This window comes from Colossoma macropomum, unplaced genomic scaffold (genome assembly GCF_904425465.1).
Source record: "Colossoma macropomum unplaced genomic scaffold, Colossoma_macropomum, whole genome shotgun sequence".
Lineage (NCBI taxonomy): Eukaryota > Metazoa > Chordata > Actinopteri > Characiformes > Serrasalmidae > Colossoma > Colossoma macropomum.
In genome coordinates, this window is record NW_023494786.1 from 2,219,117 (window position 1) to 2,291,205 (window position 72,089).

At 38.0% G+C, this 72,089-nt stretch overlaps 3 protein-coding genes and 2 long non-coding RNA genes across 6 annotated transcripts in view; 1 reads left to right on the forward strand and 4 right to left on the reverse strand.

The window, feature by feature from the left end:
• Positions 1 to 8,960: 8,960 nt before the first annotated feature.
• LOC118798178 lies at positions 8,961 to 9,771 on the reverse strand. The gene is made up of 2 exons (XR_005005981.1): positions 9,656 to 9,771; positions 8,961 to 9,296 (listed from the first exon to the last, which is right to left on the reverse strand). It is a non-coding gene; the product is annotated as an uncharacterized LOC118798178 (long non-coding RNA).
• Positions 9,772 to 15,902: 6,131 nt separating this feature from the next.
• Positions 15,903 to 18,361, reverse strand: LOC118798174. Its single transcript, XR_005005980.1, has 2 exons — positions 18,208 to 18,361; positions 15,903 to 15,982 (listed from the first exon to the last, which is right to left on the reverse strand). It is a non-coding gene; the product is annotated as an uncharacterized LOC118798174 (long non-coding RNA).
• A 414-nt stretch (positions 18,362 to 18,775) lies between these two features.
• Positions 18,776 to 43,572, reverse strand: fxyd6 (FXYD domain containing ion transport regulator 6). Of its 2 annotated transcripts, none has more exons than XM_036557520.1 (9): positions 43,288 to 43,572; positions 32,938 to 32,988; positions 26,513 to 26,536; positions 26,198 to 26,230; positions 25,708 to 25,782; positions 25,557 to 25,596; positions 21,183 to 21,232; positions 20,242 to 20,281; positions 18,776 to 20,028 (listed from the first exon to the last, which is right to left on the reverse strand). In XM_036557520.1, exons 2-8 carry the CDS (start codon positions 32,981 to 32,983, stop codon positions 20,253 to 20,255), a joined length of 297 nt encoding a protein of 98 aa, XP_036413413.1. In that variant the 5' UTR covers positions 32,984 to 32,988; positions 43,288 to 43,572; the 3' UTR covers positions 18,776 to 20,028; positions 20,242 to 20,252. The 2 variants fall into 2 exon arrangements, with proteins under 2 accessions (XP_036413413.1, XP_036413421.1); XM_036557528.1 differs by lacking the exon at positions 43,288 to 43,572 and adding an exon at positions 43,025 to 43,126.
• Positions 43,573 to 43,806: 234 nt separating this feature from the next.
• On the reverse strand, positions 43,807 to 54,027 carry tmprss13a (transmembrane serine protease 13a). Its single transcript, XM_036557508.1, has 13 exons — positions 53,712 to 54,027; positions 50,696 to 50,864; positions 49,313 to 49,426; positions 49,050 to 49,226; positions 48,710 to 48,836; positions 48,431 to 48,526; positions 48,214 to 48,257; positions 47,598 to 47,760; positions 47,307 to 47,485; positions 47,045 to 47,143; positions 45,989 to 46,131; positions 45,416 to 45,571; positions 43,807 to 44,529 (listed from the first exon to the last, which is right to left on the reverse strand). Exons 1-13 carry the CDS (start codon positions 53,727 to 53,729, stop codon positions 44,515 to 44,517), a joined length of 1,500 nt encoding a protein of 499 aa, XP_036413401.1. The 5' UTR covers positions 53,730 to 54,027; the 3' UTR covers positions 43,807 to 44,514.
• A 12,592-nt stretch (positions 54,028 to 66,619) lies between these two features.
• il10ra (interleukin 10 receptor, alpha) overlaps positions 66,620 to 72,089 on the forward strand; it is a 5,823-nt gene continuing 353 nt past the window's right edge. Inside the window, exons 1-8 of the mRNA XM_036557552.1 lie at positions 66,620 to 66,752; positions 66,841 to 66,992; positions 67,723 to 67,840; positions 67,949 to 68,124; positions 68,280 to 68,425; positions 68,537 to 68,678; positions 68,825 to 68,937; positions 69,375 to 72,089. The exon at positions 69,375 to 72,089 is cut by the window's right edge and continues 353 nt beyond it. Of these exons, the coding sequence (XP_036413445.1) occupies positions 66,929 to 66,992; positions 67,723 to 67,840; positions 67,949 to 68,124; positions 68,280 to 68,425; positions 68,537 to 68,678; positions 68,825 to 68,937; positions 69,375 to 70,271 (1,656 nt within the window). The 5' untranslated portion in view covers positions 66,620 to 66,752; positions 66,841 to 66,928 and the 3' untranslated portion in view covers positions 70,272 to 72,089. The remainder of the gene's footprint in view (positions 66,753 to 66,840; positions 66,993 to 67,722; positions 67,841 to 67,948; positions 68,125 to 68,279; positions 68,426 to 68,536; positions 68,679 to 68,824; positions 68,938 to 69,374) is intronic.

Genomic DNA, 72,089 nt, shown 5'->3' on the forward strand with positions numbered 1-72,089 from the left:
CCAGCCCTCCAGGACCGGAGCTGTTCACCCCTGCTCCAGCTAATCTGCAAATAGTGGACAGTACAATCATAAATTCATTTAAAAGTTCATTTTCATTTCAATTTACTCATCTCCTTCCAGGAGCAGCACAAGAGTTTATAATTTCAGGCAATGCCCTGAAACAATGTAAATATAACCATTTTATTTGCTATCCAAAAACACTAGCTAACTCACATGTGACTTCGGAGTGTTGTGTGCAAAGATGGCATAATGGCAGAACAGTGGTAAATCATAGCCATTTCATGCAGTGGCTTATTGTAAAGTACACTCTTGGTCCTTTAAGAGTTCTTTAGTAAAGGGAATGGTTTATTTTGGAACCACGAGTTCTATATAGAACCATTTCGTGCTTGATGGTTCATGCCTAAATGATCCTTTGAATGGTGTAATGAACTTACATGTGGCTTCTGAGTATTATAAGCAATGTTAATAGTGTGAAAATATTGGTAAATCAAAACACATTTCATATAGTAGCTTTCTGTGAAGTAGCTTTTAGAGGTACTGAATGCTTTGGACATCTGGTTTCTATTATCAATGCTGTGAACAATTCTAAAGTTTCTCTACAAAGTACTGTTTCACATCAAAACACTCTGAATAACTGTTTACATCTTAATAATTTAATTTGGCAGAAATCAGTAGAATTATCATTTAATGACAATACAAGGGGCTAAGTTAGCCTTATGATTTCAGTGCACACAAGGCCTGAAGCAAAGCAATTACAGCTATTTTATATGCTATCTAAAAAGGTTAATGGACTTCTGAGTCTTATACACAATGTTGTAGCAGCAAATCGTAACCATTTCATGCAATAGCTCTCTGTGACGTAGCTATTAAAAGTATTAAATGCGTTGGATGTCTGGTTCCTATCACAACTGTTGTGAACAGTTTTCTCTACAATGTACCATTTCACACTCTGAATGACTTTGTTTACATCTTAATCATTTAATTTTGCAGAACTGAAAAATATTGGTGGAATACCCCTTTAACAGCAACACAAGGGACCACATTTACCTTATGATTCCAGGCCATTCAAGCCCTGTCATATAGCCATCTCACTGACATGCAGTGTAACCCATTCAAGACACTGAGGATGACTTTTTGAACACATGCTGGTACAGGCAAGAGCAAAATGTTACTCACTATCAATGAGAAAACCTGGGCAGTGATTCTGGAAAACCTAGGGTTATGTGCTGTTAGATAATATGATGACTTTTAACTTCCACAGTTGTAAAATTCTAAATGTGCAGTCAGGTTAACAATAAAAACAACACATATTGTATGGCATGTTGTGACATAGGCTCTCACCATGTTATCATCATGAAAAATATTATTTGCTGGGTATAAGTTCCTCTGAGAATTTGTGATTCGGAGGAAGTGAAGCACAGTACCGGCTGTGAAATCCTGCAGAAGGGAAAAGTTCCAGCACAGAGCAGAGGAGCTGACAGGAACTGGCTGACTCCTACAGAAGCCAGCCACTGCCTCTCTACTCAGTTATGTAACAAGTGGAAAGACAGAAGAAAGAACAGTGGCCTTACCCTCCTACACATGCACACATACTTACACTAATTTAGCTAAAAATTCTCCATCTTCTCACCAACATGCATAAAATGTCACTATGGGACACCAGAGACTGAGTTAACAAGAAGTCTTCTGTGTTGTATTTTAGTATCTTCACATCCATTTCCAACATACAAAATATTGCAAATGTGCATTTACCGACATACAGTTTAGAAATGAATATGAAAGTCAAATACTTCTACAATATGCAACTTTTTATGTCTCATTAGTTACATATGTGACTCTCTGAAGAGTGAAAAAAGTAGAATTTTTCATGCAAATAGGATATAGACAGCCATTTTAGCAAATGATCACATATCACTTATTAAACAAGCACATGCAATTGAGCAAAAAAGAATAATCCAAATCAAATATCCCCAGTTAATTAAGTAAGTCCTATCTTGGCTATTGACCATTACTGCTTGATCATTTACATCAGGTATGTCACTCTTTGGCAGCAACTAAATCTTGGACTCTCTGAAACAGGACTAGATAGTGTTTGTTTAAGGGGAATTCCATAGATTTTTCCAATTTTCTGCATAATCCAATCCATTCAGGAGGGTCTGAAGAGAAATGGTGTGTTGTAGAGAAACTTACTGACTGATTTCTTTAAAATTGTGGTGAAAGGAACCAAGAGCTGTGATTTACACTTCGCGAATATATCCATTTTATTTGACAACCAAAAAGATTATCTACAGGTCTTCTGAGTTTTCATACATAATGGTAAATTTGAGGTAAATGCAAAAAAAATAAAATTGCATTACTGTTGTTGATTACTATTTTGCCTTGCAGAGTGCCATTCTGTGATGACTTTAAGAGGCATGAACAATTTGGACGTCTGGTTTCTATCACTACCACTGTGAACCATTATGTAGCTAAATTGCCCTAAAATACATAATTTCACAACAAATCATGGATTAACTCTTAACAATTTCAATATGTGAAAATTTTGAAAAATCTGTTGAATCCCCTATAATGGGAGCACAGAAAACATGGATTATGTATAATATTGTTTGAAAGCTTCTGAAGCAGCAGGGGACACATTCAACATTTAACACATGCTGAGTTGAAAAGATAAATTATTTCTGTCCATTTTTAATTAAGAAAATTCAACATTCTGCAAAAAAACAATGAAACATAATTTTTGTTATTTATGGATGAACTCTGTAAATCACTACACAGTGGCTAAAGGTTTAATGAGCTCCTTCGCAACTAATAGTTTCAAGTATTTTCAAAGTGCCTGGTAATGCCATGGAATTAAAATGGCTTACCATCTGGATTCACTTTACTTATAAAATTATTTGTTGTAAATTTTAACAAATTTAGCTGTGTTTTATGTTTGTGGCTTATTTCAGATGAAAACTGTATCAAAAAGTGAATAGCAGATTGTATTAGCGGGGTGTTTTGAATTATAAAATGCCCTGACCTATCTGATATGCATGCAACCTACAATTGAATACATTCTTTTTAATAGCAATACATTACCCAGATCAATTTGTTCCATGTACTATCCCAGTAATTACACACATTGAAGAAGTTTGTAAAAGGAATGGTTACAAAAGCCTCACTGGAACTAAATTAATCCGTTATGAGCACAAATTACTCTCATATAAATATCTCCTAATTAATTATGTCTGCTCATGTATTTTAAATTTCTAACCCTCTTAAGCATCACTACACATGATGCATTGGAAGGGGTGTGACCAGCAGGACATCCATATATACTACAAACCAGCAGCCAGTCAGACTAGAAAGGTTAAACAATTACTATGAAATTCATCTGCATCATTCTATACTCCTTTTTTTTTGCCTGGAGAAAGACACGAATGAGAAGGAGAAGGAACTGAGAGAAAGGGAGAGGGAGAGGGTGAAACGGATGGGCTAATGAGAATGGTAATGCTAATACTCAGACAATCAGAGACCCCCTCAGGCCATGGCTACATGGTAGGATCATATTAACGCTAATGTATCTGGTATTAATGCAGAGAGGCCCAGTCCCCTGCCTGCCCTCCAACCCATGCAAAGTCACTGAGGTAGGTGGAGGGTGGTAGCAAAGGCAAGGGGAGGAGGAGAGAGTTGTGTGCCCAACCGTCTACTTCAGGAACCCACAGGTAAAAGGAAAAAGGGGCGCAGTGCAGTTTGAGCCTGAGCTCCTATGAGCTGCCTGTAATGGAGGCTGACTGGCATTCAGTCTCCCAGCTCCCCCTGCAGTATGCCTGCCTATTAGAAGCATCCTATGCAAACTACAGCCGAGCAGATCCAAAATGGCTTCCAAACGACAGGGCCCAGATGGTGGGGCTGCTGGGGGGAAGCCTGGCGGTGCAGCAGCGGCGCCCGCCTCACCCACTTTCACTCGGCGCTGGGTTAGCCAACACAGCAGCTCCGTCTGTAATTAGGCAGCCTGATGCAGTACAGTACGCCATGTTAAGCTCTCCGGCATTAGTCAAATGAGTCACCGAACAGCGTCACACAGCAGAGGGAGGGTTGTGAGCTAATGCGCATGCGTGTTGGTAAGTGCCAATCTGCACCAAGAAAGAAAAAAAAATAGTGAGTGTGTATTTTGGTGCATATTTGTGTGTGGTCGTGATGCAGTATAAGAAACATAAGCATGGTTGGGTGTGTTTTCTCTTGTTTGTTTTCAAGGGTGGATGTGATTGTATGTGCATGAGTGAAAGTGCATGAGTGAGTGAGTGAGTAAATGAGTGAGTGAGTGAGTGAGTGAGTAAATGAGTGAGTGAGTGAGTGAGTGAGTGAGGATGAATAATTGTGTGTGTGTGTGTGTGTGTGTGTGTGTGTGTGTGTGTGTGTGTGTGTGTGAGTATGGGTGTGTAAAGAAACAGGATGATATTTCTGGATCTCTCTCCCTCACACCAGCTTGTCCATTGAGGGGGGAGAAATCAGGGGAAAGAAGAGAAGGTGGTGAAGCGAGACATCAGGGGGTGTTAATTTATTCAAATGAGAAGGGGAGGATAACTAGAGAAGGGAGGGAGAGACAGAGACTAAGATAGAGTGAGAAAAAGAGAGGGATAGGCTGTTTTGCTTTGCAGATCTCTCATCTTCCTCTTTTTTCCTGTGTTTATCTCACAAGGATCTCTCACCATTGCAGACAGCAGAAACAGAGGCATGGAAGAAGTGGAAGGAGGACCCTGCAGTAGCAGAGGCGAGCAAATATGACTAGTAGGGAAACAGTGATGAATACAAAGCTTAGTAGCAGCAAATATGGTGGAAAAAAATGTTTTCTACCATAATCTTTACACTATTTTCAGAAACAGGGATGGTGAAATCAAATTCTTTAACTCAATAAATTAACATCACTTGTGTTAAATTTCCATGGAACAAAACTGGAGTCAGGATAATTTTATTGGGATTAATACAGTGATTATTTTAACATAAGGCATACATATAAACCATATTTGTCCTTTAGGATTCATGATAAAAGGTGCCATGACTTTAACATCCAACAGAAATTGTTCTCTCTGAGGACAATGGACTTAACCAAATCAAAATATATGTATTTTAATCATTTTAAGTTTTATCATGATGTACAGAGACCTAAACCACAGCCATTACACCTTTCCACTTTACATCTTTGAACTGCTCTCTTTCCTTTAGTAATTTTAGGTAAAATTTTCCTTTTCTACTTCTGGCAGTAGTACTCATGTTGTGCACGTTGTGTGTCATAATGTCTCATCAGTTTTGAGTATTTTTTTTGGACTGATTTTATCTCACTGACTTATTAGTGTTGTAAATGTATATGGGCTTTACTAAACAAATTTCAGTTTCTGACATGGGCAAAAATGTACAGAAGTGAGTGGAATAATGTGCCTTCTTTACCTGGTGTATTGCTAGTGTTCTTTTAGAAGGTTGGGGACTTCTGATTTTTGAGGCTGTGGAGCTTCTGTTTGGCTAAAATGGCTCTTTTCTAAAAGCAGTTGTGTAGCAAAAGATGGCTTAATGTTCTGCAGAGTGACCTAGGAAAACTACATTTCTCTCACATCTTGCTAACCATAAACAATGTGTCATAACAAAATAACAAAATTGTAATCCAAAGACCAAGCAATGATTTTTACATAAAGCCTTTTCTCTTAGGCTCATTATAAGGAAAAAAGCTTAATGCGGCTTTATGTACTAAAACAAAAACCTAGAAACACCACAGTTTCTCTGCTTACGGGTTCACCCCTTCGACAGTGGTCAGTGTTTATGACAAATAAGGGGTAAGAGAAATGGAAATGTAGTGTTCCCAGAGGTTGTTTTGGGACCAACCTCTGTACATTAAGCCACATTAATAGTCTTTAATAGAAAGAAAAGTTTAACACAAAAGTTTTTGTCTTTGGACTTAAAGGTGGACAATGCTTATAAGATGTGAGAGAATTTGGATATTCCTACAGCATTTAGTACAACAACGCCTGGTTAAGCTTTGTAGAATGTAAAAGGGGAGGTACACTGTTATTTTAGAAATTTTGAATAATTCAGTGACTGAGATATAAACAAAGTAAGAGTGGTTTGTTGTGAAATGGTGCAGGGTAGAGAAAAGTTATCCACTTTCATGTCTTTACAGTGAGTGGTGGTGCTGTGAGGTCAACACAATTATAGCAATTTTATTTTCTATCCAAAAAAACCTATTGAACCTACAGGTGTATTCTGAGTTTTATGTGTAATAATGATGATAATAAATCTCAAAAAATAAATTTTCTCTGTAGGCCTTATACTGAATGCATGCTGTTGTAATCAGCAATTTGTTGTGCAAACTACTCAGCTGGTGTTTCCCTTGCATGTTTTTTTCATTCTGAGATTCTGATAGAGTCAGCCTTTCTTAAACTTGACAGATAACTTTGTATGTAGACTACAAACACAAAAAACTGCATTATCTGATCAGACGACAGCTTTTACTGACTGTCAGTGGAAGATGAAGTACTGATAATGGTCTCACTGCATTAATGTGTGGAGAGAGCAATGGGCCGTCGCGTTGAAAAAGGTTTCAGGTAACACAGCATAAACCTACAAGATCAGCGGGACACGGCTAGGAATGAAATTTCCATTCCTTTCCGACCCATGTGCCAAGATGTTATCTGTATTCCCACGCTACAGCGTCCGTATTTACATTCTGAACACCAGGCAAATGGAATATGTCGTAACAGTTTAAACCTGTCCAGCTTGTCCCTGACTCCCCTGGAACTGATATATTCTGTTTCAGTCTGCCACTTATATAGTATACAGTTTGGCCAGTTATGGTGTAAGCAGTTCATGTAGTGCTTAAATGTTGCCAACACTCTACTAAAGTGTACTAAACTGCAACAGAACCAGGACAAGCTGGAGCTCCACAACTGCCCAAAGCCACTGGCCAAAAAAAGCCAAAAGCGTTAGCAAAAAGAGCCCGGTAAACAAAGACGCATTAATTTACAAAGTTAGGCACATTTTGACCACTGTCAGACATTTAAAGTTAGCGAGATAAACTCAATTAGTAGACAAAAAAAACAAAAGTCATGTATGAGCAGGCACCATTATGGCACGCAACACAAACAACATGAAGGCTCCCTGTCGTCTCCCTTTCCTTCTTCTCGTCTATCCATGTTGCACAAGTGACACCATCAGAAATGTTTAGGCTTCAGAGCTAGGCTCACTGCTGTTAGTGACCATATAGATGAGTGGGTACAGGGCTGTTTGAATCTGTGCATTGTTGGGTTGTTGTTGGTTTCGCCAAGTCACTTATAGGCAGATAATTGTGAGAAATAAAATGGAAAATGATTTAGTAGAATGATATCAGTATCTCTTTTATAGTCTTTAGAATTGTCCCTTTTCAGCCTTTATTTGTCCACATTAGGCCCACTGATCATCACATGAGTCAGAGAATGGAATATTTAAAGGTAAGGGAATGGCTGTATTCGACTTAATGTGGCCCTGTGCAGGGCTAACTTAATGTGATGCATGGTGATTAGAAATTTTGTCCAACTTTTGCCAGCATTACAGAATGTCACCATGTTACATGAATCTCACAGGAGCAAGGTGGCTGCAGTTGGTCTTCATCCACGACACAAGTTACAATACGCTTTCATGATGTCAGAACAGCACCCTGGTTGGCTGGAATCTCCAATGACAAACATGATGTGTGTGTCATGTATGTTACATTTTTATTCTAAGAACTTCAGATCCGTTATCTCCTGTGGATATCTCTCCCAAAGGAGATTTCCTCCTTCTGGCAGCTCATTTTTTACATATGGCAGCCATATTACATCAAGTCAGTCTAAGTTGAAAACGAACACAGTCATTGGTTAGTATTGTTTTCCCCCACCCCCTGGTGCATGGTGAAGTAGCCAAAAATCAGATGGGCAAAAGTCATTATATTGTGAAAACAAGAATTTTGTTGTTTAGATGATTTTATAATTTATGCTTAATATGACCAAAGACATTAACTAAATTGGTTAAATGAGACCGTTTTGATTTCAGATTGACTTCGAATTTAACAAATTGAACAAAAAACTGGTACACTGTAAAATGAACACATCTTTACAATGTACTGGTTAGTTTACAAGCCTATGAGTCTAGTACAGTATCGTTGAAAGTAACTTTGTTCAGATCAACTCTGTTCTGTCTTTTGTAAAAGTCATTTATTTTAAACCATTAATCCAGCATGCGTTTTTTTTTTTAAATACACAGGGCTGGGTTTACCAAAAGCATCTTAGCGTGAAGAGGATTTTTAAATGATAGAGCGAGTATCACACTAAGCACTTTCTCTAGCAGATGATTGTAACGCTAAGATGCTTTTGAGAAACTGGGCCCTGATCTGTATTATTGCAAAGGTATGCTTTGCTGCCACCTTGTGTTAACTTTTGTGTGTGGAAAAATGCTATATAAAATGACAACAAATAGTGTGATCACTGGTGCACTCCATGTTTATGTGCTAATATGTTCTTATCTTAATGTAATCTTATAGTGATTTGATTTTGGATTAAGGACTGGATCCAACCATGCATTTTGAAAAGCACTGTAGCCTAAAGATTGTAAGAGAACAAAGAAAAGAAAATGTACATTAAAATTGATCTGATCTCTACAATGCTTTCAGAAAAAGAGGCACCCAGTATGTGCATGACAAAGAGGTCTTGCAATTGTTATTAGTTTTTGGAAACAAAAGTGAAGTGAGCAAATCATTTGAACATTTTCAGATTTGTGTGGCCCAAGAGGAGCATAAATAATGAATCTCTTTGCTTACATGCAATTTCAATGACAATGGTATATCTCTCAAACAGGAGTAAATTAGCAGCATTCAGAGTGGAGTAATGTCTCCTCTATAAGGTCTTTAAAAAGTATTAAAACACATGAAATTAGTACCAGTTTTGTTGTATTACACATAACACTCATTTAACTCAGGCTAAATAACAATTAACTTAAGCTTTATTCACACAGGCTTAAAATTACTGGGGTCTTTTTACTGACATCTGTAATTATCATCAACAGTGAAGTGCCATTCAGACTCAAAAAGCAATTGCCAATGTATGCTGAAGCATATTGATCGTAGACGTAATGAGGCCATTGTGGTCTGACAGCTCCAAGTTAATGTAGGTGGGAAGAAAATCTTGAACAGCTTCACAGGGTCACAACTTCATTGTAGTGGCCCAGTCACCATACTGACCTCAGCTATACTAACGTCATGTCAGTCAATGTGAAAACTGCTTTCTATATACAAGCTTCAATAAGCTCCAGAGAATCTGTCAGAAAGAGTGGCAAATGTCACATCCACCAGCTTATAAAGGTGTAAACACTTATTCGAAGAAAATGCATTTAGCGAGTAAGAATTTATTAATAATATCCTTAACACTGTAATGTGATTACTTACACCATAAATGTGTCAGATTATAGTTACATATATATATATATATATATATATATATATATATATATATATATATATGAAGGAAACTGACCTTTTTATACAACATTGAGGATTTGCTTAATTGATTGATTGATTACTAATTTTGCTGAAAAAAACTAAAAAGTTCACATGCACATGCAATATCACCATGGTTGTGAACAAAAGCAAATGTGTGTTCACTACATCAAAACTTACATTTTCATCAAAGCATTTGTTGTAAAACTCACAGGAGCCATAATATTTGTATATGTATTTATTTGGACTCTTGAAATGGTATTGTTCCCTGACTGTCCAAGTTTAGTGCTCTAGTGTTCTTCACCCACTGACCTATGCTGAAATACAGACACACACACAAACAGATAACCCAGTGTTAGCTGTGCAAGTCTGAATAAAAGTACACATCATTTTGTCCCTTTTATCTCACATATAATCATATTTGTTATTACATAAAGTATATCATTTTTTGAGTCATATTTTGTTTTGCTTCATATATTATAGTCTGTAATGATCCTTGCCACTAGATGTCATTAAAGGTACATTTGTTAAAAGTAGGCTTGCTGTTTTGCAAAACATCTCTCCTAAAAAGGATTGTTTCTCATAATTTACATCCTCTTTATATTCTTTGCCTTTAATGAATAAATGTCTTTTGCAAAAATGAGGAACTCAGGAACAGCATCATCATGCATGTCTTTAGATATCTTATAAAAAAGAACATACTAATATTTATTAAATGAAAAAAATAAACAAACATATAAGAGATGGTACCAATCCAATACCAGGCATTGGTATCAGATTTACATCAACAGAAAATGCTGGATGAATATGGAAGGGAAAAAGAATTAATCTAATCCTATCCTTGATCAAATCTAGCCTGAACCAGCATGCATGTTGTTAGCTGTATATTATTTAATGTGGGGTTAATAGTGCTTGTTTGAGCATGATAGTCTAGTTTTATAGTATAGTCTAGTTTTTAATATCTTCTATATTATAGACACACATTTGACTATACTATGAGTATCTTGTTTTCAAAAAGAAAAATATACAAGGGTTTTGAAAGCTTAAACGATTTTCCTGTCTGGTTCCATTTAAGCCCAATCATTGAGAATCTGCAGATAAGCAGTACGTTTCTCGATGATGGGAAACAACAAGTTTAGTAAGTTCTGGTTGAAAATCTGTGAAAGTTTTATGTGAATATATGTAGCAAGTAAAAACAAAATGATCAATCAATACTTACCCTGGACTTGCCGCAACGACGAATGCGGTTACCTGAAAGAGTTAGAAGTCATTAGAAGTTTATGATTCCTTGTCTGGCACACACTCTCACTTAAAGATGCAAAAAACAACTTTAATACCCACCAGTCAGTAGGAGAATAGACAGTAACACTAGCACTCCAGCAATGGATAAGCCCACAATGCGAAGAGTTTCATAGTCTATAATACATAACATGAAGGAAAATGCTACATAATTTACTCAGTTTCCTCATGTAGATCTCAATGTTTGTATTAATAAGAAATTGAAAACAACTTCATGTCACTAAGCAAATTTAAGACCATTCATCCTCACCGTACACAAAGTCAGCATCTGGGTCCACATCAGGTGCTGAAGCAGAAAAAAGATAACACCACTATTTACTAATACTTTGGGTACATTTTGCAACGCTCAGCTTCATGTGCTGACATCACTAAAGGTTATAAAATATGTAGGGTACTTCCGACGTAGGATTGTTGAATTTTAGAGTTTTTCCAAAGAAAAATGGCAAGATCTAAACATTTTAAAGAGCCAGATGTTCCTAAACTTTTAGTGGACTGTGCATATGTATATGTACAAGACCTCATAAGCTCACAATAAATTCAATGAGCTATCTAAAGAGGGTCTAAAGAGTGTGACCGACTATGCCTCTTTGCACGCTGCTGGTACTCCGGTATATTGATCCAAATATATGAACTTGTACGTCACCTTGAACCATGTAATGTGAAGCAAACGTCCATGTAAATAGTAGGGAACTGGCCTATAGACCCTGGCTGTGTATTTGGGATTGTGTATATAAGGTGAATTTGTGCCATTTTAAATGAAACAGAAACACTGCTTGTCTGTGCTTACGTGGACTATATGTCCAAAAGTATGTGAACACCCCTTATTGAGTTCAGGTGTTTCAGCCAAACTCATTGCTAACAGGTTTATAAAATCAAGCACACAGCCATGCAGTCCCCATAGACAAACATTGGCAGTAGAATGGGTCACACTGAAGAGCACAGTAACTTTAAATCTGTCATAGGATTTGCCACAGGTCAGTTTGTTAAATTTCCTAGATCTGCCCCAGTCAACCGTAAATGCTTTTATAGTGAAATGGAAGCATCTAGGAGCAACAACATCTCAACCACAAAGAGGTAGACCATGCGAACTCACAGACTGGGGCTGCAGAGAGCTGAAGCACATAGCATGTAAAAATAACCTATCCTCTTTTACATCACTTACTACAGAGTTCCAAACTGCCTCTGGAAGCAGCATCAGCACAGACACTCTCCAGTGGGGGTTTCATAAAATGTTTTTAAAGGCTGAGAATGCACACAAGCTTAAGATCACTAGGTGCAATGCCAAGCATTGGCTGGAGTGATTTAAAGCACGCTGCCACTGGACTTTGGAGCAGTGGAAACATGTTGACATATGCCAGGAGAAGTCTACCTACTGGAAGGTATTGTGCCAACAATAAAATTTGGTGGAGGAAAGATAATGGTCTGGGGTTTGAGGTTTGAGCTTGGCCCCTTAGTTCCAGTTCCAGTGAAGTTCCAGGTAATGTTAATGCTACAGCTTACAAAGACATTTTAGACAATTATATACTCCCAATTTTGTGACAACAATTTAGGGAAGCCCCTTTCCTGTTCCTGCATGACTGTGCCCACGTGCACAAAGCAGGTCCACAAGTCATCATGGTTTGATGAGTTTGGTGTGGAGAAACTCCAGTGTCCTGCACAAAGCCCTGACATCAACCCCACTGAACACCTTTCGGATGAATTGGAATGTCAATTGCCAGCCCCGGCCTTCTCATCCAACATCAGTGCCTGTCCTCAGAAATGCTTTTTTGCCTGAATGGGTACACAGACAATCTCCACAGACACACTCCAAAATCTACGGGAAAGTCTTCCCAGTAAAATTGAAGCTGTTATAGCCATAACTGTGGGAGGGGGGCATCAAGGCCATATTAATGTCCATGATTTTGGAATAGGATGTCCAACAAGCTCCTCTGGGAGTGATGGTTAGGTGTTCACATACTTTTGGCCATGTAGTGTATTTGAATATAAAGTTTAGGTACCCTGGCCAAATAACATATTTTGTTTATTTATAAGCTGAAAAGAAATAAACATAACTTCTAAAACTAAATTTTTTGCTACATTAATTGATTGTTTAGCTAGAGCTTAAAAATAGAAAAAAAAATTGTTATTGCGACATGGGGAAAAGATTGGACACTCGTTAGGTACGTCAAGAATTGTCACTTGTGAGCTGATGACATTTCTAAAGCATAATAAATTCTCTGACTCTTCAAGCCTTGTGATTTCATTCAACAATAGGCCTCTTTAAGCAGCTGGCTGAGGATCTGAAAATGAAGCTGTAGAAGTCAAGGCAATATCTAGAAGACCAAGAAAAGTCTCAGATAGAACTGCTTATTTACTGGCCAGAAAGGCAAAGCACATCCCTTATACGACAGGGAAGGACCTATAAGAAGTTTTGCTGACAATTGCTAAGCATGGGAATGGATCTATTATATTTTGGGGCAGCTAGTGGCACATTGCAAAGAAATAAAAAAAGAGAGGATTCCACTAAATATCAGCATATTCTGGAAGTAATTGTGACACAGTCAGTCAAGAACTTGAAGCTGAAATAAAGTTTGCTTCTACAAAAAGACAATGATTTAAAACATGTCAAAATCTGTCGTGAACTACTTCAAGAATTAGAAGGTGAAGCTTTTGCAATGAACATCATTGAAAGTCTGTGGGCAAACTATTACACAGATTTTCAATGGTGTTTATTCCAAAAGCTTCACCAAGTTTCTTGAAGCAGTGCATGATGGATTCTGAGGATCTTAAACATGCTGTGCATGTAGGATGGCCCAAGAATATCACAAAATTAGTTGTGGTTTGCAAGTAAGAGTGAGTGAAAAATCCTAGATAGTTTGCTGCAGAGGTTGTATTTACTTCTTTTTGCTTCAAAAATCAATAAAATACATGATTTGGGTGCAAACAACTGTATCTGTTTTTTGGGTGTACTGTTACTGGAAATGCTGAAACTTCTCTATTTACTGACTTATTGTCATAGTTCACCCTTTACTGCAGTACTATGGAGTGGTAGTTGGCAATGTTGTCTCCATGCATAAGTATGGAATGTGCTGCTCATTTGCTGATATTTTCTGTGTGTGATTCCCCAAAGGATTTATGACCTTTGTAAAATGAAATAATTGGCTTAGAAACATGGCCTACTTCTGTCCAAAAGTGCTGATGGACAGTACTTTAATGGCAATAGTGTTAAAAGAGGAAAGCAGGGTCCACTGGGAAACCTTAGGTGTGTAACTTATCTGAATCCCATAACCCTGTGAGCTCAGGAGTAAAGCACAATTCTGCTGCTAAAGTGCACACAAAAAAGAGAAAAAAAGGAAAATGGTGGTAAGTTGAATATTCACATATACACTATATTGCAAAAGTATTCGCTCGTCTTCCTTAACACACATATAAACTTGAGTGACATCCCATTCTTAATCCATAGGGTTTAATATGATGTCGGCCCACCCTTTGCAGCTATAACAGCTTCAACCCTTCTGGGAAGGCTTTCCACAAGGTTTAGGAGTGTGTTTATGGAAATTTTTGACCATTCTTCCAGAAGTGCATTTGTGAGGTCAGACACTGATGTTGGACGAGAAGGCTTGGCTCACAGTCTCCGCTCTAATTCATCCCAAAGGTGTTCTATCGGGTTGAGGTCAGGACTAGTCAAGTTCTTCCACACAAAACTGACTCATCCATGTCTTTATGGACCTTGCTTTGTGCACTGGTGCAAAGTCATGTTGGAACAGGAAAGGGCTATCCCCAAACTGTTCCCACAAAGTTGGGACCATGAAATTGTCTAAAATCTCTTGCTATGCTGAAGCATTAAGAGTTCTTTTCACTGGAACTAAGGGGTCGAGCCCAACTCCTGAAAAACAACCCCACACCATAATCCCCCCTCCACCAAACTTTACAGTTGGCACAATGCAGTCAGACAAGTACTGGAAGGGCGGAAGGCAGGATACACCCTGGACAGGTCACCAGTCCATCACAGGGCAGACAGACATAGACATTCACACTCACACCTAGGGGAAATTTAGCATGTCCAATTGGACTGACTGCATGTCTTTGGACTTTGGACTGGACCTTTGGCAATATAGTGTATCATAAATATCATACATCGTATTTATTGCAATGTATTGCTCCTAATTAAAATTAAACTATGCAGTATCAAATAGTTCATAAAATAGAAATGTACAGTTTTGTAGATTAGCAGTGTCTGACAATTTGACTGTACAATTTGTCTTGCCTGTTTTCTTGCCATATGTCAGGCCTTTTAGCTTTCTGGTAAGATGGTAATAATGATAATAAGAGATCTAAAAGGCTATATATTCATACTACTACTCTACATGCAAAGACATTAACCAGCAGCTTATATTTCTCACCTCAGTTATTCTCCTCAGTTATTATTTTGGCTACATTTTATGGAGTGTTTAGGGTACTATAATTCAGCTAAAGGCCTTCAGAACCTGCAATAGACTATTGCAAAACTCTTTATAGTTTTTTGAGCCCTGGATTCTACATCTAATAACTGTGTACATATTTGAAAACAAATTAAAGAAAACTTAATTGTGACATCAAATAAACATCAGTATTTAACCTAAATGCTATGTGATTTTTTTTAAATAAGTCTTCTTTTTTGTGCTTGGTATTTATTCAGTGTTACAGTCAAGCTTTTCCCAGTTTGTTCTCAAACATTTACTCTAATGTGAGCTTCATGTTCTCAGAGAACCTTTCCCACCCTTTCATGAACTGATACTGGACCCTCTAGGAACTATAGGAATTTCACTGTTTACAAGAACTTAATGTTTGATATGGTTTTTTTAACAGTTCTTGTAGATTTCTGTCTGCGAGGTGTGTGTGCCAACACATTTCCTACAACTTACTTCAGATTTACGACAAATCAAATGACTTGGTCACCACACTGTGCTTCTAAAATTAGATAAGTTACCTTTGAAACTGGACTTACCTCCTTTGGAAGACATGGTGATTGTCTGTGCGTGCGTGGCAGTGCAGAGCAGGATATCTGTGGATGGTTTTGATGGTGTAAGAGTGAAAGATAAATCCACAGAAAGATTGGGCTTCACAGCAAACTTCACAGCAAACTGCACCAATCAGGTTTATTTTTTTCTTTACATAACTGTATTTGTGTTCAGACCAACTACAAACATGTGACTATTTACTGAAAAGGCAATGTCAGGGCTGTCCAACCTGGAAGATAATGATAGAAAGATAATGTTTCAAATCATTCTGAAGAGCAATGAATACTAAGTATATGCACTGGATATGCACTGTGATGAGAAAAAAAGAAAGAGGAAAACGATTTAGCTGCCAGTCTTCAAATAAATTCAAATGAATTTGTGTAAACCACATGAATGTGATCGATATGAGATTAGAAAAAGAGGAGCTGGATAAAAAACATTGCACCTACAAATCTATTATGTAATTGCCTATTACATCCCTCATAAAATAAGCTATTCCAAAAGAGTGAAGTTCCTATGGTTGTGTGGCTCGGTAATCATATCAGATCTTGCATTTATCTTGCCCTGTGTTTCTTCTGAGCTGGACTGAAGCCGAAATTCTTCATACTATAGCACTGACGTGGAAGAAAATGTGGAAAACATTGCACATACAGGCAAATGTTCTTTTATTTTGAACAGGTACTTCAACATAGTAAGAAATGCCCAGCCCAGCTCTACCCCAACACAAACACAGGGAAGGAGTAACGCAGCAGGACGTAACATACACGGATGGTAGACACTTCTAACCACTGATGAACTGCAAAGCCCATCATCCTCGGACACAATTTACTCAAAACAACACAACTACACTAATATCAACAGCACATCAGCAACAATAGCAACCTTGTGTGTCCTTTTTAACCAGAAGAGCAGTGCCCCCCTACAGCCACCTTTCAGGGCCACACCCACTAAGCTCATCACAGTAGAGTGGCCCGTGGCAGATGGCAAAATATATTCTCTGCAAGCTTGCTAAGGAATGCATATTAATTTCCAACAATGAGAATACACTTTTGTACATTTCACGCACAATTACTGTTTATTTGCTGAATTTAACATAGTGTCAAAAATAAAAAAGAAAATGTGGCCTGTGCAAAAATAATGGTATTTTATATTTTATATTTTATTTTTTTTCATTATGTTAAACTGAGCAAATAAATAGAAATTGTGCACTAAAATTTGCAGAAAAAAACGTTTTGTTTTTTTTTACAAAGGACATGTTAACATGTTCTCACATTGAAAGTCAACAAAACATGTAATTTCACTATTCACTATTAGGACTAAAAGCCACTGAAAGAAAAACTATTCAAAATTGAGATGTTCTTGATACTCTCATCTCTAAACTCGACCTACACTACAATGCAAGTCAAGAACCACCCTTCATTCATATGATTTCCATTGAATTTGTTTTCCCATTAAGTACAAGGTATTTATTTTTTCAGGAGATTTCTCTGATAATCTACTTATACAAGGAAGGAGAAATTCATACAAAAATGAGTGAAAAACAGGAGTTTCCAAAACCATTCAACAATATATTAAAGATATAGAGGAAAGGGGAAAATTAGGAATACTGACAACTGTGCAAAACAGTCACCATTAAAGCTTTCATCTTTCATAAACAGAGAAAAATCAAGCTCCACTCCTGCTTAATATCTGAAAAACCCATGTGTTTCTGTCCATCCAAAAGAAGAAAATTTGTAAATCAAACAAAGAAGCTATTGATGTACTTCAACCATGGACTGGCCACCCCAGAGCCAAGACCTCAAAATCATTGAATGTGTTTGGAATTACTTGGATCATGGGAAGCAGAAAATTTAACCAACTTCTAAAACTAAACTTCAGAGGTGTTTAAAAATATCCCTGTAGATTTCTTTGAAAAACTGAAAGCATATCTCCAGAAAATAATGGAAGCTGTACTAAAGACAAAGGGTAGACACAGTAACATATTATGATTGCATATTATTATTATAAAATATGTTTTTTACAAAATTTGAGGCACTAATTTGTATCATTGAAAAAAATACCTAAAAGATTTTTGTAGCATTTATAACATAATGAGGATAAGAATTGTGTTATCACACATCCCTTATCATCTGCACATGTCGATGCCTGGAAATAAGGATACTTAGGCTACGCTCCCACACTTGTCTGAATGCGAGAATTCATAATGAACTAAGTGGTGGACATGATTATGAAAATCAGTATACAAGTGAATAAAGACTTCTGTGGTAGGCATAGTATTCCTTTTTTCAAATTTTTAGAATGCTGTCATGCAAGTCCTGAACAATGTGCAATAGAAAACTGGGTCACTCTTCAAAAAGAAAAGTGCCCAATTCATTGCTGTAGACAACAGACTATAAGCAGTGCTTTATTCATAGAAATAGTATAGCTTTGTTTTAAAGGATTATTTTTGCTTACTTCAGTTGCGTAGAGCCTCCTGGTCTTTGTGGAAATTTACCCTGGGCTGAAAGTCCCTCCTAATTCTGTACCAAGGTGCACTTCATCCTTCTGCCGCTCCCTGCTTCCTCTCATGGGAGTCTATAAATCTAACTGCCCTGCCTCGCCAACACCACCCCCCACCTATAAACACATATTTATTAGCCCATAAAATCTGGCCTTTGAGCAGTTGTAAACCATTGTTTTTTTCTTAACCTTTGGAATCATCACCCAAGTGCCAGCTTTTCTTAACCTTTGGAATCATCACCCAAGTGCCAGCTTGTTTTATCACAATTTCTGTCCAAGACTGATGACAGTCATTGTGTTAACTGTCTTTGAAGTACAGATGAAGGGCCTCAGGGCTGTTGGTCATCCTTGACTGACACTGAATTCTTCTTTTTGAGTTAGTAGGGTCTAAGCACTGTTGCTTTGGTGTAGTATTAAAGATAATAGTGTTTTCTAAAAGATGATGCATCAGTCTTGAAGAAAGACAAGGACTAACTGACAGCTTTTTCCTTGGCCTTTGTTTTAAAAATGTCTCCACGCAGAGTCCTGGGTTAGACACAGACTTTATTTGGTATTTAAAAGCACAAAATGTGGCCATACAATACAGCTGCACAAAGAAGTACAGAATATGTATTTATAATTTTCTCTAATAAACACAGCATTTTCTAAAATACTTAGCATTGTACCTGACTGCATGATTCAAGATATATCCAGCATAAATGTGCTAAATGGTAAATACATTTTTCTCTTTTCAAACTGACCTGCACATCTACTACTCTCAGGTTTTTTACCACAAGTAATGTGTGGCACGACATAGACACACACAAAAGCACACCGTCTCCATTGAGACCAACGGTTTGGTTGCACAGAATAGCAGAACATTTGTAGCGAAATGTGTCGTTTGAGAAGAGTGGACATAATCGCTACATGTAAATTGAGAGAGTGGAGGACAGTTTAGTGGCACTATGGTGAGGTGGAGTGCTCCTGTGGACTCACACAGGTCTTTATGCAGGCACAGAGCTGGGCAGTGTTGCAGCTGATTTAGAGAACAGTGGTGTGGTGCCCCCTGTGGTACAGTGGTGGAACTGTTTCTGTGCTTGTGTTTGAACTGGGTGCTGCAATTGTCAGATTGTCAGAAGGGAGGCGTGTAGACACACACTATCACTCACTTCTATGGACAGATACAGATGCATATGCACACTCTTTCAAGCTTCAATTGTCACATGTGTGCTCGCCTACACACACACACACACACACACACACACACACACACACTTAGACTCTTACACATACACACATGTATGTATATTCAAATATGTTTTAACATATCTGCATCATGTGTAAACCTGTGTCTTAATATAAACTACATGATCTACAAGATGAAAACAGCAGATAGACATTTAACAAGAGTGACCACGCCATTGATAACACTAACAAAAAATAAAATAAGACATAAACTAATGGTGAAAGCCTACGATTTATACAAAACACATGAGCTCAGCTGGGGAGAATCGCTAGCAGTATGAACAATCTGCAAGTAGTGGCTAGTTTCTCTACAACGGCTTACTTTATACGAACTGGCGCAAGAAGGGCATAGACAGAAAAAGACAGATACAGTTACTGGTCACATGACAGGACTAGAGGTTTATATACATGACACTGGCCCATCCCTAACCCCAGCCATGCTCTCCTCCCATTCCTCTTCTGCCTCCCTCCATTCCAACAGCCATGGACTGGAATCAGCTTCAGCATCATCGTTGCCATCGGAAAGTGTGGTTCAATCACGGCTGTGCGTTTCTAAGAAGTTAGGGAAAAAAGAGAGAATTACAGGGATATTTTGAAATAATAAAGGTTGCAAACTATGAATGTCAAGTCACCAATTTAATGACATCATCCTAACTGATGGCTAGCTTTTATTCACCACTTGCAATACTAGCTACTACTGATTATAAGCTATGCCTCTTTAACTCTTCCCATAGCATTTATAAAATAGCCATTATTCTTTCTTACCTGGATGACTCTCAGTTCTCGGTTTTTGGGGTTTCCTTAGCTGTATAAAATCAGGGAACAATGGAAGAGACAATTTAGTGCAATGGTGAAACAATGACAGGAAGTGGACACAATCGTGGAAACAAACTAAAATATATTAATATCAACTATCTGTCTAAAGTAGGTCCATTGTTTACATTCATCTATTACCTTTAGTCATTTTAGGATACTATTAAGTACATAGGGGAACTTTGTGAAGGTCATGAAAGGTGCTTGATGTCATCCTGGTGTTCACGAAACCATTTTTGAATGGGCAACTCTTAAGATTATGAGGGCAACAGCTTCTTGGAATATGAGAACAGCAGCTCACACCATGTTTCACATTTGGAACCAGATATTGTGGGTTGAAAATCATTGACCTTTTACAAAATTACAATTGACTCACAATAGTCTCTAAATGTTCCTTCCTCTTTAAAGTGGAGGAAAAAACTCATCAAAACAAACCTGCAGTGCAAAAGGAAATTAGTCAGAATTATTAGACTAAATCAGAAATAGTGGAAAGGTGTTATGTATATGTATAATGTATAATGCCTGACACATACTATCCTGAAGAAGGTTTGGATTAAACATTGTGGAAGACCACACTCCCAGCTCAAAACATCAAGCAGACTTATGCTGGCTCTAAGGTAAGCTAAACTTATCTGGGTTCTTGTATTTGCTAAAACATAACGCATTTGGCCTTTTTGGAATTTTGTTGCCTCAAGTTTTAAAAACTCAACTCTTGCTCAGATCACTTACAGCTTACATATACTGCTCAAATAAATTCAGCTTGTGTTACTGCTTTTGTAACTGTGATTTAGTTACTTCAAAGCTAAAGCCCTTTTTATGTAGTGCTTCATTATTTTGTCCACTACCTGTGTACTAATATGTACTTGCAGACTAAGACAGTATTGTAATCTCACCCTTGGCTACCATCAGGTTTTCTGCTTGGGCCTCCTCATCACCTGGAGCCCTAGAAAAAATTATATATGAAGATCTAATTAAACATGGACTCCTACAAACACAACAAGACAACATAATAACAAAAAAAAACTTATGTTTAAGCAAACATTTCTCTCCCATGTTAATGTATAACATATTTGCTTAAAATATATTGCTCCAATAACATTTTCATCATTTTGCAGGACTCATGTGTGAACATTTTTATTACCCTGGCACCAGATCCAACTCTTTTGCATTGTGACAATGACTGAAGTGTGTGCATGTCTGTGTGTGTGTTTTTCCCTTAAGGCTGAATTCACTCATTTCCAATTTGGGTCTCTTATACATTATGTCAGAGTCCCTTTATGTGTGTAAGCAATCAAGCTGCTGATGTGTGAGCAAGATAAATTTCTGCTTGCTCATAAGCAAGTTTAAAGTTTTTTTTAAAGGTTTTACTTAATAATTTGGAAAATTGTGTGTTCAAATCCCAGTGATGCCACAGCCATATGTATGAATCCAATGGCCTTGTTTCCCTCTTCTTTCATGACTCAATGTGCAATGATAGCCAATTGTCTGTTAGCTCATATATACAGAGTTGGGCAATGCATTCACCTCCAAAGTGTGTTCATCTCATATCTACATTTTTCTTTCCTACTCTTGCCCTTTGTTTGCTCATTAAGGGGCTGGAATGCAGTTTCAGTAAAATTGTTTTCTTGTGTCTGGAATTCAAAACACATCTGCGTGTGCATTGTCACAGTTGGCCCAGTGTGATAACTAAGCATCATACATTGTAAAGCTGGCATAAATTGCACACTATACACATTATATAGACAAAAGTATGTGGAAACCCCTCCAAATTACTGCCAGATGTTTGAGCCACCCCCACTGCAACCACGTGTACAAGCACATAGACAATGAATTCTCCATAGACAAGCAATGACAGTTGAATGAGTTGAAGTGAAGAGCTCAGTGATAAATATATTATTCTCTGATGAAATATAACATAGTTGTCATGGTCATTGTGAAGTTACTGTGATCATTCTACTTTATTTAGGCTATTCATTTGTAACAATCCCCTTGCAAATCTCAACCAAGAAAACAGTTACTGAAGTCCAAGGACTATACACCCCAAGTATAAGAGTAGAGGAGATTGCAAATAAGCCCAAACAGGAGAGACAAAAACCCGTTGAAGTTATATTGGAAAAATCAGTGGAACAAACACATACACATATACAACCCCTATATACACACAATAAGTGCCCAGTGTCCATGAACTCTGAAAGTCCACCAAGTCCAAAACTCAAAGTCACAAAAAATCCAAAATCCCACAAGTCTTTAGCAATGCATTGCAGTGAACGAAAAAAGAAAAAATCCAGGATAGATCTCACCGGTGGAGCAGGCCTGACATCCAGTTACATCCAAGACAGTTAGAGGAAATCCACCTTCTAGTTCCTCCATGCGCTTGTCTTGCCCTTTTAGATGGATCCTCGGCCAAGCTCATGAGTTCCCAGGTTGAGTGGTAGGCTTTGGGTTGTACTGCTCCTCTCACCCCAAACACATCACCACGCCCACTTCCACATGGCCAAACTTTTTCTCTCCTTCCTCTTCCTGGTTCCAGTCACCTGTCCCAGTGACTCCACCCCCCTTTTCCAGCAGAGCTCTTAAAGGGCCTACGCAACTCTTAGTTCAGTTTCAGTTAGGGCCCCTGTATAATACATGGCTAATACAGAATAAAAAAAACTCCATTCATTTAATACGGTAAACACACACAAAGAAGGTTTAACCTTGCAAGGATTTTAATTTAAACCATTTTAAGACTACTCATGTGGCACTGTCACACATTAATTTGTGGTATTTCTCTTCATGCAGCTTCGTCCTGCAGCCTGCAGTGGGCTGGTTGTGTCCTGTGCACAACACTGAAAATTAGTCCCAGATCATGGAATGTTGCAGGAGTACAGACTTCAACTCTGTTGTTTCAATCACTATAGAGTTCCAAACTGTTTCTAGAAGCAACATCAACACAAGAGCTGTGCATTGCGAGCTTCATAAAATAGATTTTCATGGACGACCACCTGCCGGTAAGTTCACTATACCCAGTGCCAAGTGTTGGCTGGATTGGCTTAAAACATGCTGGACTCTGGAGCTGTGGAAACGTATTCTCTGGATTGATAAATTATGCTAATATCTGGTAGTCTGGTGGAGGAATCTGGGTTTGGCAAATGCCAGGAGGATGCTACCTACCAGAATGCATAGTGCCAGCAGTAAATATGGTGGAGGAGAGATAATGGTCTGGGGCTGATTTTCAGAGTTTGGGCTAGGCCCCTTAGGTCCAGTGAGGGGTAATGTTTAGACAATTATATGCTTCCAACTTTGTGGTATTAGTTTTGGGAAGGCCCTTTCCTGTTCCAGCAAGACTGTCCACCAGTGCATGAAGCCAAAAAGACTTGGTTTGACGAGTTTGGTATGGATGAACTTCAGTGGCCTGCACATAGCCCTGAATACCTTTGGAATAAATTGGAACGTCGATTACGAGCCAGGCCTTTTCATCCAATATCAATGCCTGACCTCACAAATGCCCTTTTGACAGAATGGGCAAAAAAATCCCACAGACACACTTCAAAAACTACTGTAAAGTGTTCCCAGAAGAGTGGAGGCTGTAATAGCTGGGAGGGGTTGACAATTCCATATTAATGCTCATGGTTTTGGAATGTCCAACAACCTCATGTAGGTGTGATGGTCAGGTGTCCACATACTTTTGGCCATATCATGTATTTCATTCTATTGTTCTGTTTGCTCATCTTGTTCATGTTATAAATATAGTTGGCAATCCACTTAATAGTGATTAATATAATGAGCTCACATAAGAGTGGAAATATATATGAGAATGAAAATCTCATTCTGCTGAAAGCATGCAGCAGCAACTGAAGTTGACTACTGATATTATGCAAATGAGCTTGGTTGTGCATGTGGGTACAACCATCATTTCAATTCTTGTCCAGGGACAGAACCAAAGTTTCCACAGGCATCTTCATGTCTGGTTTTGACAAACAGCAACAATGTTTGGAATGCTAGGCTTCATTTGTAAACATGAGTGTCAACTCAGTTTATTCACACATGCATCATCCCCATTTTTTTATGAGGATAGATACATAGGCAAAAATAAGCCTTATCATTAGTCTTATCACAAATTATCCTCAAAAAGTTTAATATATGGGTCATTCTACTGAACTGGCTCAAAGTCAGAGTTCAAAACACATTTTAGACTTTTAACTGACATGGACTTTAGACTAAAATCCTGTCACCTTTTAATGAACCTATACCTCAGTCACATGTACTTTATTTAAAAATAATTGAACATTCTATTTTGTCACTTACAAAACAACCATAACACTTCCAAATGTTTTGGTAGTGATTGATTGTGTAGTGACAGGTGTAGCTATTTCGAGCATAACTCAAAAATACTAGCCAGTACACGACTAGCACACACAGATTTGAACAGTTGTACAAACATACAACCATAATATTTTTCATTAAACACAAAAAATGTTTAATTAATTGCAGAAAATATGTTTTTGGCAGTGACATTTTTTAACACTGATTTTCAGACTCATTTACTCATTGACGGATTTACTTCAAAACAGTTGTGTCTAACTGCTTACCAAGTAGCCATGAGGGACAGGGATATCTTGATGGACAGAGATAAAGTCTTCCTCCTTTAAAATGCAGGGGTGTGTCTAAAATAAGGCTCTCATTATGGACTAAAACTCTTTGCGTTAAATGAAGTTTTTCCATTTAAAAATTAAACTTATGATCAGACAAAATCATACGACTTCACTTTAAATGAAATAAAAAAGGTCTTTAATAAAATAATTTAAAAATACAAAAAACGTTGAATTTCAGGGTTGGCAGACAGCCACTTTCAAAAGAAATTATTCTATTGTTATTCTATAATTATGATTTTTATGCTTAACTCAGTACTATCTCAGTTAATGCTTTGGGTTTAATTTCCTCATAACATAATCCTTGTAAATATGTAAGATCTGAATGCTTGCTTTTACTGTGGGAACTAATTAGGTAGAATGGTCCATATACCAACTGAAAAAGTGTATCCATGCAACAATCAGAATTTGCTCATGAGAAATGTAAGGTGCATTATTATGAAAATGGCAGATTTTGACAACAGAGTATTATTTGTTAGTAATTCAACCTGACATTAAGCTTAACATTAGTGTTAATAATGCAATGCACAAATGGGACTGCTCGTTGAATGAACAAATAGTGCTTTTTCAGTTGCATGTAACATAAGTGTATCAATCAATATTTCACAAATATGCACACAATCATCTGGGAGTTACCTCTGGGGCTTCTGGTTAAAACTGCAGCGGCATCTCCTGCCTAAAGACAACGCAAAGAGATACAGGTTTAAATTATACATTCAAAACACTTGGAAATATGACAGTCTGTTTGTGGTAAGATTTTTAGTAGGTGTACAGTGTTTTATCTTACTGAGGATGAGGAGAACGCCCAAAGCAAAGAGCACCACAGCAAATGCCAGACCACCAATCCTCAAGCTCTCGTAGTCTGGGAAGGATGAGGGGTAACATAACAATTTGAACTGCTCAAATATCGTTAAAACAAATTCAGATCCTGCTATGAAGGGGCTGAGGTTTAAGTGGTCAGTACTGAATTAGATTTAAATATCAGCCACCTTGAGAGCTTGATAATTTTACTTCTTGTAAAAATATGGTTAAAAAAGCCAAATATAGTGAGATAATGTGACTTACTAAAATCACCTAAAACAAGTACAAAATGTCTAAAAATAAGTTACATACTTTTATAATAACATTACAGCAGTTTCAAAATGAGAAATATGAACTAGGTTCAAGATAATTTCACTTGCCAAGATACCATTTTTGCAGTATAACCCAATGTCAAGTCAGTATTTTAGGAACTTGCAGCACAGATCATGCAAGTGTTCCTATGACATCACTCTTACCATATTCAAATGGATCCAATACTTTTTTCCCCTCTGTTGGAGTGAAAAAAAAGACCATAAAAAACCACTTACTGAAAATAATACATACATTTATATTTTGTGACTCACATGAATAAATATACACATTTAAAATGGTTTAATATAACTAAGAGATCACTGAATTTAACCCACTCAGGCACCTACACAGCATTAGCAGAAGTACTCAGGTTTATAAATGTGTTATGGCCTAACACAATGCATTGAATACTGCAGAAGATCTTGCATGCCTTTTAGAAATGCTCAAATGGCTAAACTTACTGAAATAGATCAACTTACCTTGCGCGCTGGCATCAGATGCAGCTAAAAGGGAGAGAAAGAGAGAGAGGTATAAAGCACTGCCATGAATGTCTTATTTGCAGACCATAGCAATTATTGTCTGTTCATTCATGAAGAGATAGCTATAAAAAATAAGTTCAATGATTAAACTGAGCAAAAATAAGTAACTTGTAGTATGTATCAAAAACACCCTGGTTCTTCGCTTCAGTTTTTATTTGTAGATCTGTACATATATTATATTATTACATATTATTTACATTTCATTTATCATAATTATAGCACTTGAAAGGACCCCTGTCAAGCTTGCCATTTTTTTTTAGAAATTATAAAATCCCGAAAGCAAAAAGCCCCACAATAAGAGTTAAAGGTAAAACCCCATTTCCAAGGAAGTTGGGACGCTGTGTAAAATACAAATAAATGTAAATAAAAACAAAATGCAATGATTTGCAAATCTCATAGACCCATATTTTATTCACAGTAGAACATATAACACATATCAAATGTTGAAAGTGTCATGAAAATGTCATGAAAAACATTAACTCATGTAGAACTTGATGGCAGCAACGTATCTCAAAAATGTTGGGAAATTGCCATGTCTACCATTCTAGCTGCTCAACAGTGCTGGGTCTTCTTTGCAGGATTTTTTATTTCATATGCGCCAAATGTATTCTATTGGTGAAAGGTCTGGACCACAGACAGGCCAGTTCAGCACCCGAACTCTTCTTCTGTGAAGCCATGCTGTTGTGATGGATGCAGTATGTGGTTTATCTTGTTGAAATATGCAAAGCTTTCCCTGAAAGAGACGCTGTCTGGATGAGAGCATATGTTGTTCTAAAACCTCTATATACTGTTCAGCATTGATAGTCCCTTTCCAGATGTGTAAGCTGCCCATGCCATGTGCACTAATGCAACCCCACACCATCAAAGATGTAAGCTTTTGAACTGTGCGCTGATAACAAGCTGGTTGGTCCCTCTACTCTTGAGTCCGCAGGACACGGTGTACATGGTTTCCAAACAGAATTAAAAATTTTGATTCATCTGACTATAGAACAGTTTTCCATTTTGCCTCAGTCCATTTTAAATGAGCTTTGGCCCAGAGAAGAGGGTGGCATTTCTAGATTGTGTTGGCATATGGCTTCTTCTTTGCATGATACAGCTTTAACTTGCATTTGTGGATTGCACGATGAACTGTGTTTACAGACAATGATTTTTGTAAGTGTTCCTGAGCCCATGCAGTGATTTCCAGTACAGAATCATGCCTGTTTTTAATGCAGTGCCACCTGAGGGCCCAAAAATAACAAGCATCCAATACTGACCATCTGATTTCTCCAGACTCTCTGAATTTTGATGATGATATTATGTACTGTAGATGGTGGGATACCCAAAGTCTTCGCAATTTCACTTTGAGGAACATTTTTCTGAAATTGTTGCACTAGTTGTAGACATAGCTTTTTGCAGATTGGTGAACCTCTGCCCATCTTTGCTTCTGAGAGACTCTGCCTCTCTAAAATGTTCTTTTTATACCCAGTCATGTGAGTTAGTTGCAAATTGCTCCTCCAGCTGTTTTTTATTAGTACCACTTACTTTACAGCCTTTTGTTGCCCCGTCCCAACTTTTTTGAGATGCACTGCTGCCATCAAGTTCTAAATGAGTTAATATTTTTCATGAAATAGTAAAATGTCTCACTTTCAACATCTGATATGTGTTCTATGTTAGACTGTGAATAAAACATGGGTCTATGAGATTTGCAAATCATTGCATTCTGTTTTATTTACATTTATTTACATTTTACACAGCGTCCCAACTTTTTTGGAATTGGGGTTATATGTTGGATCACTACAATTTGCAGATTTTTATGATCTTTTTCCATTGTTACTTGAAAAATATTGTAACTACAGAGTTCTGAGTTGATTTTCTTTGATTTGTTAACTGTTAACAGTAAAACATTTAGTTGTTTTTGTTTAGCTGCTAGCTGCTTTTTGAAGCAGCAGGGCAGGCATGCAGACATTATTTTTTAACTTATTTTCGAGGATTAACTAGAAAATAGATACACTATCATTCAAAAGTTTGCTTGTAATGTTTTCGGTCAAACAAAATTGATTTGGTTGCAAGAAAAATCTGGTTGCAGGAAAGTGTCTATAACATGAATAGTAGAATTATGCTAAATTAAAATCCAGGATGCCTTGTGTGTCAAGACTTGAGGCAGAAAATGATTCTAAATAGATACTTACAATAAATTGTTTATCTTATACTTTTTTTATTGTTTCCAAAATACAAGAAATGTCTAGTTAAAAATGTCAAGTAAAATATCTAGAAATACCTTATGGGGTCTAGTTTACAATTTTTAATTCTACATTTTATAAATTATTACTGAATAAAAAATAAAATAAACATAAAAATAAAATAAACATAAAAAATGAACACATCTCAGTAAATAGTGAGATTATTGCAAACTTGTGAATAGTAAATTACTGCAGCACGGCATGTACTACCCTGGGCACAGGAAGGACGCTAGAGGCAGGGTTCAGGGTTTCAGCAGCCATTACTTTATTTCCACACCAAACAAACCAAACAAAACCAAAATCTGGGCACTTTTAGTGGATTCAAAGCCAAAATTTTAGTCCTTTTCTCAGATTTAATTTTCCAGATCAATTGAGCACCTGAGCCGAGAGGGGCAGAGAGTTTGTTGCTCCACCTCCTGTCACCACCCCCGCTCCCCAGCTTGGCCACCTGGATCAAACATGAGCTGCAGTCCAGCAGCCTAGCTGTGGAACAGGACGCGGGGACTGGGCAGCAGAGTTCGGGATTTGTGTCCTGCCTCTGTGCCTCTCATGAGCTCCATCTGCGGTACCTTGGAGACCTATGAAAGTGAGCTCCTGTCCCTGATGTAGCAGAGTATGTTTCCAAAGCAAAATAACACATTTTAAAAATGTTCTTGTCATCAGTGGTTTGTGAATTTGGTACTTACAATGCTCTTTTACTACAAAATCTAATCTAATGTTGCAATGTTGGCTAGGTTTAAGTGAAAAATCCTTCTATTGTTTTATATCACCACAGTGAAGAAGCATTACATTTCATAAGGTGATGACTGCACTGCTGTTAGCAATAGGCCAGAGACTTATGCTATGGCATTGCAGGACATGGCATGTTTGGAAATTGCATCTACCAAGTTGGCCTACCTACTTTTCACAGGCCTACGCAAAAAACTATTTCTGCCTATGCCACTTGTCTATGTAAACTGTGTCTACACAGGGCAAATCCTGCAGCCTATGTGAAGTAACCCTGGTAGTTTCAATTTGTCTCCAAAAATCCATGGACTAGTTTCACAGTTTTCAAAATCAGATTGGCAAATAGTGCTGCGCTACATGCTTTTACATGTTTTTAAATTTAAGTTTCATGTTTCATGTTTTACTGGTTAAACTATGGCAAAAAGAGAAAAAGCTAGAATACAGTAAATTATAATTTCTGTAATACAATATAATGTAACCCTTCCTGGATCGGGGCCTTGTCGTGGTGGAAGGGCTTGTGTGGTCTAGGGATCTTCAGAGCTAAGTCGTCGGGAGCAACATGCTCCTGGTAGGGTCTCCCAGGGCGAACAGGTCTGGAGTGAAGACCCAGACTAACTCGATCCAAAAACCTCCATGATAAACGGACACAGAACATCGTGTACCCTGCCCGGGAGAGGGTCACCGGGACCTACCCCTGGAGCCAGGCCTGGGGGTAGCGTCCCTCGGCGAGCGCCTGGTGGCCGGGCAGCCCACGTAACCCGGCCGGGCTCAGCCCGAAGAGGCAACGTGGGGGGACCATGTGGGCCCATCACCCGCAAGGTCCAGCATGGGGGAGTGGTGCAGTGCTGTACAGGCAGTGGGAGATTGCACAGGGGCCCTTGGTGGCCTAGGCCCCTGTGGCAGAAACTCGCTCTTGGAATGTAATGTGGCGTCTCTGCTATTTGCAGATGATGTTGTTCTTTTGGCTGGATCACATGGATGCCTCCAGCGCGCACTGGAGTGTGAAGCGGTTGGTATGCGGATCAGCACCTCCAAGTCTGGTCTTAGCCCGGAAAAGGATGGTATGCCCACTCCAGCTAAGGGGAAAGGACTTGCCCCAGGTGGAGGAGTTTAAGTATCTCGGGGTCTTGTTCACGAGTGATGGGAAGAAGGATCGTGAGATTGGCCGCAGGCTGGGACAAGTGGCAGCAGTAATGCAGTCGCTGTACCGGACTGTAGTGGTGAAGAGGGAGCTGAGCCATAAGGCGAAGCTCTCTGTTTACCGATCGGTCTACATCCCGACCCTCACCTATGGTCATGAGCTGTGGGTAATGAGCGAAAGAATGAGATCGCGAATACAAGCAGCGGAAATGAGCTTTCTTTGCAGGGTGGCGGGCTACACTTTAGAGGAGCCAACTGAGGTGGTTCGGGCATCTGATTCGGATGCCCCCTGGACGCCTCCCGGTGGGGGTGTACCAGGCACGGCCTCCCGGAATAAGACCCCGGGGTCGTCCTAGGACCCGCTGGAGGGAATATATCTCCAAGTTGGCCTGGGAGCGGCTTGGGGTCCCCGGGACTGAGCTGGAGGAAGTTGCGGGGGACAGGGTCATCTGGGATTCTCTGCTCTCCCAACTGCTACCGCGACCCTATCTGGACTAAGTGGTTAACGATGATGATGATGATGATGATGAATATAATGTAATCTGCAAGCCTTATAATATATAGTGCTCTTGTCACGTATTCAGCCAGCCAGCCTCAGAACTACGATTCCCAGAATCCTCTGCCTGCTCACGTGACTCAGGATCTCGCATCATCAAATCCTCCATCTACGCAAGTGACTCAAAACTACGATTCCCAGAATCCTCCGCCTCATCACCTGACTCCGGGAAGATCATCAGCAGCCTATCACCGCTCTAGTTCTCCTGAATATTGATAATTTTCACCTGTATGTTTTCTCACATGACCTGTTTAGTTAGTGTATTAGCCCGGGCTTTAATCAGGTTCATTGCGAGGTATTGCTTTCCTAGTGAAACTACTGAGCCCCTCCAGTGTTTTTGACCTTTTGTTTGGACTCTGTTTCTCGTTCTCTCTGATTTTTGGATTTGCCCTTTTGATACTGTTGCCTGGTTTGTTGGATATTCGGTTTTTGACTTTTGCCTGTGTTCTGGACTCTGATCTGCCTTGCCCTACTTTGTTATGATCGCCTTCTGTGTTTTGTTGCTGACTTTGGAACTGACCCATGCCTGTGTACTGACGACGATATCTCTGTCTAAATCCCCAAGTAAAGCTTCTTCACTGTTTTACATCCGCGAGCGTCTGCTTACTGGTTGCACGTTACAGCTCTGAAGAAACTTAAATTCCCTGTGTTTGTGGCTTTAGCTCTTTAGCTCTGTCATAAAATTTTCTTTTGTTTTTTTTATTTGAAATATGAAATGTGTGAAAAACAGCTCTCTCTTTGTTCATATTGCCATGTCAAAGGAAGTTAAATCACTCTTAAGAACTTAACATAAATTTATGCAGTTTATAACAAACACCAAGCAAACGTAGTCTTAAACAGCAACACCATCAATGTGGTTTGCATAATTTTTTTTATTTCCATTAATTGTAGAGTATGACCAAGGTTTTCTAGGATAAAATAAAGGGCAAGTAACAGATGATGAAAACAGCATATATTATTAAGAATATGAGGAGACACAATTGAAAGAAAAGGGAAGAAGGGTGAGAATTGGTAAGAAAATAGGATAAAATGCAGGAAGGACAGAATGCAATATAGAGCATTAGAAACACAAATATCAAAATAAAATGAAAGGGGTTTAGATAGGAGGCAGTGAAAACTGAGGGTGGCTGAAGTGATTGGCACTTCAGGAAAAACAAAAGGATAACAAACAGGAGGAGGATGCCAGGCAACTATGCCTTTAGGAAGTTTTGTTCTGTTTGTTTATTGAGATTAAGTCAGGTTCATCCGTTACTGCTATTGCACAGAGCTCCATGTGTAGGCATGAAAGTAGTTCACAGTGATTGCACATGTGCTGACAGCTCTACGTGTCCTATTTATGTGTGTGGAGAGATGTTTCCCTGTGGAGAAATGGATTTAAATGGATAGACTAGTTTCATGGATGAATTTTGAGAGGAAAACAATGCATTCTACCAGCACAGGACCACATACAATCATAATGAATCACAGAATGGCAAATAGATCCAAATAATTGTAGAAGACAGGCATGCACAACCGTAAAAACACACACACATATATATGACACGCCCCCATATAGAATGCCATAAGAGGTCACCAATGAAAAGCTATAAGTGAGATCAACAATATGTAATGTGAGTGTGTTTAGCACCATGATGTCCTCCCCTCATTTTTGCCCTCTGTGCATTCATGCATTCCTAATAGATGCCAATGGGCCAAGAGAAATAAAGTGGGGGGGCACTTACCAGCTACATAGACAAGGAGCGAACAGAAGAAGAGAACTGTTTCCATGGCAACTGGAGAGAGAGAGAGAGAGAGAGAGAGAGAGAGAAAGAGAGAGAGAGAGAGAGAGAGAGAGACAAAGAGAGAGAGATTAGCGAGTACTGGTGTCAGTGGGATTCATGTTTACAATTTCAATCACAAAAATACACACAGACAGCACACATGTATAAATCTGAAAAGGTGCGAATTCCAATGTGCAAACGCCACTGCTGTGCCCTGCAAAAGTACTGTGGGCAGTGAAATCAAAACTGACACATTTGACGTATGTTATCCTCCCCATTAAGACGAAGTGAAGATAAAAAAATCACAAATTATATCTCTAGTCAAACTTGATTTATCACTTTAGATTGACAATTCATGTTCATTCCCTGTTAAAGAAAAATTGATATTTGACCACAACTGTTCTGCACAGACGAACTCTAAAAGTGTAAACCATTAGCATCAGTGTCCAAATGTCCTCTTGCTTTGCCATGCCTTAAGCAGTTTTTGCCTTCAGCAAATAAAAGCAAGCTTGATTGACTTTTAATTGTGAGAATAACTTATGTAGACCGCAACATTCCTCTGGTTATCTCAGTAGAATGTTTTGTTTTGTTGGTGTATTGTATACCAGACCACTGGCCAATGAGTCACATTTTTGAACACTGAATGTCACTGATAATACTTTCAATGAGTGGCTATTAACAATTGATGTATAATACAAAGTCAGATAAGGTTTCTTAAGATTGAATATGCTAGCATCTATTATATTCACTGGGACAAAGGGGTAAAATTGGGATTTTTTTTGAGGTGGGGCGACCTCTTGTGTGCCCCCATGAGTGTCAACAATATTGGAACAGTACTGTTCATTTTATTTGGTATTATACAGAGTTCTCAGCACTGATATCATGATGTGTTTCTGTCTTATTGTCTTAATTATGACAGTCAGCTTACTTGGCTGATTCTTGTCTGACAAAGACGAAAGTCACACTACAGCCTTTAAACTAGCAACATTAACTGCTCCAAACAATGACGTCACCCATCATTACTTGCAGCTGCCTCTTGTTTTTAAGAGGCTGTGGTAGAGACAAGACATTTTATCCAGAAAATCTGTGAAATGTTTCACCTCTGTGCAACATGTTAATGCTGTGTCCAGTAAAATTTGCAAACATGCTTCTCAAAGTACTGAAACCCCAGCTTCCTACCTAAAAGAAATAGTTCATTTAACTTGAATTGATAGAGCCGAATAGCAATATCAATCTACACACACTATTGGCTATAAGTGCAAATATGTGCCTTTGAGTACATTTAGTAACAGCTGGCAAATAACGACAAATTGAAATGGCATCATTGAACAGCAGGAAGGAATTAATGCATCCTGCCATGATGGATGGATTGCACAAAGACTGCATTAAATACAATTTACAATTCAGTCAAATTATACCACTTGCTGGTGTTCTCTGGCCCCATTTAACGGGAAATTTTAACAAACCCCTAATTAAAGTGATACATGTTACAAGACCATAATGAAACTCAATTTATAAATGATTTCAGATACAAATATATTTTAAAAATTATAAAATTAAAATATTATAAAATATATGAATTATAAAAATCAATTCATAAATAAATAATTTAAAAATAAATTTAGCTAGTAGTAGTTGTAAACTGTAACAAAATATTAGCTAGCAGAAATGTTATAAATGTTTGAGACAATAGAGAAATAGTAATACAGCTAAAAAATCAAGTCATCAGAAAATAACAAAACATTAATTTATTTATGCCTGTAAGGTAGATAACTGTTTTTCACATTGTTAGTAGTATTGAGGTTGCAATTCATAGCTGTATAGACTACATGTTAGAGTGAGTTTCTATCTCAATGGCAGAAGTATGCTGCAATAATATTTCCTGTACTCTATTTCTGTGCACCAACTGTGCATAACAAGGTAGCTTGGCTGTTTACATATGTGGCTAGAACACAATAATAGTGAATAGAATTGTTACACGTGAGGTGACTTTAGTCAGGAATAATAAGGATATCATACCAGCTGGCAGGGAATTATAGTCTGTTCTTGGTAAATAGGGTAGACTTCAAATATATGCCTTTGCTCCTGACACAACTAGAACTCTTTATGTCTGTCTTATACATGAGAAACAATATATCGCTTTAATTACTGGCACTGAAAATTCTTTTATATTTGCAAAAAAATGATTAAGTTTAATGAACATATGATGAAAATTAGAAGAACCTCCTACATAAAGAATATGATTCTATACCAAAAGTTTTTTTTTATTTCCTTAGAACAGTGTGTGCAAGCCAAAAACCATTTAAGAACGCTTATTTTAGATATGTGGGAGAACTCTTCTATCCGTGCCTTTGCAGGGAATCCAGGCCATAGACTGCAAAAAGATCCTGAATAATATTAATGTTGCTTTTTGCCTATGAATAATATTTATATCTTAAATATTATTCAAGACAATACTTGGTAATCACCTAGACACTGGCTTTCATTGGACACTGGGCAATAAATCCACCAACCACACCTTATCATCTTATGTTCTGCTTTTCCACCTAGAGCATTAAGCTTCAATGAGGCAGGAGACAAAATTGTGTGGATTATTTGTTGTGTATTGAATCTCTGTGGTGTTCAGAGTGTTTGCGGTGTGGAGTGGTTGTTGTGTTCAGTGTGTGTTGTATGTAAAATGTGCATGTGTGTTGTGTGTAGAGTATGTGGTATATTTGTGGTGAGTATGTGGTATGTGGTGTGGTGTATTTGTGATTTGTGTATGGTGTGGTGTGTTTGTGGTGTGTGTGATGTGTGTGTGGTGTGTGGTGTGGTGTGTTTGTGTGTGTGGTGTGGTGTGGTGTGCAATGTGGTATGTGTGTGGTGTGTTTGTGGTGTATGTTTTGTTTTGTGTTAAGTGTCTGTTGTGTGTGTTTTTTTCTGTGGTGTGTGTGTGCGTGTTTGTGGTGTGTGTGTGTTCTGTGTGGTCTGTTGAGTGTGTGTGGTGTGGGGTGTGTTGAGTATGTATTGTTACTGTTGTCTCTGTTGTGACTATTAATTCTGTTATAACTCTTTTATTACTGTTTTATTTCTGTTATTCTGTTATTACCACTTTAGTGTTGTTATTGCTGTTATGACTACTGCTATCACTATTGTTATTACTACTGTTATTGCTGTACATTAGGCTGTAAGCGTGTAAGTCTGTGTGTCTGTGTGAGAGATATGCACTGTGACATTGTGGCAATTAGATTGGATGTTCTGAACATTCTGTCATTCATTTTCAATGGGAAAAATTTACTCTTCAAATGATCGTTTTACAAAAATCATATGTTGGATCAGTTAAAAAAACACTATTCTTGTATTTGAGAAATGTTTGTGCAAAATTTGGTGGTGGCATGTTAAAAACTGTGGACCATGAAAAGTTCATAAAATTTGACCATATAATTATTATTAATAATAATAATAATAATAATAATAATAATAATAATAATAATAAGAAGATTATGCAGATCAGCAAAATGGCTTGGAAAAGTCAACTTAATTATGCTAAACCCAAAACAACTGCTAAAACCTAGCTCTTCTTCTATATGCTACCATTTTCTCAGTCAAATTAATATATAAAAAGTCTCTTGTGGACAGACAGGCCATAAAATACAATTTAACATCTCAGTCTCAATGCAGAGCCAATCGATACACACAGTTTTATTTGTAATCCATTAATTGCTGCATCTGCTGAGGCCCTCTGAAAGTCTGATGTGCCTGTCAAGCCCATAGAAGAGGTCTTCAGTGCCTAGCATTTAGAAAGAGTCTGAAAGGTTGGTGTCACCATCTGTCATAAAAGGATAACATTTATGACTTGCAAGGAGCTTATTGGGGCTCTTGCATTGTTAACGTCATCAGTTGCCAGTCATTGTCTTAATAAAATATGGCAGGCAGACATGGCAGAACAGTGTTTTGCATCCTTTTTTTTCTGTTCATGAAACACAATATTTACAAGCACGTGTCATTGTTATTAAGAGTTACTTTGTCATCATTACAAAGACATATTCATAAAGAACGTTTATGAAAAAAACAAGGCGCTCTAATTTAAATCTAATTTGATTTTGTTTGTACAGCAATTTTAATCGATTATGCCAGGAAAGACCTGTGACATAAGTAATCATCTGATGTTAAAAGTGTATTGCTTGAACTGGCATCTGTCTTGTGCATATACAGGTGTTAAGAGCACCCTGAAGTTTAGAATAATAGGGACCAAGTTAGGAGTTAATGGAATAAGGAAGGGGTGTTGGCACTTCATGGTGATGGACATATATAATGAGTTAGGAGATCATGGGTTATGGTAAACTATTCATTAATGTCTAAAGCATCTAGGTGAGACAATGATACGTTGGAGCATCTCGGTGAGGCTATTCATGGCATCAGGAGAGTGAACAGCACATACAAACGGCTTCAAAGCAGTAAAACAGGTCGAAAGAACAGGAAGAACTACAGCACGTGCACCAAGGCAAGATGCCGCACTGGTAGAAGAGTGATCTTTTACCTCAACCACTAGTTGACAACACAATACTATGGGAGTCATTGTGGATCCTTACTGGAGTGGTTAAAAATGCATGGATGAAGCACTGTGGGTTTTGCATCGCACGTCTAGGTAAAAACTATGCAGTTGGCACAGTAAGATTGGAAAAGTTTTGCTAACAACCACTCTGACCTTTTTCACCATATCAGTCATTCATTTCTTCACATCACTTGTGCACGCATTCAGAGGGTAAACCAATCATTAGCTCCATGGCAGGACATGCAAAGTATAGAGAATGGCGAGGCTGAGAGAAGGTAATGAAGTAGCTAATGGAAGAGCTGGGCAATATAATGCTTGGTCCACCAGTAATGAACTTGCGAGCACAGGGGAACTACGAAGAATGCCATCTTGTATGACCTTGCAAGCTCTTAGAAACTATCTATACTACAAAGAAATAGATGATCATGATCTTTTACATGACCATGAGGATCCTGACCACTACTGGTATTTAAGAGAAATTAGCATTTACAGCACTACATAAAATTTGGTCAGGATAATAATCATCAGTGAATCAAGGTTATAACACTATATAATTTGTTCTTTATGATATTACAAACATAAAGTTGTTGCAGATGATCACTGTAAGCAGCAAATTATATATATGCCACTATATAGATATATACCTTATAAAACACAGAGAAAATAATTTTGATGAGTGGCTGGCAAAAAGGCAATGTCATTAGAATGGGAAAGAACACGAGAATCTGATAAACTGATTAGTTTCCAGTAGCTTTAAACTTGGCTTCATGCCGAGGCAAACTGTAAGTCTGGGAATTAGCAAACCTTGGAAGTGTCTGTCAACAAGAAACAAGAGAGCAAGCTGTGGTGTCTTCTTACTGAGAATTACTAAATGGAAAAACATTCTTCATTCCGTTTAATCCTAAAAAGGAGCACACTCTGAAAAAGGTTAAGAACCCCTGCCCTATAGCTGTCATTAGAAGCATAAACAAAACATGCAGAAAATGGTTGTGGAACATATTTAAAGCATATTCCACTGATTTCTCAAAATTTCTGAGATTGTAAACAAACTCATTGAGAGTAGTTTGATGTAAAATTGTTTATTTAAGAGAAATGTACAAATTTACAAAATAAATGTAACTTTCTTTACAGTGGTGGTGATACAAACCAGGGTTTCTGACATCTACAATACAACAATAGCCATTTTGTTACTATCTGAAACCTCTAGTGAACCTACATGAGTTTTTCTATGTAATGTTGATAATGGCAAAATAGTGGTTGATCTTAAAAATAAATAAATAAAGTTTCTTTGGGAATTTTGTTGCCTTGCAATGCCCAGCATTTACCTTGAAAAAATATGCTTTATACCAAAAAGCATCTTAAAACAATAAAAAACAGCATCTCAGGTAAAAAGCAGCATATTCAAATTCATTTCATGGAATAACTTTCTTTGAGGGAGGTTTTAGAGGTGGACATTGGTTCCTGTCACCCCCACTGCAATTCAAGTTTCAGCAGAACAGCGCATTTCACATCAAACCATTCTGAATCACTTTGTCTTAACTGGATTGATTTAATTAAGCAGAAATTTTGAAAAATCTGTGAAACTTCCTTTTAAGTATGGGTGGAGGTTAAGATAAAAAAAACACATTTTACATTACACATTTTGTAATACTTTCTGCTATCAATGTTGGTCATTAGTTGTGCTCATTAATACCAACAGTAATCTGAATTTGATGTATTTTATAGGTCACATCTCCTACCCCTAGTGTTTAGGCCTTTAATCAATCAAACATACTCATTATAACTCTACTATACTAATGACCAATGTGCCTGGCACTGAGGATTGTATAATAAGCTTGCCAAGTAACTTCATTATATTGGTTTATTTGCTCCAGCCTTGCCGTTTTACGGGCTGCTGCAATGAGTACTCTTACATGTAGACACACTGTCTTCAATCACCCCTCATCAATGGCACACAGTAATTCAGAGTCTGCGATTATGAGCTATTAATAATGTGCAAGTAAAGAGTGATAAAGAAAATGTAATATCTTTTTAAAAGATTCATTGTTTATCTTTTTCAGTGAAGGATTTTGGAATCTCTGAAAAGATATATATGTTTTGTTATTGTTAAGTTTGGTCAATAAGTTGGTCAAACTTTTTAGCGTTTTTTTAACCGATTATGAACTAATGAACTATCTAAATAATTGTTAGAGTAGTCCATATATATTTATTAGTATTTACTACTATATACTAATATAATCAGTAATAACAGCCCTGTAGTCAAAATAACAGAGTGCTGTCTGCCCTGGTCTCTTTCAGTCAGTTTGTCCCCTCAGAGAAGATCACACGTCTCAAATGCACTCCCATCTTGTGACTGTCAAAGGCAGCACAAAAATATCTAATAAAAGAAAAACATTATGAGGGTTTAGAAGCCAAAAGTCGGGATATTTCAGTCAAGATTCAGTTTAGAAGCAAAAAGACACAAAGAAATCCCAACACACACCAGTTCATGGTTGACAGTTTACCATCAGAAATATGTGAAACCCAGATATTCAGAGGTTGGGAGATGTGTTTTTATTTTCACAGTCATCTCTTCAGTCAGCAAACAGAAAACTGTGTTCTTGCCACTGTGGCTTTATTTCACCTCTGGAATAAATGAATCCCCACCCAGCTTTCTTGAGGCTGCATTGTGTGCTGGTGTACTGTTTCAGCAAAGCTCAGCTACACACCACTCCTTGTAGTATGATATTGTGTGGAAAATCAGGGCAACTGTAGTACAGACACATAACGTCAATCAAATTAATTATGAACACCATACAAAGAGAACCAAATACAAACAGAGAGCATCCTATTCAGTGGCAACTCCCACACAAGGCTGTGCATTTCATGGTCATGTTGGCATCCACCATGCATGAATTACTGAGTGTCAGAAACATACATATGGCAAAGCTGTTCTACCATATGTAAAAACCAGAGACTGTGCTGTCACAGATACTGCTGGTACTGAAACCACATGAATGCAGAGTTGTGATTAGCAGCTTCTGGCGCTTTGCTGACAGCTCTTATGACTAGATGTATTAACACAAGCACAGAAAGTGTTGGCATGATAGTCATAATTCCAGAAATGGGACACTCTTTTTCTCTCTCAGACACAAACATATGCTCTTTGACACATGAAAAACAAAGAAGCCTATCAAAACAAAACCTTTTCATGCTGCCATCCTTCCCCTGTATCGGACAGAAGATGAATAGCACGCGTATTGCTGTGTGACCCTCTGAAAGCACAGAACTCTAAATCCAAATTTCTTTGTGTTTGGGGCTGTGGGTATTTGACATTGCTCTGACACAGATTTAAGTAGTGTGAAGAATGTTGCATTCAGCATGGCTAAGAGGAAAAAAATAACCTTGTTTTAAGTGTTATGGCCGTATTTCTTTTAAAAAATAATTCACTTTGACTTTGTTGAGTGTATCATCTAGCTTTGTGATTGAGTTTGAATGTGTGAATGTCCATGCTCCAAAACATCCCAAAGGTGGTGGATGGGAATGAGGGCAGGGATATGTGTAGGACAGTCAAGTACTTCCACTGCAAACTTAGCAAACTCTTTCTTTATGGACTCCACTTGGATGGGGCATTGTCATGCTGAAACAGAAAAATACCTTCCCAATCTGTTGCCACAAAGTCAAAAGCACACAATTTATTATATTCTGTGACATGATTTCCCTTCACTTGAACTAAGGGGTCAGCCCACACCATTAAAAACATCCTCAGACCATTATTCCTCCTCCACCAAACTTCAAAACCGACACTATGCATTTCCCCTACTCCAGAGCTTAATAATGGTGTATTTTACATAATTCCACCTGATGCCTGGCAGCATGCATGGTGATATTAGATTTACGTGCAGGTGCTCAGCCATGGAAATACAATTCATGAATTTCCATGACAGCGCCTGCAGAAGAAGTTTGGAACTCGGTAGCAAGTGTTTCAACACATGTTTTTTACACACTGTGCACTTTGGCCCTCTGCAGTACTGTTCTGTGGACATAAGTAGCATACTGCTTTACAACTTAACTGTTGTTAATCCTAGACATTCCCACTTCACAAAAACAGCACTTACAGTTAACTGGTGCAGCTGTTGCAGGACAGAAATTTGATAAACTGACTTATTTTCAGGACCATGTTTAAAGTTACTGAGCTCTTCAGAACATATCATTTTACTTCCAATGTATGACTATGGAGATGGTTGTATGCTCGATTTTATGCACTTGTTAGCAGCATTGGATATAAAAAGGCAAACCTACAAGGCTCCACAAACTTTTGGCCACACAGATTTCCATAATAAACCAGCATGTCCGTGTATTAGAGAGCCTGAGAGTTTTGCATTGTTAGGAAAATCGTTTTTTAAATATTACTATTTATTTATTTTAGATCTTTAAAAAAAATATATGTTTCTAATGCTAATGTCTCATACCTGCCATTTTGTTCTCAACACTAATTCCACAACACGACCACAGCCTATAAAAAAAAAACTGTCCTGAATCTCACAATTTGTCATTCAATTTGTCTTAATTCGAGTGTAAAAGCATTTTTGTCTTACCAAGCCTTTACAAAGCGTCTGTAAAAACACGCGCTTGACGTCTTGAGTTTGTCGGCACAACAACCTCTGCTGACCCTAATTCCCCTTATTACATCAGTGTCCGTTCGCTGCTAACGTTACACCTACAGCTTTACATCACAACTTTAATGAAGGTCACCATGACAACAAAGCTTTCGATGGCATATTGCCAGACGTGTCTCTCCCAGGGTGCTGGAATATTGCTATGGCAACCACTTCCGTCAGGTGATTACTATTAAAAGTGGCCGAAGGGGTTACAATCGAGTAGGCCATTACACCGTCACACGGTAATGACGGGGCATACAGGGCTCTCAATCGTGGGAGGGGCATATGATGTGTAACCTCTCCATGGTTGGAGAAAGCCCAAGACATGAATCCTTATCGTTCGGATATGAATGGTTTTAATGTAAAGGTAACTAGGTCGAATTGGCTGGGAAAAGGGGTGAATTTGTGCTACTGACTTCTCGAACCATTTCCTTTGCTCTTGAACACTGGCAATGCCACGCCTCACACACACATCACTACCTGTTGTGCGCTCCAGCTCGGCCATGCCAAGAACCGTTCAGCTAGCGTTTGTAGGCGCGCCATCATTTTTTCATCCCACTGTAGTTGGGGATGAGGAGGCAGCCTAAGTGTTTTCCCATTCATGCAAATCCTTTCACACATTTAGTATTACACGCGCCAGTTTATAAAGGCTTCTGTGCTTTGAAAAAAAGAGACAACAACAACCGTCAAGATGTAGGTTAAGCGCGCTCTTCATCGACCACACAAAGCATGTGGGACACACCCTCTCCGCTCAGACGCAAACAAACCAGCGGATTTACAAGATTACCTGTGGCATCCTACTGCGAGGAAAAGCTTACAACGACATGGCATTCAGGCAGAACTCCTGTTCACATTACCCTTACTGTAATCTTACCTTGCTTGTTTATTCCTTACTTGAGGAACCCTAATCAGTGCCACAGTTCTCGAGAGATACGCTTTTCCCGGACACCACGATACGCGCTGTGTAATACGAAATTAAGAATTAAGCACAGTACATGCGGTATACCTGCTTTACTTTGCATGTGGGCTAATTCCACTTAAACACAAATTACGTCAATGGCATGTCACGCTGTAAAATATACACGCCTACACGAGAGTAAAAGGCATCAGAATAAACTCTTTATTACCTATCCTTACCTTCGTTCCCGTTTAGTTGTGAAAGAAGTGAGAGAGGATCAACAAAACTGTTTCCCTTGCAAAATATTCCTCTAAATCTTGAGTAGTGCACTGTCGTCCAAGATTTAGTGGGTTAGTTTTTGGATAATATGAAAATATATTTCAAAACAAAAACAGTCGATGACCAGAGAGAATAGTTCCCCAGGCGTGTCTCACAGTGTTAATATTGAATATCAGCCAAAGCAGCGTTTCTCCACTCTCTACCAATGACACTGCTGGCTTTTAGTAATATATCCCCCTGTAGCCCCCACCATCTCTCTCTCTCTCTCTCTCTCTCTCTCTCTCTCTCTCTCAGCTGTAACAGACTGAACATGCCCAACAGTAGGGTCAGTATGAAAGGAGGCAGAGGTTTGTGTGACTGTACAACATCCGTAGATTTCCTAGTCTTCTCAGTAATGCAGGTTTCAAGATCAAAAAATATAACACATGCATGCATATGTGTTGTCTGCTTTATTTAAGAAGATTTGTGTGTTGGACTGGAAGTATAATCTTCTGTCATCAAGTGTAAAGACCACATTCCTGCATGTCTTAAGAGCACTAGTGGCTCAAACTTGTTTATCATACTCACATACCCTAAGGTGTAATTAATGGAAAGTCAATATTTTGTTCAATGTTTCAGATTGGTTATGGTTATTTCCTTTTTACAAATTTCTACAGAAAGTCTATTTTTTACTTCCAGTGAGATTGTAAAGAATCACTTCAGATGCAACAAGCACTGACTCGATTTATACTGGTAGAAAAATAAAACTAACATATAATACTCCCAAAGCCAAGCGTCAATGCACACCAGTAATGTACAACAAGACAAAGGCTGAAAGACTCACAGAATGTGCTTTGTACCAGTGTGAATTCATCAAATCAAGTATATGTTCATGGACAGCTTGGTGACTCACTAAGCATGGCAGAGTTACAAATACAGCCCTGTGGACTAATAGCTAGTGTTTGTGCCCTCTAGCTAGAAGGTACAGCTGTATTAAAGTTTGCACCCATTTCCCAATGGATGTCATAGCTGCAATGGAGAATCACCATCCCATTTCAAAGTGTGCTATTGTTATGATCTGTTTCTGTCCTCTGTGGTCCTCATCTACCAGTACTCTTGTTTGGCCACTGTAGATTACTGTCGAAACATGTGAGGATGTCCCATGGTCCTTTGGGAGAAGTGAATGTAGGCCACACAGGAGAGTGACATTAAGGTCTCTCTTTCTGTAAATGACAAAGCAGAAGTACTTAGCACTGAGTTGCCAGTTTATTACGTAATTTGTACTTACTCTCATTAGCTATTTTATCAGGTACAACTACCATTAACACACAGTTTGCAGGTATTCAGTTACTGCCTGTAGCCCATCTGTTGCTGCACAATTTGTCATCCACACTCTACTCCATCCATCAATAGACAGGGACAGTCACAGGACCTCCACTGACCAGATACTATTCAGGTGGCAGCCTATTCTCAGGATAGCGGCGACAGCAACAAAGCATGTTAGTTGATATTGTACTGGTAGAAATGTATCAGGAACAGCAATGGTGTTGGAGTTTTTAAAAGTCCTGAGAGGTACTGCTGGGCTGAGCATATTCTGCCAACCAAAAATATGAAGCCAACCGTGATCCTATGGTCAAAAACAGAAGGGCTAGAGGATGACTAATACAATTTGCCCATCAACAGATGAGCTATAGTTTCTAACTGCACACTTACAAAGTGTATCAGCAGGGAAGGTGGGTTTCATAAGAGTCACAGTACTAAATAAATGAATGAATGAATGAATGAACACTTCTTCACCTGTCAATTGTACTAGCGCAACACACAGTAATGTGTCCCTACTACGATGGTGTCACTGTGTTGTGAATGATCCTCCACCCAAATAATGTCAGCAACAGATGGGCTACAGTGTAATTATACAACTGCAAAGTGCACCTAGGTGATTGGTGTACCTGATAAAATGGCCAGTGAGTGTAAGTATAAAGTAGGCATACTTAAAAGCTGTGATTTCTGTGTTTAGATGTCACCTGCTGCAAATTTACAATATAATAACTACAGGTAGCATTATTTATGAGCTCTGGAAGCCACTAATCTTTATGGGCATCTTCTCACCTGCATCATACTTTGAATCCAGGGCAAGAGGCTGGTTACTTTGCTGTAGACGCCTGGCCTTTGTCTCCGTCCACAACCTGCCCCCCAGCTTGTCACGCCTGCTAGGTACCACCGCTGGTCACTGTCCTGACACACCAGAGGACCCCCACTGTCCCCCTGAACACCAAAATAAATATATTGTATAACTTAATTTCAGGACTGCGCTGTGGCTTTTGTCATTATGGCTAAAAAGGACGGAATCTTTGCATCAGTTCATTTTACAAAATACATTATAACTCAATATAGCAATTGCTATTACCCTTATTTACAAATGAACTAATTTATAACACCGTGCTTATAAAAGGAAACATGGAGTAATATGAAGTGCGAACACATATGTCTGTACCATATGTTCTCTCTGCGTGCATCACCATACCAGCCCAGGCAACAAAAGAATCAGTGTAATGGGAAATGGCAAGACTTCATAGAAGCTTTCAAAACAACTGGAGCAGCTGGACTGGACTGAATTTGCTTCAAGGCATCTGTTAGCCCAATCTGACGGGCATGCTAAATGACCAGTAGGAAGAAACCCACCTGACAGGAGTCCCGTCCTCCCTGCATGTCACCAGCACACATCATGTTCATAGAGATTCGTCCCCGGTAGACATCACTACTATTACAAACCCGTACATCGATGATGCTCACTGCCACCCCCATGAGATCCACAGAGCCAATGTCTGTGAAAATGGAACACATACACATGATGAGCAGACAAGTAGGTCGCCCAAACTGGCACAGACAGGGCCAATGTGGTATGTGAATAGCGGCATAGGAAAGCATTTCATATGCTGAGGATAGAGCCTTCAAATCTGAAAATCAGAGATCATGGTCAATTTAGCTTGAGTTCAGTTTAAGATGCATTGGTGGATGTGTATAAGCTCTTAAAGTGCTGTGAAATTGTATGACATTGATGACTAACTATTAACTCCATGGTAACACTTTCTTTTACAGTTCGTTAAGTTCTGAATACTAACCATGTAAGTGTGAGGTACAAACACCAAAGTACGTAGGTAGCTACTTTGGGTAACATGATGGTACGTTCTAAGGCTGTCTAACTAATTTTCACTTAAATGCCCAACAGGTTCTAGTAAGTAAGTATCTTGTGCTTCACAGTACTGTGCAATTATTTTGGGTAAAATGTACTGGGTAGTTATATTATGGGGTTTTACGGGGTCCTTAACTATTTGCTGCAGAAACCTCTTGGTATTTTATGCCTTGATTTTACACCACATAACTTAGTACTTGTTTTTTCCAATTTACTTTCCTGCTTGAATGTGCCATTGAAATTTTTGTGCATGTTTGTACTTACAGCCTTGCTACTTGAAATATTTATGATGTATTTTACCATGCCATTTATCAGTGTAATAGCTAGAGCCTGTTAGTCATTTCAGTGTAACTGAGTTGGATTATCTTGGTATCATAATTTTACCCAAAATAATTATGTAGTACATTAGAGTCTGTGCCTCACACTTACCTGGTCACTACTTAGAATTTAGGACTGTAAAAGAAAGCATTACCTAGTTTTGTTCTATTGCTGTACTATAATCTTCTCCTGCATAATAATTTTCTCTCTTTTGTATCATTCTCTACCTGCTCCTTCTACTATTGCCCCAAAACCAGATGTCCAGCATTCTGTTCCTTGAGGAAAGTTCTTTTCGAAGGCAGGAAGACAGGCTGGATTCACAGTGCCTGGAGGTCAAAGTTGGAAATTAATGCATGGGCAGACACAAACACACACACAGACACACACACACACACACACACACACACACACACACACACACAAATGCATCTTTCTGACAGAAGATGAAGAACAGACTTTAAGAATGTCAACCCTGGGTCAAAGACTTACTCGACAGTTCAGCAGGACTAGTGAGTTTCAGGAGAGCAATGTCAAAATCATCAGTGTTCTTGTTATACTGATCATGCAGTAAGATTTTCTTCACAAAGTAGGGGTTCTGAAGTTTGTTCTGAGAAACCATGCCGGTATACACATGCCAGTGTCTGACATCCATGTATGAAGGATTCGAACTAGAAGATAAAACGAAAGGCCAACTGGTCACTGCGTGTCTTTGTTTTATACATTGATTCATTATTACTGTAGTATGAATAATCATGTCAGTGCTATTACTGTTGTACTGACTCTGGGAAGCAGTGAGCTGCTGTCACCACAAAGTCTTGAGAGATCAAGGTTCCACCACAGATGTGCATCCCGTTGAAGTGCAGGCTAACCTGCCATGGCCAGCGGCCAAGCTGTGCAACTCTGCCCCCTATGATTCTGGAGGTTAACTGCTGCTTTCCACAGTCTATAATAAAGAAGGAAAGGTCATAAGATCATTCCTATAATATGTCCTGGTTAGTTCAGTCTGCAGCACAGAGCCTGTCATATTATCAGACAAAACATTATACAAGACTATACAATAATTCAAAAGATAGTAATATGTTACACAATTATTAATTCATTTTGATTAATTAATGAAAGATGAATCCTTTCTTAAAGAACCACTTCATCCAAAAAAATCATAATCAGCTAACAATGACTACAAGACACTAAGCACCTCATTAGATAATGTCATCCATTTACATAAAGCTAATGGCACCTTATTAGCTCTAATACATTGTTAGAAGCAATGACATTTTTGGTTGAGGTATTTCTAAAAGGAGGGCTAATTGAAATTTGAATAGAATTTGAATCAATTGGTGATGATTAAAGACTGTTTTAACCAATATTATTTATTATTAGATATAGTAATATGTACCGATGCATTCAAGGGTGACTGTTCTCTCATTTGGGCAGGAAGGGCTGAAGAATAGAAAAATAACAATAGACAGATGTATAATTACATCATGAAAGTGACTGAACTGGATAATTAGTTAAGGGTGGCTGCATCTCCACTTAAAAACACAACATCAGCAGTTGTGTTAGGCAGTCTACATGAGTAACAGGAGTAAAAAAGGCTTCTTTTATGTCCTTACCTGACAGTGACAAGACCTTGAATAAGTTGAGATATTCTGGCTTGCAAAGTCAGCACAGTAGACATCTGGTTCTCCACTGAATTTGAGGCAAATGACCTAATGGATCAAAATAAATATACAGATATGTACATCTACTGACCCTACAGACCTTATTCATGTTAGCCCAATGTATGCATGATAGTTTGTCCCGTTACTTTCAAAAACAGGGAAGACGTTAGTTTGTGTGGAGTTAGTACAGGTTCACTGTACATGTAAACACAGTCACAGAACAGGTTTTACCGCCTGAAGCCCAGCTGAGCACAAGTCTGGTCAGCATAGCTCTGATCCCACCCTTGAGAGCACACTGGGAGGAACCGGCCATCCTGAGCAGTCCTGACCTGCAGAATTCCACCCGGAGCAAGTCTCACTAGCACACAGTAAAAAGGAGGAGAAAGAATGCTTTGAGTCAAATGAAGCCTTTTAAGTGCATAGCAGTTTATTCTATTAGTCTACTATAGTGTGATATCTCAGCTGTGACTCTTCATTGTGCTGACAGTTGATTCTTGCCTAAATTTGAAGGGGAGAACAGGTTTACAGCTTTCTCTCTTTTTAGGGATTCAGGGTGTGTGCACGCACTCACCACAGTTGGTCTCATCGCTGCCCTGCTGGCAGTCTCGGACAGCATCACATTCGACTGTGAAGTTGGAGCAGGAATCAGCTTCTGTTATACTCCACTGCTTTGCACCTTCAATATTCTCCTCCCTGCCGCCAGCATTCTGGATTATAGTTGCTGTTGCCAACCTGGTGCCATAATGTACTGCCACAGAGAGACAGAGACAGAGAGTTCACATAGCTTAGTAGCCTCCCATATCCACCTGGATGCTCCAGAAGAGGGTCACCTACCTCCTAGCCAGATGGCCACTGTGAGTAGGGCCAGCAAGAAAACAGTTGCCCCTGATCCACAGTAACACTGGACACTGTGAGCACAGCACTCCTTCTTCTTACTGTTAGGCGGTGCTAGGGTTGCAAGAAATGAACATGAGAGAGCCAGCTCAAATGTCATGCCTTTGTCAGGTAGTGTGACACTGAGTTCATGAGGTATTTAATACTGAGTCAATGACAACTGTATTATACAGCTCTGCAGAGCCTGTTCTATTACATACGCATATACGCCCTTTGGCTATGTTAACATAAACATCCACATTAAAGGTCCACCTTGCTGGCATACATTTAGACAGTATACAGTAGAAATGGCATACTGGTATTAACAGGTATTGGTACCGGGCCAATATCAGTAGAAAATGCTGGATAGGATACAGAAGGGGAAAAGTAGTGTATATCTTCCTGTGGGGTAACAGAGCATTTGTGTAGTTTGGGCCTACTTTTAGATACTCAGATTAAGTGCTTGGGACTGGAAATAGAAGGGGACAAAACAAATCCAATCCAGACCAGCAACAAATTTAGCCTGAAATCCTTCATAGTCACATTGTGTTCTATCATGTTGTTAGTTGTGTATGTCTTCCTATGGGGTAGTAGAGCATATGTGTAGTTTGAGCCTACTTTTAGATACTCATCTTAAATGAAGTGCTTCAATTTAAAAAGTTAAAGCTAAGTTTTAACAGAAAAAATATTGGATCGGTTCTCAAAGTTTCTCAAAGGGGCAGGAGCCTATCCCAGCAGTCACTGGGAGGAAGGCAGTAAACACCCTGGACAGGTTGCCAGTCCATTGCAGTATGTAGTATAGGAAAAATAAAAAATGTGCAGATGGGGTTACCAGACCTGGCACTGGGAACCCCTGATATAGCCCTATAGTTCTCTATACCACAGGGGTGTCCAATCATATCTGCAAAGGGCCATTGTAGCTTTTGTAGGTTTTCACTGCAATCAAGCAGAACACCTGATTCTACTTGTTTAATTAGTTGCTCTCAGTCTTCAAACAGGTGTCCCCCTCCTCTGTGGGAATGAAAACCTGAGTGAGTGTGAGGTAAGGTAGGTGGTTCTAGTAAAGCTGATGAATTTTTCATATAAAACATGACAAAGCACATTTATTGCAACATTGTGTGCCCTACACTAAAATGGTTGTTACTCCAATTTTACCATTCAGTGCAGACTGAGAACACATTATAGCCCCAATAAATATGAGTGAATAGAGTTGAATGGAAAAAATGTTAATAAAATATATTTGTATTTTAATGAGTAATTAATGAGAAACTTTTGGACTGTATTGTGTGATCAACTTTGAGGAGATCAATGAGTCTGTGGAAATAGAAAGTCTCTAGTACTTACGGAAACTGTGCTGGGTGATGACTGGGGCTGCCACTGGCAGGGAATTCTGAGGGATGTAGTTTGGGACAGTGGTCTGAACAACTCCATAACTCACTCCATAGACTACCTCTTCATATAAATTGAGAGGAGGCTGTGTGTGCACTGCCACTGAGTAGTATGGAGGGTCATTCTATAAAAGAAGAGATCAAGCAGATGGCTCATATGGCCATATATCGATCTAAACTCAAAAGGAAACATTACCCTTCTGGTCAACACTGGACAGAAGAATTATGATAAACAATGAGAATTATTGCTTAAAGAAATGGGACTAAACAGAGGCACTCGGATCAGATAGAGGACAAATCTGAGACTGTAGGATGAAAACTGTCAAAAACAGTAAAGAGTAAACTGGCAGTTATGTTATGCAGTCTTATGCAAGTGTTTGGACACACCTGGTCAAAGTGCATGTTTTGTTGACTTTCTAAATGTAAACATAGTAGCACTTCACCAAAGGCAAAAAATTTAAGTAGTTTTATATATATGTATGTATAGACCTAGACCTGTCCAGGGTGTATCCTGGAGAAGCGGCTTAGAAGATATATATATATATATATATATATATATATATATATATATATATATATATATATACACACACACCACACATGGATGAATGAAATATATTATCACTTATATCAAAACCTTGAAATGATAAATGAATGCTGTCTGAATCACACTTTTGTTTTCCCCTTTAAACTGGCAGACAACTACTTAGACTTTATTTGGCTTCTCCTTGACCTGTTTCATATTTTTTCTACAGTCTGCTGCTGATCTATGACCCATCTGTACAGCTGGATCATAAGGACAGAGTGCTTCAATCCACCCCCTTCCCCAAACTCAACCCCCCCCAGGTGTAACTCAAACTCTCACTGGGCTATTGTCAGTGGTCTAGTTTTATAGATAGTTTCCCTACACCATTGTGAATGTGAAAGGATCCCACTATTTAAAAAATCTGATCTTGCAGTCTGAGCGCCAAGACTACTTCAGCATCACTGCTAGGCTATTAGCCTAATGTTCATGGGTCAAAAAGAAAAGGATTTTTCTATAGTGAGTGCATGACAAAAAATAAGAAATAGAAATTCACTTTATCTGCCTTGTACATTTCTTTTCAGGCATGTGGGAGTAGAATGACTATCTCACAGTTCAAGGAGGAAGTTTTTATTTACTGGAACATTTAGTTACTGGAGCATGCCTATTAGCACCTGCAGTCTTAAGTGTATTGCATATGTAATTCTAATGCTTCTGTTATATGAGATCTAATGCTTCTGTTATATGAGATGACCTCTTTGTTCAGTTTGCATGAAACTGCATCCCTCCTCCCCCATTCTACTCCATGCATTGCCAACATTTACATTTAATGCTTCTTCTGTGATAGTGAAAGCAAACAGTATATTGCTTTCTCATTCAGCTTTCATTACCCCATTAATTTAAAGTTTAAAATTCATGAGAGATACATCTAACATTTAAGTGAAATGTTTTTTGTGGCATACGTAAAACAAAAAGAAAAAAGTATGAGCTGAAAATTTTTTTTTGAGCAAGTGATGGTTAATATGCTTGGCGGGTGATACTAAAATCATTAAGCATTTGACTCTAAAAATGGCACAAATGCTTTGGCTCATATGTGTATGTGTTAAAAATGGTGTTTCTAATTGTAAAAGGCTCACATTTCACAGTTTTCTAAAGGCACCAAGCTAAACAATCAAGAATGCTCTATGTTAAGCTTGTGGGGAAACTGGTTTGCACAAATTCTCAAGAAACATTCAAAAACTACAAAGAAAAGCTGAAGACACTATGATCTACAGTCATTAGTGTGTAGTAATCTTACACCCATATAGAGTGTATATAAAACATCTGAAGAACTGACAATACAGATTAGGAGAACACTCATGAGAAAGTTTTCACCTTTTCACATAGAATGTATTTGACATGACTGACTATTATATATTATAATAAATATTATTTCAAGCAATATTTGGACTGTTTGCAACATTCAAAATGTGAAAAGATCTGCTGACATTTTCAAACAGAGTAACTGTTTAAAAAAAAGGATTCAATTATTTTATCATGACAATGACAATATTCATATCCAGGACAAAAAAGGTATTTGAAGATATTATACGATCATCAAAATTATTCTCTACTGAAAATTCCATATCAACACTCCAGTCTTTCAGAAAGCAAGTAGGTAAGAAGGCACAATATAAATTTTTCTTTTATGGTACCAATACAAATATTGATTCCTTGAGTATCGGTTGTTACTAATACTAATTAGATGAACATCTAAAAGTAGCTATACAGTCATTTAGTTTTATAAATTTTATATATGCTTCTATAGAGGCAAGTGGAAAAAAAACAAAGATATAAAACTGATATAAAAAGGAAGGCTTGCCTGCATTACTTTGTACTGGCTGCATTTTAGGGATGTGTTATATGTTGTGGGGACACAAATCAGTAGACAGAGTTTCTAAATGGGTAGACTTTTGTTGATTTGCTGTAAACATGTCTCTCCTGTTGATTTTCCCCTGAATGTGTGGCTCCACTAGATAGATCTACTGTACATGTAGCACCCCGTATTTTCCTTAACTTTTTTTTTTTATTATTTTTTGTTCCTCATGGATACTTTTTCATTTCTGATATTCAGTCTTGCATTTTACTCCATTATCAACTCAATTTTGATACCTGGTAGCGGATTGTTGCCATGTGTAAGGCTAACTGTTGTTTAAAAACTGCATTGTTGAAGCACCCTGTACTAGCTAGCTATTGCTGACTGAGACATTGAAGTAATTGTATTGATTTAACTGACTTGATTTAGATTGAACGTTTAACCTACTCTGAAAACAAAATTGAATAAAGAAATAACACACACGTACATACACAAACATCCATACATACACATGCTGCATACTGTACATGTATAAACACACTATCTTAAACACTATACATCTATAAAAAAGCCATAAAAAGTGCAAACTCATACTGGGTCATGCTGTGCCATCAGAGAAATGGAGAGGAGCTGAGTAGGGTGGTGTAGTAGAATCCGGTCTCCACTGTCCTGGTGGCACAATAAACCTTTCCTTTCTGTCTAAGACTGACCTCTATCCTAAGAGACGAGTGGGCCTACCCTTTCTCTATTAATCCCTCCCTCGTTTGCACTCTCGTTCATCTCTCCACACTGGAAGGATGATTACCATGTATCAATGTCACACCTACCAGACTAGTTCCTCGGTAACCACTCCAGGCTGGTACTTCAGCTCCACTAAAGCTCAAATGACAGCAAGTGTAAAAAGCGTGAAATGCTCTCTCACCAAACACCCAACAAACAGAAAGGTAAAACTCCAGAGAAGTGCTTTTTTAGTGCTATATGAGACTATATTCTATAGATTTGCCTTTTATGAGTTTTAGTTAAGCACTAATTGCAAAGTCTCCAAAATAAGTGGACAGCTGGAAGTAATTTTGCCTGTGTATTTGTTAAGATTTTGTCAAAAAACACTGTAGTATTCACTGCTATTAAAGGAGACACAGCTTTCACACAAGTAGTGGTGCTTTATTAACCAGCTGTTGTTGGCTATAGCCACGCCGTTCATAAGCAAAATTTTCTCTAACAGTTCGTTCTTGCTACATCTTACTCTGTCCAGAGTCTGTATCATGATGCATCAGTTCAGTTCAATGGCTTCCGTTACATCAAATAAGGATCTTTTCTTTGTTGACTCATTGAAAACACTGTTTTCTCAAGAAGTAAAGGTGGGAAATGTATTATCACCTATGATCACCACTGCTGCTATTCTGAGCCTCACCATGGACACAAGCTATTTACCTTTTACCTATCTACCTTTTTGGCTATAACAGAATTCTGACCACCTTACAAGCAAATACTTACCATAAATCTATTCCCCATTTCAGTTGTGGGTGTGCATAAAAGACTGATTATCAACACTGTGGTCACTAGCAAACACTAATGAATGCACTACACAAGCTGAGAGCCCTTTCAGTCGAGTCCATATAGCTATACTTTTCTATCATAATAGAAAAGATCCAGTTCTGATTAATTCTTTCATTTTACTGTCCTCACTGTTTTGGTCAAAGAAAATAAGTAAATATTTATCATAACCAACGAGCCTCACCTTGCAGATACTTTGTATAAGGATTCATCATTTATTATGGTAGTTGGGTTTTTGCCTTCTGAGAACTCAAGTAAAGAAGTAAAAAATGCTTCCACTTGGTATAGTACACACACACACACACACACACACACACACACACACACATACACACATAAAATTCTGGTATTTCTGTGATGTTTCAGGCTGTTTGTGGAACTAGTGTTACATGCTCTTACATGGCAGTTTATTAGGTACACCACTATCAATTCCGGTGACACTAAAGTCTTTAAAAATCTCAGCAGTGCCATTCTTCCAATGCCATTCTGTATGTTTATGTATCTACATTTATTTTTCCTTTTATCAGCTACAAGTACTATGTACTACTAGGTACCCTTTATAGGTTTACAGTTACTGGCTATAGACCATCTGTTGCTGCACAAATGATCAGCAACCTTCTACCTCATCCATTACTATCAGGATTTGTAGTAAAATGCTTTGAAAAAGTAGTGATGGCTGAATACTGAATACACTGTCCTGTAATTAGTAATGTATTCCATAGCAATACATAAAAAAGTAACATATTCAAAAAGGAAAAAATTGTGCTGTAAGTTTTATTTTTTATTTTATTTCACACTGTTCCACACTGTTACTGGTTGGAAGTTTTCTTCATGTAATTCCTCTGTTAATATGTTTCATGAAAAATTCAATTATTTGAATTAATACAAAAATTAATAAAATAAATTCTCAATGTTATTTTGGCTCTCTTCGCCTACTTCTGTTCACTGCTGCTCCCGTAATGCCACTGCCATTTCATGACCTAAGCCAACAATTTGCCATATTCCAACAATAAAATATTGTAATTGTAACTATAAAATGACTACGTGAATTTTAGTTAATGATATGTATAAAATAGTACAACGTAAAAAATAGTCTCAGTGGAAACTGAAAAATTTTATTGTTTTTTGAAAAAAAACATTTTGAAACATTTTGAATTTGATGCCAACAACACGTTCCAAAAAAGTTGGGACGGGGGCATGTTTACCACTGTGTTTCATCACCTCTTCTTTTAACAACACTCTGTAAGCGTTTGGGAACTTAGGAGAGCGACTGCTGTAGTTTTGAAAGTGAAATGTTTTCCCATTTTTGCTTAACATAGGATTTCAGCTGCTCAATAGTTCAGGGTCTCCTTTGTTGTATTTTTCATTTTATAATGTGCCAAATGTTTTCAGTGGTGACGGGTCTGGACAGACTCTTTTAATACAGAACCATGCTGTTGTAATACATGCAGAATGTGGTTTGACATTGTCTTGCTGAAATAAACAAGGCCTTCCCTGAAAAAGACATTGTCTAAGTGGCAGCATATGTTGCCAAAACGTGTATATTTCATTCAGCATTAATGGTGCCTTCACAGATGTGCCAGTCACCCATGCCAGGTGCACTAATGCACCCCTATACCATCATGAATACTGGCTTTTGAACTGTGTACTGTTAACAAGCTGAGTGGTCTTTAGCCCAGTGGACACAGTGTCCATGATTTCCCAAAAGAATTTCAAATTTTGATTTGTTGGACCACAGGACACTTTTCCACTTCACCTCAGTCCATTTTAAATGAGCTCAGGTCCAGAGAAGGTGGCAGTGTTCCTGTATCCTGTTTATATATGCCTTCTTCTTTGCGTTTTAATTTTAATTAGCATTTGTGGATGCAGCACTGAACTGTTTTCATAAACAGTGTTTTTCAGAAGTTTTTCTGATCCCATGCAGTGATTCCACTACAGAATTATGTCTGTTTTTAATGCAGTGCTGCCTGAGGGCACAAGGTCATAGCCAGCAAATACTGATTTTTTGGCTTTGCCTCTTGAAAACAGATTTCTCCAGATCTCTGAATTTCTCTGAATCTTGATATTAGGATATTATGTATCACAGATAATGAAAAGAAAAAGTTCTTTGCTATTTTATGTTGAGAAATGTTATTCTTGAATTGTTGCACTATTTGATTGTGTAGTCTTTCACAGGAGTGGTGAACCCCTCCTCATCTTTACTTCTGAAAAACTCAGCCTCTCTGGGATGCTAATTTTATACCCAATCTTGTTACTGACCTGTCGCCAATCAACCACCAGGTGTTTTTTTAGCATTACACAACTTTACCAGCCTTTTGTTGACCCCGTCTCAACTTTTTTGGGATGTGTTGCTGGCATCAAATTTAAAATGTGTATATATGTTTCAGCATTTGATATGTTGTCTTTTGTTCTATTTTCAATGAAATATAGCGTTTAAATGATTTGCACATCATTACATTTTGTTTTTATTTACACTTTGTCCCAACTTTTTTGGAAATGGGGTTGTATGTAACTTGCCACAGAATGCATGTATGAGTCTAGTACAATGCCAAAGCTAAGCTTATAACTTGGTAACTCTGAGATTGATAACTGATCATCACATTGATTTATCAGTTTACTCAGGCTTTAGCAGAGCTCAGTAACACTGAGATTAATAACTGATCACATTGATTTATCAGTTTAGTCAGGCTTTAGCAGAGCTTAGTAACACTGAGATTAATAACTGATCATGTTAATTTATCAGTATAGTCAGGCTTTAGAAGGAGGTACTTGTAAAAAGGTACTTTTTGAGTTGGTCTTTGGAATAAATCTTTACATACTGTGTGCGGATTTTAGTTAATAAAAAAGCATTAATGGTGTTTCTTTTAAAGATGGTATATATTTTTTTTTAAATTTAGTGATTAAGTAGTAAAAAACTATTTTGAAAACTCCCCTTATAAAATGGAACTTGGACTGAATACAGATACTTAATTTCTGTATTCTGAATACATATTCCAAATACTTGTATTCTGTTACATCTCAACCCTGATTACTACCGAACCACTACTGATCTGACATTATTTAGGTGGTCAACCATTCTCAGCATGTAAAGTAAAGGGAAAATGTGCTGGTACAAACACTCACTGGCCAAAAACTCTGTAGGTGTACAGTAGGGGTGGGAATCTCTAGGCACCTCGATGTGATTATAAATCTTGATGCATCTTTTTTTTTCTATACAGGATTTCTATTTTCTCACTGTGTGAGGACTTGGTACTTTTAAAGCAAAGTATTTGTAATGATCTATAATGAATTTACTTCCAATTTCCTTTATTAATAAAACAAATAGAAGTGATGTGGCAAGTGAACTGGAAGGCTCTCATTCACTGCTCTTGTTTGGAGCATATGAGACACTGGCTGCCACTCATCTGTGATAAACTGCGCTGTTACGATGACTTAAGATCCTGTAGCAATGGATGTCCACGCAGCACGTTACAGCTGTCCTACCTGTTTTCTTTAGTGATTTCATAACTTCAGTTTTGGTCTCGTTGTAGAGAGTGGGGGATCGCTGTGTCAGTAAAATATCTTCGAGAAGGGATGCTGTATCTCGACTCCAAACTGTGCAACATAGCGCAAAAGCCCTGGTTCTCAACGACTGAGAACTGGCGTGCAGACTGCAGGTCACATAGCAATGCGGTCTCGCCTGGCTAGTAGCTAACGAAAAAAGTCAAAGAGAGAGATTAAAGATGAACATCTGGGGACAAATAGACTTATTTGCATATTTAAGCACCGCAATTAGTTTCCTCGTATGTTAAATCTGCAATGAGAGACTGTTAAACACTAAAAAGTTGCGGAGATGAAGTCAGCTTCTCTTTCGACTTCTTCCAGTCCACCTTAAACGGTGCCGCATTTACATTTGGTGCCTCAGTCAGAATTTATGGTGGAACGGGAAAATTCGAACAAGAAGCTGGAGAATGAGAAGCGACTTCAGCCTTGTAAAACAATCGAACATTGAGAGACATTTTAAAGAAACTATTCAACTTCTGAGGAAACATTTCCTGGTGGAAAGCAGCTATAGCTAAAGCTTAAAGCAGAGCAAAGTAAATCTGCGTTTTCGTTTATATTTTTTAGCCTATACTACGACATTAGCATATGCTGAGACATATTGGACATAAAATGTTGTGGCTGCCTAGGTGGTTAGATTTTTGTTGAAAGGACAAAATGGCTCTTCTTAACATTTGGGTTGTCGACTCCTGACCTGACCTAGCTTTTAATGCAGAGGGTGCTGGTCAGATTTCTCGCTCATCCAGTTGTGTCTTTGTTATGTGCACATCACAGAGTGTCCAGGCGCTGCATTTCCCAACTTCCAAGTTCTGCCATTTGCATCTACATTACGTTAAAAATTTAAATTTAGTAAATCTATTTTTGACATTTGTGAATCGATTCTGAATCGTTCACATCCGCATCGCAATGCATCTAAGAATCAAATTTTCCCCCCACCCCTAGTGTACAGTAAGAGACTACAGCTTCCATCCATAATCTGGGCCTAGGTATTGTGCCACTATTTTTCCAACCCAGAAGTGACACTTGCCATGCCCTCAGGCAAGCACAACACACACTCCCATGCCTTTACTATGTTGGTGTCACTGCTGTGCCTACAAACTATCAAGGTGCACCTATATGACCAATGACATCCTCATTTAGATATACAGGCAGATATATAGATATATAGATAGAAAGACAGATAGATAGACAGATAGACAGATATATTATAGAGTTTTAACCACAACTATGAACTATTTAAGCCAAGTACTACATAGCACTATTGTTGATGACCACCAGAGGGCAGCAGATTCAAAGTGCCTGTATATAGTAAGATTGCAGAACATACAAAGAACAAACAAATCAAAAGTGCACATTTTTAAATATAACTTGTTTTAAAGTTATTATCTTTTGGTGTAAACCACTTTGACATTTCATAGTTAAAGTGAAAAGGGCTATATAAATAGGAGTTTTATTATTTTTATAAAAATAATAATTATTATTATTTTATTATTATTATTATTATTATTATTATTAAGCTTTATACAGTTTTTTTGTAAGTTTAAAAAAGTTTCTTTAACAAAAAAAACTTTTTAAAAGATCAATATTTTCCTTTACTTGTTCAAAGAACACAAAGCACACTGAAACCACACACCACAGTTTTGGGGGGGGGGAGAAAAAATCCCCAAATGAACCGAAAAAACAGACTTCCGTTTGTTGTGAAGTTCTGCAGTATTCACAGAGACAGGGTGTGTGTTTTGACTCTCATGGGACTGATCTGTAACATCTCCTGCCTTTAGAGTTGCACTAACATACCCAATTAAGCGCTGATACAATAAAAAAAAATGTGCAGAGCAGTGGACCACTAGGACCTAGCGTCATTAATTTTAAAGCTCAATCTTACATTTTAATCTGTCTCATTTACCTGCCTACCATTTATGTTCATGCTTGTGAAAAACCGTACACTTCAAACTTCCAGAAGGAGGCCCTGTGCCTTCACATCAGCAACTGAAAGTTTCTTGATCCACTGCATACCTGGACAGATTACATATCATGTCTCGTTCCGTTAAATTCATATTGCATTGCTTTCTGTAAAAAAAACTAACAAAAAAAAAAAAACAAAAAACAAATTTGAATCTAAAATCTTTTGGAACTTAAACTTGTGTGTACAATCATATGTATGTAGCATTACTTAAAAACATAAATGATATGACCTGGCATGGCATTGCCGGTTTAAAGAATTATGGCGAATAAATACCACAAAAAATTGTAAACTGGGACATCATGAAGCAAAATAGGTCTCGAGGTACAGGGTTTTCAGAAATATTGACACATTCAATAAGCAAAATAGCCTAAGTAGATAAAAATCACTGCCTATGATTTATCAGCTTTATCTAACTCTGAAAATGTATATGAAATCTCACTTTTTAGTGAAAAAGAAATCCTCATAAAACATGAAATATTTTTATCAGAAAATGTCTCACAATTTGCTCCTCTACATTTAGTACTTTTTACATTCTCCCCGCCAAGATAAAAGCACTAAGGGTAGCAGGTTCAGGTGCAAATTAGACACATTCTGCCTGCATGTTATGTACAAAACAAGCAGTTTGTAGGCAATGAGCACTGAGAAAATGTAGAATGCTTCTCTCCATCATACGCATGCATTTGAGCAAAATATTGGAGATTTGCACAAAAAGTTGGGGGAGATATTGCTGATTACAAATTCCGCTGGATTTACTAACGTCTGAGCAACTCACGGTGACTAGTTTTGCTTGAATGTCCTGTGCCTTTTTAAAACCATGTGTAAATTGGGGACTCAAGAAGACATGTTCTTGGAAGACATCCTTTAATAGTGAAAGCAGTCATAGCAGTTAGTCAGAGATGCTAGCCTCAAAACAATGCTTTGCCATCAAAATATCAATTTTTAAACTTGCAGGACCCGATATATGTGTGTGAGAAGATGCAGAGCAAAATATGATGTGATGCATGCACTGTTATAGTTGCACAAACTGTATTTTCTTGGTTGGAGTAAAATACACCCCTGTGGAATGTTTTGGTGAGAAAGACCTTCTTTTCATCACTGATCTTTCATGTTATATTTTCCATCAATCAACTTTTAACATCGGAGAACATTGTGGGTGACCCTCATTTACAATGTTGCCGAGTTGATACAGGAAAAGTGATTGATAAATGTTATATGTTATGTTTTGTCTCAAGCTTGTTGACGACTACACTATGTTCACTGTGTCTTTTAAACCCTGCGCATCGCAACATGCAGTTCTAATCGTGGACACATTTTGAAGTGCGCCTGCACTTGTGCATAAAATTGGCACTGAGTCTTATCTTATAATAGTGGATAAGGTCAGTGAACATATATAAAGGGATCTGAGACCAGTCCTCCATGCAAAATCTCTCCAGGTCCTTCAGAAGCTTTGTTTCTCACTTGTGGATTAAAACATAATTAGTATTCTCTGATTTTGGCCTCTATATCACCTCATATGAATAACTCAGTGAAAAAGCAAGTCTTTCTATTTATTTATTTAATTTTTTACACAAACAAGTAGGGTCAGTAACCATTAAAAAAAATAGCACACATACAAGGGCTAAAGAAATCAAATAAAACAACAACAACCAGGTTGACAAAAAAATACTAGCTAATCTCACTGTACACATTAAACAACTTAGTGTCTTAGTAAGTTGTTGGGCCACAAGCTGACAGAACAGCTTTAAACTTGCCGTACATTCTGCATGGACTGCACTGAATGGACAGAGCACAATTATTCCAAAAGATATTCCCCCAGTTGGGGTTTGGATGATGGTGGTGGAGAGCACTGTCTAACACACCAGCCCAAAATCTCCGAAAGTTGTTCAACTAAGTTGAGCTCTGTTGACTGTGAAGGTTATAGTACATGATTTACATCATTTTCATACTCACCCCCCACAGGCTACAATTATGTACACAGCCCTTGTTTGAATGGCCAAGAAGGAGGAGGCACAGCTACCATTTAAAGTAATAATTACTGAGAATTACTGTCAAACCTCAGGATTTATAATGTAGCCTGGAATAATGTAGACTGGACAGGCCGCTTGAGTGACGCTGTATTGTGGCTACGAGGCTGCCTGAACCGGGGACCTGACCGACATGACATCGTACATGCGTGGCTGCTGGGCTGACTGCTTGGATGACATCGCCGCTACGTCGCTGTCAAGGCTGGCCACTCAGGCGACGCTGCACTGCAGCTATGAGGCTGTCTGTATGGTGGTGTTCAGCTGCAGGAAAATGCTACCCCTTTGTGCCTAAGGACTTTTTTTCACCTTCGAGGCAGGGTTCCTGGGCTGGCAGTCTGTGTGACGCACCGTAGTCATAGAGTGACTTTTCCCACGGCTAAAGACTCTTTTTGGGCTAGTGAAGTGACTCTATACTGTGGTCACTGTAATCTCTCCTCGCTAGCTGTTGGAAATGTAGAGGTGTGTGTGTGTGTGTGTGTGTACTGTGTTGTTTTATTTATTGTTGATTATATATTTTGTTATTTTCTGATCTTTTTGTAAAGCGTCCTTGGGTTTGAGAAAGGCACTATATAAATGTAACTTATTATTTTTATTATTATTATTATTATAGAACAAACATTAGCTAGGTTGAGGGTTAGCAACTTGTCGCTACAATTGCTGCTGCAAAGCTAACCAGTTGCTGTCACAAACATTAGCAAATGGGACAAAACAATCCTGACCTAATGGCTCTGTGAAACAGCAATTATCCACCTGTTAAGCAGAAACAGAGCAACCTCCTCATCCCTTTTCATGCCTTTCAACTCTCAATGAACTGAATTTTCCCATTCCACTTGAAATGGTGCAGCAGTTACTTGCTGGTGCCTCAGCTTCTTGTTTGTATTTTCCTGTTCCCCCTCAAATGGCGCAGCAGTTACATTCTGGAATTAGAAGCCAACTTTAACCTTGTCAATCTTTAGAGGTCTTTCCACCATTGACATGCCCTTGCCTGATTTAAGAGCTTCTTTCTCAATCTTTGTTATTCAGCCTTTCTCCTCTTTGGCTGTTTCTTGGCCATCTCATCCTCTTGACAATGCATGGAGTTCAGCACATGGCCCCTCCCCTTGCCCTGTCCTGTACATGAGCATGAATGCCCCTTGTTGCCAAGGCTTACAGGAAAGAAAATGTGTGCCTGAAATTGTGCAAATTAGTCCAAAAGTTTGCAGTGATAACAAATAGCCTATTAATTACAGTGCTTAGATCTATACATACATATACAGCTGTATACTTGCTATAAGACAGTAAAAAAATACACAATATCTTTTTTTCCATATTTTTCTTAAGCCACAAGAGGCCATGCATTACTGGTTTTATTACAGGGAAGGGGGTTCATGGCACAAAATTGTATATTTTAGTAATTTCATGAACTTTTTAACTCATATAGGCCTAATAATGAACCTATATCATAGCATTGTTTGATGCCAAAATCTTCACTTTATCTTTCACTCTTCATTTACTTTTTGGCCACTAATTTACCAATGTGAGTTTTATTTAGAACCAAGCTAACAGTGCCCCTCTTCTCATGTCAGGGCTGAATCTCAAATGGCTCCCTGCTCCCTACATAGGATGTATGTAGGAATCTATGTATCTATGTAGGAATTTAAATACTGGCTCCTGCACCCCAACAGCGAATAATATAGCTAAAAAATATTCATTCAAGCTCTAAACAGCCTTGCTCCTCAGTACTTATCTCTTATTAAGAACCATCACGCTTACTTAGATTACAAGTTGCTGGCTCAATTTTAGTGCCTAGAATTCATAAAGTTACACCAGGGGTAGAGGCTTTTCATACAAAGCCCCCCAGCCCAGCTTTGGAACAACCTTGTAGTCAGTGTGACTCAGACACAGCCTCAGTTTTTAACCCCCTAAAATCCCAGGCTTATTACATACTAAGGTTTATTGTTCAGTAACTACAGGTATTTCAATGCAAACTGGTTGAGCCATTCTTAGGTTATTGAAGTGTGTATTAAAACTTTGGGCCTGGGCCTATTTAACTTTAAAATGTGTATTTATCTTCGTAATGAGGGATTACATTGCAACCTTTCTCCCTCTCATTGTAGTTATGGATGGACTGTTCTTGCTAACTCAGTCTGATCACATCTTGCATTGACATTCTCAGTCATCTGAGGAACAGTTGCTCTTCTGCTTTTCCTTACATACCACAATAATTCATGAGAATTACTGTCACTGAAGGTGCGCTTTTAACCACAATTCTAATTTCCCTTTATCATCTTGATTCAAAATCTAGGTCAACTGGACCTGGCAAGGATTTTATACATGCCACAGAGCTTTAAAAGTTAATAAATCAAATTAATAAAGCTTAGTTGTATTATGCAGTACACCTGTCTGAAAGCATCTGCACTCATTATGTCTCCCCACTCATTTATTTTCACCAATTTGCTACAAGCTTGTACGTCAATTAGATTTTGTTGCTAAGAACTTCAGGGGGCGGCAGTAGGTGTGTAATGGTGCACTCACTCCAAAACGTTTTGTTTATTTCACATTTAATTGTTTCCAGATTCGATTTGACTCTCAAAACTAGACTCACAATTTGAAATTCTTATATTTTGAATGAAAAGAATTCTGGCTGTATCCATGTTTCCATGCTACATAGCTAATGAATATGCAGCTGTTCGTTGTTTATTGGTACCGTTTGTTTGCAAACCCAATGCCATAATAAATAGAATGACATTTTTACATCATGATATCACAATTTTTTTTAGTATTTACCTCACTGAATAGTTCAAGTTTTTTCTATTCATCTTTACTAAGGATGACAATAATTCTAAATGCATTGTGCTCTAAGTTTTAAATAAAATTGACTTTATGATTCTGGCACAGTCAGGTCCTTAATCCTCAAAGTTGCGTATGGTCAAATCTGATCATAAAATGAGCCCATGCAAATTGCACCAACAGTTTTATTATTCATCAATTTCATCATGATCAAATTCATGACTCGTAGCAGTGTGTAAAAATGCTATATTTAACTAACCAAAACCAATAATAATAAAAATAAAAAATTAACTATAATATAATAGCCCTGTGATGGACTGGCGACCTGTCCAGGGTGTATCCTGCCTTCCACCCAATGACAGCTGGGATAGGCTCCAGCACCCCACCGCGACCCAGAAGGATAAATGTTTAGATGATGTGTGTGTGTGTCTGTGTGTGTATAATATAATAATTTGTGCACGTCAATTCAGTACAAATATGAGTGTGCTTATTGGTATAAATGAATGCTGCATCTATTCTTTGTTTCATTTAAAGACATATTACAGCTGGGTTTTACTTTATACTAATATACCACATAATAAAAGCCAAACAGAGCTGGTGAAGAAGCATCTCTGGTTTATTTAGGGACTATTCTTTTTTAGCGTTTTTTTAACCACTATTTTACCACGATCAATATTACATATACAAACTCCTATATTACATATAAAAAAGGTTTGACGGAGGTTTTGGATAATAAATAAAATGGCTATAATTGTATTGTAGACATTGTGGCCCCCAGTTTCTATCACTGTGACTAAAGAAATCAGAGTCAGTATGTTACAATTAACCATTTTATATCAGACCAATCCAAACGACTTTGCTTACTTCTGTATAACTGAATAATGCAGAAACTTTGAATTAAATTATTTGAATTTAAGAGTGGGGGTTTTAGTTTAGCATGTATTGTTATGGCCCTAGAAGTTGACCGTTAACCTATTATGGATCAAAAAAGAACAAACATTTGGAGAAGTGAAGTGAAAATGCACACAAGGGCATAAATGTGCATACACAGTGCTGCATTTATATTACACAGCAAGTCCTGTTTTTTGAACAAAACACCAAGACACAAACAGATACACATTCAGTGAGCAAGCCTTTGACTTTTTTTTACCACCTTTTAACATTTTGTAGCATAATGCAACTTATAGAACTTAGAAAGTAGAAAGCTTCTGTGTTTGCCAGACATTGCCTCATCAGAAGACCATTCAATTCACAGTGAATCATTGACACAGAAAACATTAAATGTTTAAGTGATGGCTTTTTATGTAAAATGTCCTTTATTAATCTACAAAATAATGACTGTAAACAATAATACAACCTTAATGACTTAAGTTCATCATATATACAACTAAAGCTAAATATTGCAGTCAATGATCATGAATAACTTCAAAGTAATTGCATTTATATAATGTAATTATTGAGAAAATGTAAAAGATATACATTTTTCAGTTTTGCATATTTTTTATGCACCTACAGTGAAGCAGTGTGTTCAAGTCGTTAGCTTGTACTTGTGTTCACACTTATGCAAAAAAAAAGGGTTGCGGAAGAGTGAAGCAAAACAGGAACAGACAGCGTATGAGCGTAGGCGAGCGAGAGAGAAAGATAGAGGGAGATAGGGTGAGTAAGTGTACGGAGGGGGAGTTCACAGTGTGAATAAACAGAGCGAGTCATTTGTCATCACACATTCATATGCGCATCAGCTTGAGAACAAGCAGAGACTGTTAGTGGCAGACTGAGAGATGAGAGGTAGAATCTTCTTAAGAATTAATTTGACTCCTGTGAACTTGATTTACTGAGTACAGTAATGTTCAGGGTTCTCTTGTAAATAATTCAGCCAGTTTCTTTTGTGGACTGGGATCCTGGGATCTTGGACAAGACAGTGGTGGTCTTGTTGGATATGATGCTGTTATACTAACACAACCATGGACAGGAACCCCTGGGTTTCAGCTCTCATCGTGTTACTCAACTTGATGCATTACATATCAGGTACGACAGCTTTCTAGTATTAATTTGTCAGAGAATCAATGATGCATTTTTATACTCATTAGTACACATTGTGTTTAACAAAATGCCTACATGGCTGCATATGGATATGAATTCCACAGAACCAGGAATCAGCTTTTATTATTGTCGCATGAAAATATTATCTGCTATTTAGTTGTTTCTAAATATAAATCTTGAGTCTAAGCCATGTAGTCTACGTATTAATCCGGAATTACAGTGACGTAACAATGGCAGTTCCCTCTTTTAAAGGATTCTAACGTCATTTTCCACTATGTTCACATGATTTAACATGCATGGAAACAACCGAAAAGCTTTCACAGCATAAATTACTATTTTCACATATATCATAGTGAGACAAAAAGAAACTGTGTACAGCAGTCTTACACGGGGCAACTGTTCAAGGTTTACGTTCCCAAAAACCTCATTGGCAAGATTATCTTAACTCTTAAATCTTATCAGAAAGAACATTCAAAGTGATACCAGCTCAACAATCTCACAATGAACTTTGTGATTGCTCAAACTAACGCACTTTATGTATAGTCATTCTCACCTGTAAATTATGACTAAGGTTGGGGTGATTTAGTGTTTGAAGCTCACTTCAGAAACTTCACTTGTTGACTTGTTCACTGTTTTGGGAACTGAAAGTCCTGGAAAGTTTTGAAAAAATCCTCTCAGTTTTTTCTGTACATGTAAACAATTTCTCTATTGTCAGGTGTGATGATGAAACCAGAAAATGTCACATTACACATATGGGAGGGCAATGTGACTGTGACCTGGGATCCCCCTGAGAAAAATCCAGTTGGTTGCGTCTATCAAGTTCAGATGACTGAGTAAGAAGACATTTCATTTTGCTCTTTACTCAAACTATTTTAATCACCCACTTCTATCATTCTATGCATTAAATGCATATTAATAAAAAGCTTGTTTTTTTTCCCTAGCTACTCAGAAACTCCCGTAGTCTGGAAAAATCTGTCCAACTGCAGTCTACTTAAAGCCTCTGTATGTAATATTGGACATCTATCGAGTGACTCAGATTTCCACGTTCGAGTTGGAGTTGTCATGCCTCAAGGCAGCATTTCCTGGAGTGTCAGGAAATACATTAATGTTCGTAGAAGTAAGTGTTTACATCTTTAAAGTAATGATGCACCCTAGTGATGATTTTTTTTTAATGTGTGTAGACTCACCTTGTATTCATTTCTTAGTGTATAGTTGTAATTCTTTATCATCTACTACTATTAACTGACTTAAAACCTCTGTTCTACGTCTTAGGTCAACTACTCCCACCATCTTTCAATCTTTTGTCCACCCCATTCTCTGTGCAAGTCAAGGTACACAGGAAGGATGAGTTAAAAGACATTTTTCCCTATGGCTTGGAATACACTGCCTCTCTGTGGCCAGTTGGGCAAGAAAACCAGGTACATTTTGCACTATAAAAATTAAGCCAATGCACTTGACCCTCAGCCATTGTAAGTCTCACAGAATTCTAACTGGGAAATATTAACTGTTGTGTTTATTCTGTTATTTAGACACAGACTGGTGATGACTCTGATGATGATGGTGAGATAGAGTTCAACTTCTTGCGACCATGGCAGGTGTACTGTGTGCGTGTGTGGGTGAAAACTGGTGCCAGCAGCTCCTCTTCGGAACAATGCATACAGCTTCCACTTGGTAATCTTAATGGCATTTGTTTTCTGTTTACATGTTCTGAGAAAAAGGCTGAAGTGTATTTGTCATATCTGGTATTTTCATTTTGAACATGAAATATAAACACAGACACAAACAGATTTCTTAATTTTATTGTTTCTTCCTGTCAGATATGACGTTGATTATCTGCTTTGTCTTCTTTGGACTTTTGGGCTTTGTGGCTGTCCTAATGCTCTTTGTCTGTTGTTTCCTGAGACGTCCTAGGAAAATGCCTGGTGCTTTGGTGAGTCACCTCTGTCTTCATTTGGTTTCATCAAAACTAAAAGCTGAAGAACAAGCTAGTTTCGTTGCAAAAAAAGGAACAGAGAACCATCTAAGATGAAGTGAACTTCATCTGTGAAGCAGTGAACTTCGCTTTTCTTAGAAATCTAACCTACATGGCAACCCAGGAAAGCAGGGGATTTTGCGTACTCAAATTTGATTATAAGATGTGAAGCCCCTGTTAGTTACTGTTGTCAGCTGACTACACTGACAACTTCTTGGTGGTGAGGAATATTTATATGTATAGGCTATATGTAAAATAGAGAAGATCTTTAGATCTTCTGCCACTGCCTCGTACAACATACTTGTCAATGTTTTTTTTCCCCCAATACAAAATGTCATTGAGTTTATGAGAGGTGCTATGTAAACAGAACATATTACATGTATATCCCCCTCCAGAAACCTGTTGTGAACAAATGGCAGCCCATGACTGTAGGATCTGTAGAAGTGGAGACAGTCACAGACAAAGGATGGCTACTCATCACCAACAAAAAAGAAGAAAAGATGCATATATCAGAGGAGAAGATTGAATTTACTGAAGAGGAGAAAGATCGGAGAGAAAGCCTAGACAGCGGAGTGAGCATGGAACAACTGCATCCATCTGTTAGTAATACAAGGACAGAAGGACAGACAGAAGACATACAAGAGGACAGTGGTTGTGAAAGCTTGAAAGGAGCTGAGGGCAGTGGAAGCGTTAGGAAAGCCTCAGGAGAGCACCTTTCTCTAGATGAGATAAGTCATGATGGCAGAAGTGAGGGAAGGGAGGACAGTGGTTTGGGACTGAGCCACCGGGAGGTGTCCAGTTCTCTAGAGGGGGAAGACAGTGGACTGTTGTCTGAGGTAGTGGTGGGGGATGGATATCGAAGTCAGAGTCCCTCTAGTGTGGACATGAAAAATGAGACTCCTGAGCCTTGTGACATGGACACAAACATGGCTTCCCCATCAGGTGGATACAGGTCTGGTCAAGTGACGTGTGTGTGTTCAGACCATGAGTACTGTGTTTGGTGCAAATTTAAGAAACCTTTGACTGAGGACTGTCAGTCAGTGACTCCAATGCAAACAAACTTTAGTCAAACTATATGTGACACTGACGATGCTAACTCTGTTATCACTAGTTACCGGAAAAAGAATCTTATCCAGACAGTAAATCTTTTAGGTTTGGAGGATACACAGTCAGTGTTCCCCCAGTCAGATATGAGCACAGAGACTTCTCTGCTTCTCTTTTCCTGTCCTCTGCTTCTGCAAAGTGGCAAGAATCAAGACTGCATAACAGACACATTCTTTCTCACTGGATGATGTGAAACTAACTTTTTTTCTGAGCTGCTTGTGGGTGACCTATGTAAATAACATAGACTCATGGATTCCATGAACAAAGCTGGAAACTTGGAAAAGTTAAGAAAAAAAACAACTCAAAAATGGTTGTTTGAATAAGCATGTTTGTAAGAATCAGATACTCTGACTGCTACCTTTTTAACCTTTCACACAACCTTATTCATGGCACTGGTACAAATTTGAGACATCTCATGATCTCATAATCATGGGGTGCTGCACTGCTAAACTCTACTAATATGCCCCTCATGAACATGAGAGCAAACATCGATCAAACGGAAGCAGAAAAAATAACTACTGGACAAGAGACCCCAGAATAAATCTTTGCCCCACCATCCTGATATGACATTTCATTACACATGTACGTAGAGAACATAACTGTAAAACGGCCACACTGAATGTATTATGTTCTCGTTTATAGTTGTACTCCTTTGGAGTGGGTACTAGCTAGTAAACTGAACTTTGTAGGTTTACAGTACTGCCAAAAGTTACACCACCTTTCGCTTAAATTCTTGATTTCATTGGTATGCTAATTGTTCATTTTTGGTCATATTAATCAGGTGTGATAGAGCGAGGAGAACACTAAACTATGTGGTTTCATTGCTCTTCAGCATTTGAGACTGGCCCCCTTTGTGCCAGATCACGCTAGAGGATGATATTGTAGGTTTCTGATAGTCTGAGCCCATTTTGGAGAAATAGCTATACACAGGGCTGAGTTAGTGAAAGCTTGCATGGAGGTCAGTACTAAAGGCCATGTCAAACTCTATCTAGAGGCATGCTATAAACTAAACGTTGCACATGCATGTTGTATATAAATGAACATGATGTATATTACCTTCTATTTATTTATGGGCATTTTGAAGATGCATTTTGTCTGAATGTAACATACACACACAAACAAATAAATATTTGTTTTTTTGGGTTATTGACTTTTCACTTTAGATACGTTTATTCACATTTTTTCCTGAAATACAGTAGCAAACATTTTGATTTTAATTTTACTATTGGTCTTTTATAATGGTTATCTTAGTTTACTAGAATCAAATAATTTTCCTCCTTTTAAAAGCAAGCTTTTTTAAATGAAACAATTCCTTCAAGTGTAATAAGGAAGTAAGAAACAGGCAGTGAAAAGCTTTAAGTAAACAGACTAAACTAGTATTAAAAAATGTGATCAGAGAATACAGTACATAATCACAGCAGTTAAATCCCAGATATATTTAGTTCTTTAAAGATTTCTGTAAGCAGTACAATTTTAATATGATACTGAGTAGAACCTGATATATTTCAAAATTTTTCAGTAACACACTCATTTCTACTTTCAAGCAAATGAACAAATACCAAGATTATAGAGAAATGAAGTGGGTGGGGGGTTCCTGTGGTCCTGTGTTTTACGTTATTACAGACACCATGTTTGGAGAAAGATTCTTTCTTGAGAAAAGTTGCTATGACTGATATAAGAACTTGTTTATGTCCAACTCTATACTATTCAAACAGACCTTCCAGACTATTTGAGTACATGGCCTTGTACCAGACTAGGAGCAAACTGTTGCAAGCATTAAGGATGCAAATCAGATTCCCTTGTGACATCATATTTATTGATGGAACTCAAAGACATTGTGCCTACTTTCAAAAATTCATCTTTGTTATACCTATGAATCAGTCCTAGTCACCATCAGAGCTTTTACTCTGTAACAAATTTTAAAATGTGTAAAAGCATACTTTGTTTAATTGACATATCATTTGTATAAAAGTATAACTATAACTGCTTTGACATGCTGCAGATAT

Excerpts from the sequence above, each read along its gene's own strand:
- tmprss13a (XM_036557508.1), bottom strand. Across the intron at positions 49,427-50,695 it reads CATCACCCAGCACAGTTTCC|CACCGCCTAACAGTAAGAAG; the intron begins GTAAGTACTAGA and ends TTGCAACCCTAG. Across the intron at positions 48,258-48,430 it reads CAAGGTCTTGTCACTGTCAG|CCCTTCCTGCCCAAATGAGA; the intron begins GTAAGGACATAA and ends TCTATTCTTCAG.
- fxyd6 (XM_036557520.1), bottom strand. The coding sequence starts at position 32,983 with ATGGAAACAGTTCTCTTCTTCTGTTCGCTCCTTGTCTATGTAGCTG. Across the intron at positions 21,233-25,556 it reads TTTAACCAGAAGCCCCAGAG|GGCTCCAGGTGATGAGGAGG; the intron begins GTAACTCCCAGA and ends AATTTTTTCTAG. Across the intron at positions 20,282-21,182 it reads AAACCTGATGGTAGCCAAGG|CTAAGGAAACCCCAAAAACC; the intron begins GTGAGATTACAA and ends GATTTTATACAG.